This window comes from Bos indicus, chromosome 10, assembly GCF_029378745.1.
Source record: "Bos indicus isolate NIAB-ARS_2022 breed Sahiwal x Tharparkar chromosome 10, NIAB-ARS_B.indTharparkar_mat_pri_1.0, whole genome shotgun sequence".
Classification (NCBI taxonomy): domain Eukaryota; kingdom Metazoa; phylum Chordata; class Mammalia; order Artiodactyla; family Bovidae; genus Bos; species Bos indicus.
The window spans coordinates 12098164-12170252 of record NC_091769.1 but is presented as its reverse complement, the minus strand read 5'-3'; the positions used below and the strand labels follow the sequence as shown (position 1 = coordinate 12170252).

The 72089-nt window shown below is 40.8% G+C and overlaps 2 protein-coding genes across 5 annotated transcripts in view; both read left to right on the top strand.

The window, feature by feature from the left end:
- CILP (cartilage intermediate layer protein) overlaps positions 1 to 11243 on the top strand; it is a 15496-nt gene extending 4253 nt beyond the window's left edge. The window contains exons 3-9 of one of the 3 annotated variants that reach the window (XM_070796902.1): positions 263 to 355; positions 1317 to 1586; positions 3039 to 3221; positions 3596 to 3910; positions 4680 to 4788; positions 5816 to 5973; positions 8170 to 11243. In XM_070796902.1, coding sequence (XP_070653003.1) covers positions 263 to 355; positions 1317 to 1586; positions 3039 to 3221; positions 3596 to 3910; positions 4680 to 4788; positions 5816 to 5973; positions 8170 to 10529 — 3488 coding nt within the window. In that variant the 3' untranslated portion in view covers positions 10530 to 11243. The remainder of the gene's footprint in view (positions 1 to 262; positions 356 to 1316; positions 1587 to 3038; positions 3222 to 3595; positions 3911 to 4679; positions 4789 to 5815; positions 5974 to 8169) is intronic. The other 2 variants (XM_070796903.1, XM_070796904.1) reach the window with 2 other exon arrangements.
- A 22154-nt stretch (positions 11244 to 33397) lies between these two features.
- On the top strand, positions 33398 to 70332 carry CLPX (caseinolytic mitochondrial matrix peptidase chaperone subunit X). Of its 2 annotated transcripts, XM_070796900.1 has the most exons (14): positions 33399 to 33676; positions 40358 to 40518; positions 41874 to 41991; positions 46828 to 46982; positions 49711 to 49870; positions 51252 to 51293; positions 54379 to 54555; positions 54695 to 54859; positions 55681 to 55769; positions 56729 to 56893; positions 63261 to 63560; positions 65346 to 65438; positions 67276 to 67382; positions 68596 to 70332. In XM_070796900.1, exons 1-14 carry the CDS (start codon positions 33598 to 33600, stop codon positions 68684 to 68686), a joined length of 1902 nt encoding a protein of 633 aa, XP_070653001.1. In that variant the 5' UTR covers positions 33399 to 33597; the 3' UTR covers positions 68687 to 70332. The 2 variants fall into 2 exon arrangements, with proteins under 2 accessions (XP_070653002.1, XP_070653001.1); XM_070796901.1 differs by lacking the exon at positions 51252 to 51293 and having other exon boundaries at positions 33398 to 33676.
- The last annotated feature ends 1757 nt before the right edge of the window (positions 70333 to 72089 follow it).

The window sequence follows — 72089 nt, the reverse complement described above, 5'->3', positions numbered from 1 at the left end:
CGATGGACATGTAGGTTGCTTCCATTTCCTAGCTATTGTAAACAGGGTAAAGTTCTATTTTATGAGGAAACAAATTTAAAAGAATAAAGCTTTTGAGGTCATTCAGGCAGTCAATGGCAGAGTGAGACTCTGAACTCATGCCCAGCACTCATGTTGCATTCCCCACATCACCCTGCTTCCCTACGTCCCGAGAGGCTAGTAGCAGGACCCTGCTGGGCCCCTGTAACTGTCTTGGCTTCTCATTTCTCCTCCTGGCCCTCAGGGAGGCAGATGATGCTCACTCAGTCAGTAAGGAGAGTCCAGCCTGGGAAGAGGACCTCAGGCGTCTTTGCCAAGCCTGCTAACCTCCTGGACAGTGAGTTGTGGCTGGAGCAGGGACTGATGGGGGTGAGGGGCTTTGTCTTTATTGAGCTTGTTAAGAGAATCTCTGCAGTCAGAGGACAATGTCAGGGTTCCATAGACAAAATGCTTTGATCAGTTGTGTCCAATTCTTTGCGATCCTTTGGACTGTAGCCCACCAGGCTCCTCTATCCATGGGATTTTTCAGGCAAGAATAGTGGAGTGGGTTGCCATTCCCTTCTCCAGCGGATCTTCTTGACCCAGAGATTGAACCCCCATCTTCTGCATTGCAGGCAGATTCTTTTACCCACTGAGCCATTTGGGAACTTCCATAGAAATCCACTTTTAAAAGGCATTTGAGGACTTCCCTGGCAGTCCAGTGGTTAAGACTTGGTGCTTCCCTTGCAGGGAGTCTGGGTTCAATTCCTGGTCAGGGAACTTAAAAAAAAAAAAGAATATTTGGCCGACGTCTCTGTCCAAGCAGAGGGACCAAGTATATAGGACAGCTCAGAAGCATGAGGCTGCCTGATAGATCCCAGGAATGCTGTAGGGCTTGCTGGGGCCAGAGCACAGACTGGCAGGGAGAGAGAAGAGAGAGGAGAGTGGACATACTATCTCATCAGCACCTAAATAGCTGGCTAAGGGAGTTAAAGCTGGGAGTGGTGTGGCCCAGGCTGCATGGAGAAAGCTTACCCTGACTGTAGTATTGAAGAGGGGTGGGGATGGTTTGGGGAAGCTGGAGGTAGAGACACCAGGCAGGAAGTTATTGACATGGTATAGTCAGGCTGCTGAGAATCTTTGGCAGTAGGGTGTGCAGAAGGGTAAGAGATTCTAGAAATGCTGCAGAGGGATGCGATGGGGCCTGAGACCAGTGAGGGGTGGGTGAGGGGTAGCGGGGATGACTCCCAGGGGTTGAGCTCACCGGGGGCTCTGGGGCCCGGTTGGCTCCCACCTGGCTCTCTCTGGCTCTCTCTCAGGTCCTGGGGAGTGGACGATCTGGTTCAACATTGACCACCCGGGTGGGCAGGGTGACTACGAACGGCTGGATGCCATTCAGTTCTACTATGGGGACCGGGTGTGCGCCCGGCCCCTGCGGCTAGAGGCTCGAACCACCAACTGGAAACCCGCAGGCAGCACTGGCCAAGTGGTCCATGGCAGCCCCCTCGAGGGCTTCTGGTGCCTCAACAGGGAGCAGCGACCCGGGCAGAACTGCTCCAATTACACCGTGCGCTTCCTCTGCCCTCCAGGTGAGCCTGGCCAGCCCCCACACAGAGGGAGGCCAGGGCCTGCATCTGGCCATGGAAACTCTGGACATCGCACACATACACGTACTTCAACTCCATAATAACCCGTTAGTTTCATGAGAGCCATGTTTCCAACAGTATTCTGGGTTGATGGAGAGTTTCCCTTCAATCCATTTTACTGATGGGGAAGACCACATGCTCTGGAGCTGGACTGCTTTGAATCTGGGCCCACTGTCTCTACTGTGTTCCTTAGGCAGATTTTCTGAAACTCTCTGAACCTCAGGTTTCTCGCATGTGGAAGAAAGGTATGAATATACCTTCATGCGGGATTTTGGGCTTCCCTGGTGGCTCAGACAGTGAAGAATCTGCCTGTAATTCAGGAGACCTGTGCTCAATCCCTGGGTCAGGAAGATCCCCTGGAGAAGGGAATGGCCACCCACTCCAGTATTCTCGCCTGGAGAATTCCATGGATAGAGGAGCCTGGCTGGGCTACAGTTCATGGGGTTGCAAAGAGTTGGATGTGACTGAGCGACTAACCTTTTCACTTTATGGGGGTTTTTACGAGGATTAAATTAGATAATAAGTGCAGAGGGCTTAATGCAGGTGAAAAGTGCAGTGGGCACTAAGTTTTCATTTCTATTTTAGTTCCTCTGTGCCAGACGCTGCTAGTTCTCTCCATTACTCAACTTTCACAACTGACTGTGAGGAATCTCTATTTTGACAAGTTATTCCAGGTTCGGAGAGGTTAGGGAACTTCTTGGAACGACACAGCTGGTCAGTGGAATGCTGGGATTTAAACCCTGGCCTGTGTTTGCAGAGTCCAGGAGTTCATGCTCTTTCTGTCCTCTCTGCCCATACTGGGTAATTCAGAGGCAGCTGCAGGCCTGTCCATTATGACTGTGCATCCTCCCTTCCTGGGGTGCAGTGCACACGGCCTGGCCCTGCAGGCTCAGGTGGCAGTGGCAGTCACTAGACCAGGAACCCAGGCTGGGCAATGTCTCAAGGTGAGGTTCGAGGCCCCCGTTTCCTTGCACAGAGGTCTCAGATCAAGGATGAGGCAGAGGGGGCTTGATGTTGCTGAGGCCCCAGGTCTTGACTTCCCAGGGCCCCTTCCACAGGAGCAGGGGCTGTTTTCACACTGGGAGAGAGTAAAGATGGTGCTGTCCTCCACATCCAAGGACAGCATATCAAAGTCCCAGCGCTTGGCCAGTAAGTCCCTTTCAAGGGCACCTATAGCCCATTTGGTGGTGTCATTGTGAAAATTAAGAGATATCACTTCCTCAAGTCTCTTGGTGTCCATCTGTTGGAAAAATCCTTGCAGGAAATATAAATATCAAAGACATCTAGGATGTAAATGGAGGCCTGGATCTCTGAGAAAAAGCAGCCTCAGGGTCAGGCATCCTGATGGAGTCCCCTTGGGAGGGAAGTCAGACCGCCTGCTGGTCTTCTTTGTAGGATCCTTGCGCCGAGACACAGAGCACAGCCTCTGGAGTCCATGGTCTCCCTGGAGCAAGTGTTCTGCTGCTTGTGGTCACCCTGGGGTCCAGACCCGAACACGCACCTGCTTGGCGGAGTCGGTGTCACTGTGCAGTGAGGCCACTGAGGAGGGCCGGCACTGCATGGAACAGGCCTGTTCAGGTACCACCCCTGCTCCTGGTACCAGGTAGGGCATGGGGCTGGGGCTGAATAGAGGATCAGACTGAGACAGGTTCATTCATTCGTTCATCCACTCATCAAGTAATTATGTGCACTGATGGGGGACGTAGAGGATAATGTGGGAGCACAGAGCAGGGTCAATTATTGTCACTTAGGGGAATCAATTAAGTCTTCCTAGAGGAGGTGTCCTGAGCTAAGTCATGAAGGATGAGTAGGAATTCGTTACGCAGGCTGCTGAGGGAGGGTAACAAAGACCTAAGGATGAGAGGGAGCATATGGGACTCCACAGGTGGGACATGGCTGAAGGAGGGCCAGAATCCATACATGCCCTCCTGATGTGGCCTCTTTTTCCACAGCCTGTGACCTTACCTGCCCCATGGGCAAGGCGAATGCTGAGTGTGACGCATGCATGTGTCAGGACTTCGTGCTGTATGGGGCTGTCTCCCTCCCTGGGGGTGCCCCAGCCTCAGGGGCTGCTGTCTACCTCCTGAGCAAGACACCTAAGCTACTGACCCAGACGGACAGCAGTGGAAGGTTCCGAGTCCCTGGGTTGTGCCCCGATGGCAAAAGCATCCTGAAGATCACAAAGACCAAGTTTGCGCCTATCCACCTCATGGTGCCTAAGACTAGACTGAAGGCAGCCACCATCAGGGCGGAGTTCGTGAGAGCAGGTACTTAAGTTCTCTGGGGGTAGGGCTGCGGAGGAAGGCTGGACTTTTAAATAAAAGGATTCTAGTACTCAGAGCTGGCTTCCCAGCTTGACCAGAGTGAAACTAAAAAGTCCACAAGTTCCAACATCATCTGGTTCCCTACCCTCCACCCATTACTTACCTTCTCTCCTCTTCTCTCCACTCCTATTACAGTCCCCACCACCCCCACTGAGTCACTCTACTACAGTTACAAAGGCTTCCTATCTATTCCTCAACTACACAGGCACACTCCTGCCTCAGGGCCTTTGCACTTGCTATATACTCTGCTTGGACTATTCTTCCCCCAGATAGTGGCATGGCTTGCTCCCTCAGATGTATACGTTCTTTTCCTGCCTCCTAGTGTAAGGCTTGGAGGTCACAGAGAGAGAGGCTGGGGAAATTCAGAAACAGTGCAGAATGGCCAGAAAATTCTGCTGGAATCAGAAGAGAAGGTACTGCCCTATTCAAAACAGCCAGCTCTGTCTCAATGGCAATGCTTGGGAATCTTGCCTGGTACAGGGTCCCCTTGGCTCGCCACTACCTCACCCAGATACTGCCTAAGAGGCTATGGGAGCGGGTCCCGTCTGAGTGGATGGAGGGAGTGGACTCCATTAGGACCATTAGAAGGGGTCTAGGATGTGTGTGTGAAATTGTACGATTTTAACACATGTCAAAATACCTGAGGGAGCAAGGCTCTGGAGAACTTGTCACAGTGAAAAACCCCAAATACCATTTCTCATCCCTGCCTCAGAAACGCCGTACATTGTGATGAGCCCTGAGACAAAAGCACGAAGAGCTGGGCAGAGCGTGTCCCTGTGCTGTAAGGCCACAGGGAAGCCCAAACCAGACAAGTATTTCTGGTGAGTATTCTGCCACCTATCTGGCCTGATTCTCCTCTTGGAAACCCAGAGCTTTCTTGTACTGGGTCTGGAGCTGTTAATCATGACAATAACCAGCAGAAGAAAGTTACAAGTAAGGCTCTGGTGTGGCTTCCCAGGCGATGCAGTGGTGAAGAACCTGCTGTCAGTGCAGGAAATGCAAGAGATGTGGGTTCCATCCCTGGGTCAGGAAGATCCCCTGGAGTAGGAGATGGCAACATACTCCAGTATTCTTGCTTGGAAAATTCCATGGACAGAAGAGCCTGGAAGGCTACAGTCCATGAGGTCACAGAGTTGGACATGACTGAGTGCACACATGCAAACACACACACACACACACACACAGCCCTGGTGCATCATCAGGGAATGGGGACTTCTCTGGTGGTCCAGTGGTTAAGACTGCAAGGGGTGTAGTTTTGATCCCCTGTCAGGGAACTAAGATTCTAACATGCAAAAATGAGAAAAAATTAAACAAAAATTTTTTTAAAGTGGGGGCCAACAGGGTTGAGGCCACTCAGCAAGCCCTGTTGTCCTGTTGAAGCTGGGGTCCCTACAGAGCAGCTGTGGTCTTAGGGTCCTGACTCTATATCCTTGGGACACAGAACCAGGTTTCCCGTCCTAATTTCCCCAAGGCAAACAAGGTTAGAGTCCCCAGTGGCTGTCCTTTACCCTTCACAAACATTTTACAGCCATTATCTTATTTGACCCTCTCAACAATTCTACGGATCAGCTAGGAATCATGGCATCTACTTCAGATGAATGGAACAGGAAGTTGAAGCTCAGAGGTGAAAGGATTCGTCCAAGGGTCCATAGGCAGTCAGCGGTGGGGCTGAGACTGAGAAGCAAGTCCCCTGACTCCCAGGGCAGTCAGTGATCTTGAATGAGCCGAGTCAGTTGTAGAGTTGGCATCTGCAGGACATGTCCGTCACCTGCCTGGCTCCTGACACTGTCCTTAAGGATAGCAGCCCTTCCACTGTCCCCTCAGGCTGTCCCTCTCCATCCCTTGCAGGTACCATAACAACACACTGTTGGACCCCTCCCTCTACAAGCACGACAGCAAGCTGGTGCTGAGGAATCTGCGGCGGGACCAGGCCGGGGAGTACTTCTGCAAGGCCCAGAGCGATGCTGGGGCTGCAAAGTCCCGCATTGCCCAGCTGACTGTCATAGGTAAGCCTGGCAGGGCCCCTGGAAAAGCCCTGCCAGAGTGGGCATAACTGAACAAAACTTGGGCTGTCCTGGGCTGTGCCCAGTGCTGTGCTTTCTGGGACACAAAGATGGCACAGACCTTGATCCTACCCTCACAGATCTGCCACTCCAGGAGGTGTGGAGAAATAAGAGACAAGTCAGTAGAGATAGAAAAAAATGCAGCTGAAACAGGAGATAAGGAGTTGTGGATGTTACTTACAGATGAGAAACAGAGAACTGGAATTCCAGGTGGGAATGATTGTTGTGGGTTGCTGGAGGCGTAAACAGTGGTTTTTAGCTTTGGCCACCCACTGGGATCAACTGTTTCATTTTTTTTTTTTTAACTTTTAATTTTGTATTGGGGTACAGCTGATTAGGGCCTCCCTGGTGGCTCAGTGGTAAAGAATCTACCTGCAATGCAGGAGTTGCAGGAGATGCAGTTTCGATCCCTGGGTCGGGAAGAACCCCTGGAGGAGGGCATGGCAACCCACTCAGTATTCTTGCCTGGAGAATCTCATGGACAGAGGAGCCTGGTAGGCTACGGTCCACAGGGTCGCAAAGAGTCAGACACGACTGAAGTGACTTAGCACGTGTGCACAGATAGCTGATTAACAATGTTGTGGTAGTTTCAGGTGAACAGTGAAGGGACTCGGCCACATATCTACATTTATCCATTCTCCCTCAAACTCCCTTCCCATCCCGGCTGCCACATAACATGGAGCAGAGTTTCCTGTGTTACCGTAGGTCCAACTGATGAGTTTTTAAAAAATATTGATGCCTGTGTTTTACCTCCAGGAAGCTTGATTTTATTGGTTTGGAATGTGGCCTGGGAACACTTAGGTTAAAAGCTCTCCCCAGTAATTCTAATTCGTGGCCAGTATTGTGAACCCCTGACGTTAAACAATGGCCAGGGTCTGTGTGTATGGAGGTGGGGACATTCCAGATCAAGGGCCACAGTGAGCAAAGTTATAGAAGTGGGAAACTGAGGGGGCTTTACAAGAGTGACCTGATTAAAGCTGGCTTCTAGAAGTGAGCTGAAGGAGGGGAGACCGGAGGCTGAGACCAGTCAGGAACCTGTACTTGCAAAGTGAGGGGGAAGGAGGATATCTTAGTAATTGGCCTAAACAAAACCAAACAAAAGTCAGGAGGAAATTTGTTGGGAGGATCCTGGAATATTTCACAGACTCCAAGAAAGTTGAGCAACACAGCTCAGGACAGACAGGACACAGGGCACTTGGACCTTGGCAGATGAGATGTGGAACCCTGTCAACTGTGGTTCCCAGCTCATTATACCAGTGCTCCCTGCTTGTCACAGTTATTCTTAATACTTTATATGTTTAATATTTTAAATTAAAAAGTAATTTACTATTCAAGTTAAATTTATAGATAATAACTACATGTGATTTTAAGATATATATATATATATGGAACATGCTCCTAATGACATAAAACGGAAATATAAAAAAATAATCTTAATGCAAAATCATATGTATTTAAATATGTAAGTGTTAATGACACAAGAACACCCACCAAGAAGTCAGACACTTGCACTTGAATCCAGTCACCATGAATGTGACAACAACAAGTACTGACCTTGGGCAGTTGTAGGGAGGTGATTTTTCTGAGACAAGAAGCAGTTCTCGGTATTTGACCAAGCTAAACAAAGTACAATCTTAGCTCGATTTATATGGTAGTGCATTCTTCAAACATTCAATGCATGGTAAAACCATGTATAAAACACCAGGTTCTGATCATTTAAACATGCTTTCCATGTACGTGAATGTCTATAGAATATGTGAAAGCAGAATGCAGAAAAATTCTTTATGTCACACAGTGCCAGGCACTGCAGAAAACAGAGCTGCAAGCCCGCCCCACCCACAAAAAGCCAGTAGCAGTCCCAGTTTTGGTGGTAACTCAGAACATCCTCACAAATTTTCAAGATCCCTCCAATGAGAACCATTACTGTAGTGGTCTCCACAAGGAACTCTGTTTCTCCAAGGATAAAATGGAATTAGTAATGGCTATCCATTCTCCCTCAGAGGAGTTCTGTGAGAGTTGGGACCGTGCCAGTGCTTTGAAAACCCGAAAGCACACAGAGACGTCAGAGATGTGAGGTTGAGGTGCCCTTCGTGTAGGAAAAGGACTTGCATTTAATGTCTGAACTATTTCCCTCCATAGCCTCTGATGAGATTCCTTGCAACCCAAACCCTGAGAGCTACCTTATCCGGCTGCCCCATGACTGTTTCCAGAATGCCACCAACTCCTTCTACTATGATGTGGGTCGTTGCCCTGTCAAGACCTGTGCAGGGAAGCAGGATAATGGGATCAGGTGCCGAGATGCTGTGGAGCACTGCTGTGGGATCTCCAAAACAGAAGACAGGGAGATCCAGTGCAGCGGGTACACGCTGCCCACCAAGGTGGCCACGGAGTGCAGCTGCCAGCGGTGTACGGAGACTCGGAGAATCGTGCGGGGCCGAGTCAGCGCAGCTGACAATGGGGAACCCCTGCGCTTCGGCCACGTGTACATGGGGAACACCCGTGTGAGCATGACCGGCTACAAGGGCACATTCACTCTGCATGTCCCTCAGGACACAGAGAGGCTGGTGCTCACGTTTGTGGACAGGATGCAGAAGTTCGTCAACACCACCAAAGTGCTGCCCTTCAATAAGAAGGGGAGTGCTGTGTTCCATGAGATCAAGATGCTTCGGCGGAAAGAGCCCATCACCTTGGAGGCCACGGAGACCAACATTATCCCCTTGGGGGATATGGCTGGTGAAGACCCTGTGGCTGAGCTGGAGATCCCATCCAAGAGTTTCTACCGGCAGAACGGGGAGCCCTACATGGGAAAAGTAAAGGCCAGTGTGACCTTCCTGGATCCCCGGAATATTTCCACAGCTACTGCTGCCCAGAGTGACCTGAACTTCATCAATGATGAAGGAGACACTTTCCCTCTTCGGACATATGGCATGTTCTCTGTGGACTTCAGAGATGAAGCCACCTCAGAGTCCCTTAATGTTGGCAAGGTGAAGGTTCATCTTGACTCGACCCAGGTCAAGATGCCAGAGCATGTGCCCATGATGAAACTCTGGTCGCTCAATCCAGACACAGGGCTCTGGGAGGAGGAAGGTGACTTCAAACCTGAAAGCCAAAGGCGGAACAGAAGGGAAGACAGAACCTTCCTGGTGGGCAACATGGAGATCCGTGAGAGGAGGCTTTTTAACCTGGATGTCCCGGAAAGCAGGAGGTGCTTCATCAAGGTGAGGGCCTACAGGAGTGAGAGGTTCTTGCCCAGTGAGCAGATCCAGGGGGTTGTGGTCTCTGTGATCAACCTGGAGCCCAGGACTGGCTTCTCCTCCAACCCCAGGGCCTGGGGCCGCTTTGACAGTGTCCTCACGGGTCCCAATGGGGCCTGCCTGCCTGCTTTCTGTGATGACCAGTCCCCCGATGCTTACTCTGCCTATGTCTTGGCCAGCCTGGCTGGGGAAGAACTGGAAGCAGTGGAGTCTTCTCCTAAATTCAACCCAAATGCAATTGGTGTCCCTCAGCCTTACCTCAACAAGCTCAAGTACCGCCGGACAGACCATGAGGACCCACGGGTCAAGAAGACAGCTTTCCAGATCAGCATGGCCAAGCCACGGCCCAACTCACCTGAGGAGGGCAATGGACCCATCTATGCATTTGAGAACCTTCGGGAATGCGAGGACGCACCACCCAGTGCGGCCCATTTCCGGTTCTACCAGATTGAGGGGGATCGGTATGACTATAACACAGTCCCTTTCAACGATGATGACCCCATGGGCTGGACTGAAGACTACCTGGCATGGTGGCCTAAGCCAATGGAGTTCAGGGCTTGCTACATCAAGGTGAAGATTGTGGGGCCACTGGAGATAAATGTGCGATCCCGTAACATGGGGGGCACCCACCGGCGGACAGTGGGAAAGCTGTACGGAATCCGGGATGTGAAGAGCACACGGGATAGGGACCAGCCCAACATCTCCTCTGCCTGTTTGGAGTTCAAGTGCAGTGGGATGCTCTATGACCAGGACCGTGTGGACCGCACGCTGGTGAAGGTCATCCCCCAGGGCAGTTGCCAACGAGCCAGTGTAAACTCTATGCTGCATGAGTACCTGGTCAACCACCTACCACTGGCGGTCAACAACAACACCAGTGAGTACACCATGCTGGCGCCCTTGGACCCACTGGGCCACAACTATGGCATCTACACCGTCACTGACCAGGACCCTCGCACAGCCAAGGAGATTGCGCTCGGCCGGTGCTTTGATGGCACATCCGATGGCTCCTCCAGAGTCATGAAGGCCAATGTGGGAGTGGCCCTCACCTTTAACTGCGTAGAGAGGCAGGTGGGCCGTCAGAGTGCCTTCCAGTACCTCCAGAACACCCCGGCCCAGCCCTCCCCTGCAAGCACTGTCAGGGGAAGAGTGCCTTCAAGGAGGCAGCGGGCAAGTCAAGGTAGCCAGCGTGGAGGGGTGGCCTCTCTGAGGTTTCCTGGGGCTGCTCAGCAGCCTCTGAGCGACTGAGGCTTGTGGTACTTCTCTTCTCCTGCCATCTCACATGACAGCCTTGTGGGACTGACGCCCAAACTGTCACTCGGTTAATTTAAGCCCATCTGTTCTGGTGCAACTTGCGTGTTTGTTTCTTCATTCCTTTACTTACTTATTGTCTTTGTCCCGTGATACTGATTGGCATGAAGCCCCTAAAATGTCAAAATAAAGCCCCACTGTCCTATTCTCTCTCTACAAGAAACAAGAAATTGGCCATGGGCAAACTCTGTGGCTTCAAGCATTCTTCCTTTAGTGCCGTACCTGGAAATGTCTTTCATTTTCTTTTTTGCATGGTTTTGCCCACCTCTAATGATAATCTGATGTTGAAGATCTAATAACCAATATAAAGCGTAATTCTTGGCCTGGCTCCATAGAATGTAAGCAAGGCCTGCATCACAGTTCATACATATAAAAGGTGGTGAAATAAAGAAATAAACTATATTGTTACTTGAAATGTTACTAACATTTCTTTGCTGAATCTGGAACTCTAGTGCATGTTCAGTGTTCAACTGTTGAATATAAGGTAATCATATTTCCTCTGCCAAATCTGGAAAAGACATCACCTGGTATCCACAGCTGCACTCGGTTGCTAACTATTTTAATGTGTTTCCTTTTATATTTGCTATTGTTCTTGCTAGAAGCCCAGTGTGGCCCAGAACAGATGTCAATAAATGCACATTTTGTACTTGATTTTGAGGTCGCTGACCTGTCTTTAAACCATTAAAGTGAGCTAACTGCTCAGAGGGACAGAGGGGTCTCTGGAAAATGGTCACAAGTTGCCTCGAGGCATAGCGCCACCTAACCCCAAGTTACAGGGCTGGGTGACTAGGCACATATTCCAGTGGTCAAGTTTGTTCTCATGGATCATATTTTCCATTTGCAGAGGAGAGCAGAGATTCCTGGAGTTAAAAGCATGTTCTGGGCCCCTGAACAAAGCTGAAAACATGTCCTGATTTTTTTTTTCATCCCTTCCAATACTGGGGAGCTTATACAATGGTTTGGCCCAGGGTCTGGCAAGCTGGCCCAGTGGTCCTTTGGCAACCCCCCTCAGTGTGCTGCCTTCTCCAGCTGGGTTGGCTGGCCTCACTCAGAAGGATGGGCTTTTTATTTTTTTCATTCCAAGCTCTTCTAAAGATGCCCAGCTTTTCCAGACACCAGACCTCTGTTGTGTATAATAGCCTCTGTCCCTTGAGTAAAATGACTGGTCCAAATGGACAGGTTTTTTTTTTTTGGAAAAGGTGTTTGGTTTAAAATAGTATATCAGAGGCCCTAGATGGTGCCAGAGTGATCCTGGAGGCATCAACAGCCAGGGATGAGTAAGATGTACTGATTTCTTCTTTCCTAAACTCTCCAGAATCTATTACAAAAGAGGCCAAGGGGGGAGGAGAGGGCATCACTTACAATCAGGACAAAATGCTCTCCCTGATCCCCTGGCAGGCCTGGTACAGCTCATTTTGGCCACCTCCGGTCTGGCCTGGATTTGTAATCTTGGATCAGCCTCTGCCCAGTTCCCAGGGGTTTGGTTCATAATTGACTAGAAATTTCTCTGGCTAAGCACCCCACTTCCATGACCTCTGAGAGTGAGTGTACGCAGGGCTAGGTCCTCGCAGCTTTGTGACTGCTCCTTAACCTACTTCCAGGCTATACTTCCCAGGGAGTGGCTCCCACTGAGTACATTGGGTGGGATAACAGGGGGAGCGGTTTTGACTGCCCCTGCCAAGGAGTCAGTGCTCAGCTCTCTATAGCACAGCTGCCTCACTGCTTCAACCTGATCGTCCAGTTTCCTGCAAACTCATCAGAAGAGGTTGCTAAGGAAAGTGGGATGACTGGGCTCCCAACCCTTGACCTTCCCTTTCTGTTCTCCATTGAGGACCTGAATAAATGGACTCCAGCAAGTAGCAGCTGCTGGAGTCCATTTTTTTTTTCTTGCTCATCAAATATTTATCGAGTGCCTATTCTATGCAAAGCCATGTGTGCAAGTAGACAGGTCTTCATGAGCATATAAAGTATACTACGTGGACTTTCCAGGTGGTCCAGTGGTTAAGAATCTGCCTTGCAATGCAGGGGACGTGGGGTTTGATCCCTGGCCTAGGAACTGAGATCCCACATGCCACAGGGCAACTAAGTCTGCTCACCACAACTAGAGAATCCCGCTTGCCGCAACTAAGTCTCAATGCAGCCAAAAAGAAAAGAGAAAACAAGCAAACCTACACACAGCTGCACCAGCTTTGGAGGGGGTGGTGGCCAGAGGCTTCTTAGAGGAGGTGATGTCTACTCTGAGGTCTGAGTGATAGGACCTGGCATGCTGAAAGTGTGGTTTGTCGGGAGCAAGGGCCACAAGCAGAAACCGTTTGTGCAAAACCAGGAAGGTGGAGGTTGGGAGGGGAGGGCAGATACCTCTCCTTCAGACAAGGAACATTGTTGAGTTCAGCTCATGACACCTACTTGTTAAGCATTTTGCTTCTGAAGGCAGATAGGCTCCTTGCTAGCTGTCTGACTTTGGTTAAGTCATTTTCCTCACCTGTAAATGAAGGGGTTGGAGGACTTCCCTGGTGGTCTAGTGGTTAAAACTCTGCTTCCACCACAGGGAGTTTGGGTTCGATCCCTTGTCAAGGAACCCACACACTACTCTACACAGCCAAAATAAATAAATCAATAAATAAATGGGTTGGTTGTACACCTAAAACTAATATCTAAATTATAAGTAAATAGAAAAAAAATTAAATAGAGAATTTGTCTAGACTGACTCTAAACCATCTCCAAAGTCCTTTCCATGCTCTTCACTGAGGCTAAAGAGCACAGTTCCCGAGATGCCTTTGCCCTAACAAACAGCGGATGATTCACTGGGTGTTCCCTTCCCCTGCGGAGACTCTGCAGACTGGATGGACAAAACGTTCATTTCAGAAAAGCCCTGGGGTTTTGGGCTCAGCCTGCCGTACCCTGGCGGATAACCCAGTTACTGAGAGTGAACTGTAAGAAGACAGATGCCAGATGGCAGGGAGGAAGGGCACAGACAGGAAGATAGAGGGGCAGATCAGACAGTTTCTGCTCCCAACCAAGGAAGCTGCAGGCAGAAAACTTGCTACAGTTTGGAGAGTTCCAGCAGCTAGATTGGTAGAGAAAAATGTCACCAATATGTCAGGATAAGAACAGAGGCTTGAAAGACTGAGAGAACGTAGACAAGTTGGAGGCAGTGCAGGACAGGAGGAATTTCAGGCAAAGGGATATCAGCTAGAGCCAAGGAATAGTGCTGGGACTGCACACTGGAAGGCTTTTGGTTGGAAGTAACAGGGGTGCCAGCAGACAACTGGAAGGGCCAGAACCAGGGACTGCAAAGCCTTCAGAATCTAGGCCATCACTTTTTGGTTTTCCCCTCCAGTTAATTATGACTTACGGCAATTTGGTAAATTATACCTTTATAAATGGAAATGAAACATCTATCTGTTCTCTCTACCTGATCCCTCCAGAAACTGTAATTTCTTAGTTTGCCAGTAACTTTATCAGGCAAATAAAGAAAGTGAAAGTGGCTCAGTTGTGTGAGACCTCATGGACTATACAGTCCATGGACTTCTCCAGGCCAGAATACTGGAGTGGGTAGCCTTTCCCTTCTCCAGGGGATCTTCCCAACCCAGGGATCGAACCCAGGTATCCCGCATCATGGCTGGATTCTTTACCAGCTGAGCCACAACGGAAGTCCAAGAATACTGGAGTGGGTAGACTATCCCTTCTCCAGCAGATCTTCCCGACCCAGGAGTTGATCCGGGGTCTTCTACATTGCAGGCAGATTCTTTACCAACTGAGCTATGAGGGAAGCCCAAGTAAGGAAGGCTACCTCCTAATAGGTACAGAAGTCTTAAGGTACTTGGGGGAAAATGAGAGGAATTCATCCAAATCTATAGATACCACAGGCAGAACCTGTGACAAGGCCTTGGCATGGCTTTCCTGCCTTTGAGAGGCCTTTTAAAAGCTTAATCTGAGATTCCTTATGAAAAGTTCCAGCACATCCAACTTAAAAAGAGCCTATGAGATCAGTAGCATGGGTGTGTGCTGAGTCACTTCAGTCGTGTCTGATTCTTTGTGACCCTATGGGCTGCAGGAGCCCACCAGGCTCCTTTGTCCATGGGATTCTCTAGATAAGAATACTGGAGTGGGTAGCTGTGCTCTCCTCCAGGGGATCTTCCTAACCCAGGGATCAAATCCAAGTCTTCTGCATCTCTTGCATTAAGAGACAGGTTAGAACTGCCTTATGATCCAGCAACCCCACTGCTGGGCATACACACTGAGGAAACCAGAAGGGAAAGAGACACGTGTACCCCAATGTTCATCGCAGCACTGTTTATAATAGCCAAGACATGGAAGCAACCTAGATGTCCATCAGCAGATGAATGGATAAGAAAGCTGTGGTACATATACACAATGGAGTATTACTCAGCCATTAAAAAGAATACATTTGAATCAGTTCTAATGAGGTGGATGAAACTGGAGCCTATTATACAGAGTGAAGTAAGCCAGAAGGAAAAACATAAATACAGTATTCTAACGCATATATATGGAATTTAGAAAGATGGTAACAATAACCCTGTGTATGAGACAGCAAAAGAGACACTGATGTATAGAACAGTCTTATGGACTCTGTGGGAGAGGGAGAGGGTGGGAAGATTTGGGAGAATGACATTGTAACATGTAAAATATCATGTAAGAAACGAGTTGCCAGTCCAGGTTCAATGCACGATACTGGATGCTTGGGGCTGGTGCACTGGGACGACCCAGAGGGATGGTATGGGGAGGGAGGAGGGAGGAGGGTTCAGGATGGGGAACACATGTATACCTGTGGTGGATTCATTTTGATGTTTGGCAAAACTAATACAATTATGTAAAGTTTAAAAATAAAATAAAATTAAAACCAAAAAAAAATAAAATAATAAAAAAAAAATAAAAAAAAAAAAAAAAAAGAAAAAAAAAAAGAGACAGGTTCTTTACCACTAGTGCCCCCTGGGAAGCCCATGTGATCAGTTCCACTTATGTAGATAATCAGGCCAAATTTATGAAAAGCAGATTTATTTCACAAACAAATTAGTCTTAATTTGGCCATATTTGGTAGAAATGAGGGTATTTAGAGAGAAAAATACATGTTTCAGTGGATATTTAATTCTAGTTTTGTTAATTGAGGTCTGTGCTTACTGCTAAAGACTCACTTCTCAGATGGCTTGTTGTTGCTATATTATTGTAAAGTTTGGTTCTGAAGCTTATCACAGTTATCTATCTTTGAGTGAAGATATGTGCCATAACTTGCAACCAGCAGATTATGTATACTGGAAAAGACATCAAATAAAGGATTCTTTACAGCCACTTTCATTCTTCTGAATGAACTGCAACTCCTATTTCTGATACCCAACTTTGACTAGGATTAATATTACCAGACCAGGACAAGAAGAAGGTGACGTCTGAAGTAGATAGCTGACCCAAGACGCTGGACTAAGTCTGTATGCTAATTACTTAGACAATTACTCATACTTTTACTTGTGAACCAAATATATTTTTTTTTCCTTGGGCTCAATTATTTGCAAGTTTCAAAACTCAATCCAGTTTCTGGGTTTGTGGTTAGTTACCTCTGTCCAGTACTCCTAGGTTACCGTGGTGGATTTCTCTTCTCTAAGGCTCTAAATAAATGGCCCCTAGCAATTTTCTTTTAGAAGGAAAAAACTCTAGTACCATGCAAGCTAATTTTACTGCCAATATGATAAAGTGGGACCCTCTTAGCCAGTTAATGACAACTGTTCTGAACCTTGTCATAAGTAATAGTTTTAACTAGATATTAAATATTGGGTAGCTCCTAACAGGATCCCGGAGAAGGCAATGGCACCCCACTCCAGTACTCTTGCCTGGAAAATCCCATGGACGGAGGAGCCTGGTAGGCTGCAGTCCATGGGGTCGCTAGGAGTTGGACACGACTGAACGACTTCACTTTCACTTTTCACTTTCCTGCACTGGAGAAGGAAATGGCAACCCACTCCAGTGTTCTTGCCTGGAGAATCCCAGGGATAGGGGAGCCTGATGGGCTGCCGTCTATGGGGTCACACAGAGTTGGACACGACTGAAGTGACTTAACAGCAGCAGCAGCAACAGGATCCAGTGTATTTATGGAACAAGTTTAAGGCCTTGACTCTCCCCAGGTTAGTTAGAAAGATGCACAGTTGCTTTCCGTTGGCTCAAGGTCACCTATGGGTAGTCTTGGAAACAACCCCTGCACTCTGCCTTTAATGTGAGCATATTGAGTTCTATCAATTTTCCAATGGTATGACCACGTGACTGAGATATTTGTTAACTCATCTTATGACATGATGAAGAATCAAATTTCCGCTTTGAATGATTCTCTTCCTAGTTTAGGAAAAATACTGTGAAAATGTTTTGGTTTAGGAGAATCTTGGCTTAAATCTTTACTAATGACATTGTTACTCTGTCAATTTTGATCACATCTATAGTTCTGTATAAATTATTGAGCATGCACAATGCACATGCAAGATAAAATAGGCATAAATTGCATTGGAAAACCTGGAATTGACCATTAATGTTTGCCAGACATCTTACCAGTACAACCCCCTTTTTTGGAAAGATAAAACAGAGATATGAAGACCTGACATGGACAGACATGATAGACCCAGGGCAGGTTAAGAAATCCCCTTGACATTGAGGGACAAAATATTTGATCAACTAATGCTTTCTCACTAAAGATTAATGATCAAGGGACTTCCCTGGTGGTCCAGTGGTTAAGACTCCACACTCCCACTGCAGGGGGCACAGGTTCAATCCCTGGTTAGGGAACTAAGATCCTGCATGTTGCATGGCAAAAAATAAAAGAAAAAGGAATATTATCACATAAGGAGTTCTGGTTAATGCTGATGTACAATACACACTAAAAGGGAGGGAAGAGGCCCAAACAGGCAGAGAAAAAAATTTGCTTAATTTTTTTTGCCATAAAATATGAATTTTATTTCATCAACCTCAATTTAACTCAGTCTTGCTCTATATGCTCTATAAATACTGTCTGTTTCTTTTTAAGTTCCTCTCTCTAATCAGTCTGTTTTTCAGTCTCTCCCTCTTACTGTGTGGTCTCTCCTTTATGTAGGAACCCCTAATTTCTTTGCAGCTCAGCTTTCTCTGCTCCCCAGGGCTTATAGAAGAGGTGGGCATCTCTCTTCAAGCTAATGAAGACTGGTGACCTAAGCCCAGATTCCTTGGAGAATCTGATTGGTTCATTTTGAATTAGGGCTCTACCTCTAGTCCAATCAACTGTGGCCATAGTGGGGAGTGGAGTTTAAAGGGCAGTCCTATTATACAGTTATGGTTGCTGGGGAAGTGGCAAGGAATCTTGGAGAGCTGGGGAGGCAACCTGAAAGGTGAATACTTCAGTGGAACAATGAGCAGATCACTGTGGGTGTATGGTCAGGCCGCTCAAGATGGCTGTTCTCTTGTTCTCTGTACAGCCTCTGCTAACCAGGCCCTGCTTCACTCACATGAATATCCAATCATCTTAATTATAGGGCTTAATTAGTAACTATGTGCTTGCCCCCTGCCCTGGCTGCTGGTTTTCCTGGTAACTGAAGAGTCAACCTGATTTCAAATCCCTTCACCCCCAAGTAACAAAGATTGCTACCATGTACATGTCTGCTGTACACAGTGGGGCAGATCTCCAGGACCTTTTGGTGTAGATGTGTAAGAACCTCTGCCCGATAAACCATTAATATCTGTTACTGTCTCTTGGCTCTTTGGTCTTGAGGCTAGGCTACAAGGCTTACTAGGCCTGCAGGTTCAGCCCAACAGTGGGTTTACTGGGAGTTTAGAGTTTTCCATTTCCAAACATCAGGAGGTTTTAAATACAACAAATGAGATCTGTGTGATACCAATTCTTTGAAATCTGTTGTGTATTACTTTGTGACCTAGTACTTGGTCAGTTTTTGTAGTTTCTATGTGTGATTAAAAACTTTTTTTTTTTAACTTTAAAAAAGTATTTATTTTTGACTGTGTTGGGGCTTGGTTTCAGCATATGGGATCTTCTCTGTGGCATGTGGACTTCTCTCTAGTTGCAGAGCATGGGCTCTAGAGTATAGACTCTGTAGTTGTGGCACTGGTCTCTTTCACTTAGCATGTCTTCGAGGTTCATCTATATTGTAGCATGTATTGATATGTCATTACTTAAAAAAAATTTATTTTTAATTGAGGGATAATTTCTTTATAATGTTGTCTTGGTTTCTGCCATACATTGACATGAACCAGCCGTAGGATATGCCATTACTCTTTATGGCTGAATAAGTTGATGAACATTTGCGTTGTGTCCATTTTTTGCCTATTTTGAATAATGTTGCTATAAACACCCTGTAGAAGTCTTTGTATGATCATATCTTTTCAATTCTCTTAGGTATATACCCAGGAGTAGAATTGCTAAGTCATGTAATATTTCTGGGTTTAATCTTTGAGGAACTGCTAAATTGTTTTCCATGGCAGCCGCATCATTTTACATTCCCAGCAGCACTGTTGGAGGGTTGTAATTTCTCTACATCCTTACCACCACCTGGGTGATTTCTGCTTTTTTGAGTTATAGCCATCTAGTGGGTGTGAAGTGGTATCTCACTGTGGTTTTGATTTGCATTTTCCTAATGGCTAACTCTGGGAGTTGGTGATGGACAGGGAGGCCTGGCGTGCTGCGATTCATGGGGTCGCAAAAAGTCGGACACAACTGAGCGACTGAACTGAACTGAACTGAACTGAATGACTAGTGATGTTGAGCATCTTTTTCCATACTTATTGGCAGAGGACACCACCCTTATGGCAGAAAGCAAAGAGGAACTAAAGAGCCTCTTGATGAAAGTGAAAGAAGAGTGAAAAAGCTGGCTTAAAACTCAACATTCAAAAAACTAAGATCATGGCATCTGGTCCCATCACTCCATGGCAAATAGATGGGGAAACAATGGAAACAGTGACAGATTTTATTTTCTTAGGCTCGAAAATCACTGCAGATGGTGACTGCAGACGTGAAATTGAAAGATGCTTGCTCCTTGGAAGAAAAGCTATTACCAACCTAGACAGCATATTAAAAAGCAGAGACATTACTTTGCCAACAAAGTTGCGTACAGTCAAAGCTATGGTTTTTCCAGTAGTCATGTATGGATGTGAGAGTTGGACGATAAAGAAGGCTGAGTGCCAAAGGATTGATGCTTTTGAACTGTGGTGTTGGAGAAGACTCTTGAGAGTCCCTTGGACTGCAAGGAGATCCAACCAGTCAATCCTAAAGGAAACCAGTCCTGAATATTCATTGGAAGGACTGGTCCTGAAGCTGAAACTGCAATATTTTGGCCATCTGATGCGAAGAACTGACTCATTGTAAGAGACCCTGATGCTGGGAAAGATTGAAGGTAGGAGAAGGGGCTGACAGAGGATAAGATGGTTGGATGGCATCACTGACTCAATGGACATGAGTTTGAACAAACTCTGGGAGATGGTGATGGACAGGGAAGCTTGGCATGCTGCAGTGCACAAGGTCCCAAAGAGTCGGACACAACTGAGTTACTGAATGACAACAAATTGGTCATTTGTATATCTTCTCTGGAGAAATGTCTATTCAAATTCTTTGCTCATTGTCTTAGTCTATTTGAGCTGCTATAACAAAAATATCAAAGACCATGTGATTTATAAACAATAGAAACACATTTTTTATAGTTCTGGAGGTTGGGAAGTCCGAGATCAAGGTCTGATATATTTGGTATCTGGTGAGGGTCCACTTCCTGGCTCATAAAGTGGGAAGGGCAAGAGTGCTGAGGCCTATTTTATAAGGGCACTGATCTCCTTAATGAGGGCTCTCATTACTTCCCAAATGCCCCAGCCCTTAATATCATCACACTGGGGATTAGGTTTCAACATATGAATTTTGTGAGGACACAGACATTCGTCCCCTTTTAAAATTGAGTTATCTTTTTACTGTTGAGTTGTTAAGAGTTCTTTGAGGACACAGACATTCACCCCCTTTTAAAATTGAGTTATCGTTTTACTGTTGAGTTGTAAGAGTTCTTTATATATTCTGAATACTAGGCCCTGATCAATACTTGATTTGCAAATATTTTTCCCCATTGTATGGGTTGTATTTCACTTTAATGAGAGTGTCTTCTGAAGCACAAAAGTTTTTAATTTTGATAGAGTTCAATTTATTTGTTTTTGGTTGCTTATGTTTTTGGTGCCCTATCTAAGAAACTGTTGCCTAATTCAAAGTCATAAACTTATACCTTTATTCTCTTCTGACAGTTTTATAGTTTTAGCATTTGCACTTAGGTCTTTGACTCATTTTGAGTAAATGTATATATTGGATATGGGTAGAGATCCAACTTCATTTGTATGTGTACATCCAGTTGAACCAACATCTTTTTTTTTTTTTTTTTGGTGAAGATTCTTCTTTCTTATTGAATAGGCTTGGCACTCGTTGAAAATCAATTGACTGTAAAATTGAGGATTTGTTTCTGGACTCTCAGTTCTATTCTATTGCTCTGTTTGTCTATTCTTATGACAGTATTCTCTGTCTTTATTACTGTAGCTTTGTAGTAAGTTTTGACACCAAGAGAGAAGGCAATGGCACCCCACTCCAGTACTCTTGCCTGGAGAATCCCATGGACGGAGGAGCCTGGTGGGCTGCAGTCCATGGGGTCACTAAGAGTCGGACCCGACTGAGCGACTTCACTTTCACTTTTCACTTTCATGCATTGGAGAAGGAAATGGCAACCCACTCCAGTGTTCTTGCCTGGAGAATCCCAGGGAGGGCGGAGCCTGGTGGGCTGCTGTCTTTGGGGTCGCACAGAGTTGGACACGACTGAATCGACTTAGCAGCAGGAGCAGCAGAAGTGCAAGTCTTATAAGTTTGTTCTATCAATTTTTATTATCTGAAAATGTCTTAACTTTGTCTCAGTGCTTGAAGACTGTTTTGCCACTACACAAATACTAATTCAATTTTATTCATATAATTTTAACAATTATATATTCTTATTTATTTTTAAAAAGATTTATTGCTTACTTTCTGGCTGTGCTGGGTCTTTGTCGCTGCACGTGGGCTTTCTCTAGCTGTGGCGAGCCGGGGCTGCTCTCTAGTTGCGGTATGCAGGTTTCTCATTGCAGTGACTTCTCTTGTTGTGGAACACAGGCTCTTGGTGCACGGGCTTCAGTAGTTGTAGCACGTGGGCTCAGATTTGTGGCACATGGACTTAGCTGCCTCACAGCATGTGGGATCTTCCCAGACCAGGGATCGAACTGGCATCCCTTGCTTTGCAAGGTGGATTCTTAACTGCTAGACCACCAGGGAAGCCCTACTTATTTTTTAATTTTTTAAATAAAAAAAATTGTTTTTGGCTGTGTCACGCATCGTATGGGATCTTAGTTGCCCTGTGTATGTGTGTATGTTAGTCGCTCAGTCGTGTCTGACTCTTTGCAACCCCACGGACTACAACCTGCCAGGCTCCTCTGTCCATGGGGATTCTCCAGGCAAGAATACTGGAGTGGGTTGCCATCCCCTCAGGGATCAAACCCATGCCTCCTGCAGTAGAAGCATGGGGTCTTAACCACTGGACCACCAGGGACCACCCTGCTCTTCCCTTCCTTTTTTTCCCCTTATTTGGTTATACCAGCTCTTAGTTGTGGCATGTGGGATCTAGTTCTGTGACCAGGGATTGAACCCAGGTACCCTGGATTGGGAGCATGGAGTCTTAACCATTAGTAGGAAGTCCCTACTCTGGTCACTTTTGATAGCCTCTAATTGCTTGCTCATTTTAAAAACAATTCCTGAGTTTACTTTAATTCTTTAAAACATTGCCTGACAATTTTCACCTTACATAGTAACATCAGAATTTGCATGCATGTTCTTGGAAAATTTTATTTTTTAAAAGCCTAACAGTGCAATAAAAAGTGTATTTCATCCAAGGCAATCTAATAATGCATCCTGTGGAATATAGTACAGTGTTTACATGCATGACTACCGAAGTAGAGTACCTGGATTCAATATTGTTTATTTTAACTTACTGGCAGTGTAATTTCGGACAAGTTGTCTAACCTCTGCATGCTTCAGTTTTCTCAACTATAAATTTGAGAAAATAATATGTATCTCATGGAACTGTTATAAAGATCACCTGAACAAATGTATGAATACAGTGTATATTAGTAATTGAAGGCTTGTACCTCTTAATCCCCTTCACCTATCTTCCCTACCCCCAACCCCCCTCGCTTCTGGTAGCCAGCCATTTATTCTCTGCATCTATGAGACAGTCTTCTTATGGTGTTCTGCTGCTGCTAAGTTGGTTCAGTCGTGTCCGACTCTGTGAGACCCCATGGACTGCAGCCCACCAGGCTCTCCCATCCCTGGGATTCCCCAGGCAAGAACAGTGGAGTGGGGTGCCATCGCCTTCTCCAATGCATGAAAGTGAAAAGTGAAAGGGAAGTCGCTCAGTTGTGTCTGACTCTGTGAAAACCCATGGACTGCAGCCTACCAGGCTCCTCCGTCCATGGGATTTTCCAGGCAAGAGTACTGGAGTGGGGTCCCATCGCCTTCTCTGTTTTACAGAGTTCATGCATCCATTTTTCTGTTTCCTCCTTTTTTGTCAAGTTCTTGAGAACCCTTTGGCAGTGGTTAATATGACTGCTTTTAGCACTGCTCCCCTTTCTAATTTACTCACCCACTTATGGTCATAAGGCTCCATGTAATCAAATCAATATTTAAAATGAGTAAATAAGGACTTCCCTGGTGGTCCAGTGGCTAAGACTCTGCGCTTCCAATTCAGGGTGCCTAGGTTCAATCCCCGGTCAGGGAACTAGATGCCATAGGATGCAACTAAAAGATCTTGCGGTGCAACTAAGATCTGGTGCAGCCAAAGAAATAAATATTTTTTAAAAAAATGAGTAAATAGGCACAGAATGTGATTCTGAAGGCCTGAGTATGAGCAAAATACATGAACTTTGAATTGCCAACATTGCAACATATATTCTGTTGGCTAAGACGCTTTCTCGCATGTTCTCTTACTGACTTACCAACAGGTACATATTTTACACACACGACCCAATGGGTGCTTGCAAGTAATTTGTTGTTGTTGTTCAGTCACCCGGTTGTGTCTGACTCTTTGCGATCTCATGAACTGCAGCACACCAGGCCTTCCTGTCCCTCACAATCTCCCGGACTTTGCCCAAGTTCATGTTCACTGCATCAGTGATGCCGTTCAGCCATCTCATCCTCTGACACCCTCTTCTCCTTCTGCCCTCAATCTTTCCCTGCATCAGGGACTTTTCCAATGAGTCGTGTGTTTGCATCAGATGACCAAAATCTAAATGATAACAATTGTTACTGAAACATAAATATCTCTTATTATCTAATTATATGGCTAAGGCAAATTAACTGCAAATTGTAAAGGACTTGTAAACTAAGGATCTGTATCCTCTTCTCTTTCATCTTTTCTCTTCAATTTTGCATTTGAAATCAAGCGAGCTTCTTATACTGCTAAGGTATAGTGGAATAGGGTGGGATCATCAACAAGCTGAACCATAACTAAAAAGAAACTTTTTATAGGCATAAAAGGAAGACCTTGTACAGTAAAAAATTATTTATTAAGCACCTACTGTGTACTATGACTCAGAATCATTTATTCACATTAACCCTAGGGAGTCAGGAGCATCCCGATTTATAGTTGCAAAAAAAACAGGCTTATGAAGTAACTTGCTGGAAGTCACACAGCTGGTAAATGACCCAGCTAGGAGCCACACATCATTCCTCCTATTCCTGACATCTGTGTTCTTTATAAAATACTAAACAAGCCTTCTAGCACTGTCTTCAAGATTTGGTATACCAAAAGTTCCAATGGATTAGCTTTAAAAGTCTTCCCTCCACTCTCTACCCCATGAATTCAGAGGGAAGCCATGGTGAGTTAGTGCCATCTGCTGACCATCTCCCTCAACATCAGGATGAAGGACAGTCCTTGGGGTGGGGGGAACATTGTGCTATCTTAGGTTGCCACCAGACTCCAAGGACAGGCACAGGAGGATGGTGAACATCTTCCTGTAGAATCCTTGGTCTCCCTACAATGCCAAGGCTGAACAGTGATTCACTGAGAGAGAAAGTGGTAGTAATTAGAGGGAGAAAGTGGTGGTAATTAGTGGTGGTAAATTAGAGGCCTTGAGAAATAAAGGCACAGGCTCCCACCACCACAGTGAAAACACACCTTATTCATTTTTGCAAATAAACCTTAGCATTTCCTGATTCTAGTATTCTAGCAATAAAAATCGGAGAAGGCAATGGCACCCCACTCCAGTACTCTTGCCTGGAAAATCCCATGAATGGAGGAGCCTGGTAGGCTGCAGTCCATGGGGTCGCAAAGAGTCAGACACGACTGCGCAACTTCACGTTCACTTTTCACTTTCATGCATTAGAGAAGGAAATGGCAACCCACTTCAGTGTTCTTGCCTGGAGAATCCCAGGGACGGGGGAGCCTGGTGGGCTGCTGTCTATGGGTTCGCACAGAGTCGGACACGACTGAAGCGACTTAGCAGCAGCAGCAGCAATAAAAATAGATCCCTGAGCCCCACTCCAGAGTATTTTATCAAAACCATTATGAAAAGGGCCTAGGTGTATTTTAACAAACACTCCAGGTCATTCTTAAGAGAAGGAAGGATGAGGGTAGGGGTGGTCACTACCTCAATAAAATGATGGCATTTTAGTCCCTGATGTGAGATGTTTCTAGATAAAGAGTGACGATTCTGCGAATCTCTAAAATCTTACCAGCTTTTGGAAGAAGATATAGGGAAGTAATGGAAACAGTAGTGGAGATTAGGGTGCAAATCCTGGTTCTGCTTTGGCAAGTCACTTAAACTCTCCATGTCTTGACTTTCTCAGCTGCAAAACCAGAATGCAGATAACAATACCTTACTGGCTTGCTGTGAGAATCTGATGAGAAGGTGGATGTAAAAGCACTTTGTAAAGTTCTATATAGTGTTCTTAGTATTACTTTGATTGTAGAGGGCAATGGCACCCCACTCCAGTACTCTTGCCTGGAGAATCCCATGGATGGGGGAGCCTGGTGGGCTGCAGTCCGTGGGGGTCGATGAGAGTTGGACACGACTGAGCGACTTCACTTTCACTTTTCACTTTCATGCATTGGAGAAGGAAATGGCAACCCACTCCAGTGTTCTTGCCTGGAGAATCCCAGGGACGGGGAAGCCTGGTGGGTTGCTGTCTATGAGGTTGCACAGATTCGGACACGACTGAAGCGACTTAGCAGCAGCAGCAGCAGCAGCAGCAGTATTACTTTGAGTCTCATACAACTTATAGACATAAGCTTTTTTTTTTTTGGTCTTTGCCTTTTAAAATATACATTTTGAGCTCCTGTTATTGCCTGGCAGGATCAATGTCTGCTGGTCTGAAGGATCAGTGTTCAGCTATGAAAAAGAAATGTCATTATTCAGAATAGACAGTGATTCTCAACTGAATGATGACTCTCTCAGAGGCTGTATGAAAATCTCTTGTAGAGGAGAAGATTTTTTTTCTGTTTATAAAAAGGAGCCTTGGGTTAAAAAAAGAAAAGACTGAAAAACACAGTTTTAAAATCAGCAGACTTGGGCTCTATTTTTCTCTGTGCTTCTGACATAGTATGTGCCCTTTGTCAAATCCCTGCTTTTTCATAGGCCTGTTTCCTTATCTGAAAATCCAGTGCTAGATTGGATGACTCTGACTCTAACCTGTAAAATATTTTTTACTTAGCAAGTCACAGTGTTCACAATACTGTGAGGTAGAATCAAGTATAAAAGGAAAAAGTTAATGTAGAGACATAAAATATTTTGTGCCTTTTAGTCATGTAGTTCACAAAAGGTAAATAACTCAAGAAGTCAACTCAAGTGAAACTATTTGAGCTGGAAAATAGCATTTGACTTCTTTTTTTTTCAGCTTCGGCAAAATTTTAGTATTTCACTGCATACTTTAAGACTATTATTTGCAATCATTATAGTCCAAGATAAATAAATTTCCCTTTCCCAAATCTTCTACAGCTTTCCTATTCAAGTTTGTCCTTCACTATCCTCTTTCACATTTTGGAACAATCTAGAAATGAATCTTCCAGGCTAAAATCAAAGTGTAGGCAGGGCAGGTCCCCTTAGAGACCCTGGGAGAGAACCTGTGCCTCCTGTCCCAGGTTCTGTGAGCTGCTGGCCTTCCGCGGCTGGTGGCTGCGTCACTGCAATTGTTTCCATCAGTGCGTTGCCTTCCACTACTTCCATCTTCACATCCTCCTCTGCTTCAATCTTCTGAGGACACTTGGGGTTATTTTGGGCCCACCCAGATAATGAAGGATAATCTCCCCATCTCAGGGCCCATGACGTTAATCCCACCTGCAGTCCCTTCTACCACCTAAGCTAACAGTCACAGGTCCCCCGGATTGACATGGGCGTGTCTGGGGGCCGTCCCTCTGCCTAGCACAGGACTGATTCACCTCGTGGGGTTGAGGGGGTTGAATGAGACTCGTCCTGTCTTAGCTCAGATGCTCCCTCCTAGGTGGCGTCTTCTAAGCTGTTTTCCCTGACCACCCAGTCTGAAGGGCCATCATCTGCCAGAGGGCTGTCCGGTATTTTCTGCACAGCACTTTTCTCCACGTTAACTCTTGCCCACTTGTTTGTTGCCTCTTTATTGCCTGCCTCTCGACCCCTCCCAGAAGGAAATGGCAACCCACTCCAATACTCTTGCCTAGAAAATTCCATGGATGGAGGAGCCTGGTGGGCTACAGTCCATGGAGTCACAAAGAGTTGGACACGACTGACTGACTTCACGACTTCACGAGATACTTTAAGTACAAAATGAATCTTTTCCCAGCCATTCATTACTTTGTATTTGACCGTCTTTATAAAACAACATGGGGCTTCCCTGGTGGCTCAGATGGTAAAACGTCTGCCTGCAGTGCGGGACACCCGGGTTCAATCCCTGGGTTGGGAACATCCCCTGGAGAAGGAAATGGCAACCCACTTTAGTACTCTTGCCTGGAAAATTCTGTGGACTGGGGAGCCTGGTAGGCTACAGTCCATGAGGTCGCAAAGAGTCGGACACGACTGAGCAACTTCACTTTCACTTAAAGCTACATAAGCCTATCAGAAAAGTGCTGAAAGTTGATATGATATGAAAGTATTTTGTTCCAAAGAGCTGATAAGACCACAAGTACTTGCCATCACTTTCCTGACAGAATATCCGTATTACCACAGGGAAAATCTCAAATTACTCTGTGCCTCCAAATCCGGATTTGGGAGGGTGGCCTGATAGAAACTTAACCAGAGGATACCTGGAAAGTACCAAGTGAGACAGAGGGTCCTACTATGGATCTAGAGCCCCTGTGCTCTTTCTCATGGCTCTGCTCCATCTCATGGCTACCTAGTCACACCCTGGGGCAAAGATATTGTCCCAACCTGAAACTCACACAGGTTGGGACAATGTCTTTGCCCCAGGGTGTGACTAGGAACAGACTCTTGGAACACTTGGAACAGACTCCTTTAACTCTTGGAATACTGGGAACAGACTCCTTTATCATATAGTCAAGTGGTTCTTTTAGGTTTGAACCCTTTCTAGCACAGATGATACTTTGTTTAAACTCAACATTCCTCTGTGCTCAAGTACCAAATGGAAGTTTTGGTATATCCTCATGTATAAGTTTCCCAATTTGAATAATGGCTCAGATGGTAAAGTGCAGGAAACCTGGGTTCAAACCCCGGGCAGGGAAGATCCCCTGGAGAAGGGAACGGCTACCCACTCCAGTATTCTGGCCTGGAGAATTCCATGGATGGGGAAGCCTGGCAGCCAGGCCATAGTCCATGGGGGTCACAAAAAGTCAGATGGGACTGAATGACTTTCACTTCACTTCATAAGATTTATACCATCAAAGAACCTAACACAAAGTTCGTGTCCCAATCTAGGTAGTGGATTTGTTGAGGGCTGATCCTAAAAATCCTGGTACATTTTGACCCACAGAGCATAGTTTGGGGGTGATGTATCGAAACTACCAAATAAACGTGGCCTGTGTGATGAAACCATTACCAGTCTGATGCCAAAGCCACATGACCTTTGCTCACATTTGAGGAAAAGTTAAACTAAGTTGTATACAGCTCTGCTTGTTTTGTACTTTCTGGGACAAAGTCTACTCTATTAATTTCTAAGAATTCCTTCTGGGATATTCAATCAGTTGGATCAACCATTGTATAAATTGTAGAATTTGTATCAATTAACATCTTTATTGTCAATTATAATTTGCTCTGATTTAATGTCTTATTTTCTGAAGACACCATCCCAGCTTTCTGCCAAGCTAAAGAAGTTGGAAGATAACTACTTAATCAAGTATTTATTGAATTTATACTGTATATTCAGCCCATGTATACAATGAAATACCTGCCTTTGAAGATTCATAGTACAGTTGGGAATACAGGCTAAGTACACAAAACATCAGCCCATAAATAAAATTAAATACTCAGTTGTTCTGAGAATGATAGAAGAATACATTACAAAACAGGATTTTATTTCTATGATGAAGAATGTCACCACATTCAGCTGAAGAAGCTGAAGTTGAATGGTTCTATGAAGATTCACAAGATCTATGAAGATCTTCTAGAACTAATACCCCAGAAAGATGTCCTTTTCATTATAAGGGACTGGAATGCAAAAGTAGGAAGTCAAGAGATACTTGGAGGAACAGGCAAATTTGGCTTCGGGGTACAAAACAAAGCAGGGCAAAGGCTAACAGAGTTTTGCCAAGAGAACACAGTGGTCATAGCAAACATCGTCTTCCAACAACAGAAGAGAAGACTACACATGGACATCACCAGATGGTCAATACTGAAATCAGACTGATTATATTCTTTGCAGCCAAAGATGGAGAAGCTCTATACAGTCAGCAAAAATAAGACCGGGAGCTGACTGTGGCTCAGATCATGAACTCCTTATTGCAAAATTCAGACTTAAATTGAAAGTAGGGAAAACCACTAAACCATTCAGAAATGACCTAAATCAAATCCCTTACGATTATACAGTGGAAGTGACAAATAGATTCCAGGGATTAGATCTGATAGACAGAGTCTCTGCCTGGAGAACTATAGACAGAGGTTTGTGACATTGTACAGGAGGCAGTGATCAAGACCATCCCCAAGAAAAAGAAATCCAAAAAGGCAAAATGGCTGTCTGAGGAGGCCTTACAAATAGCTGAGAAAAGAAGAGAAGTCAAAGGCAAAAGAGAAAAGGAAAGATATACCTCTTTGAATGCAGAGTTCCAAAGAATAGCAAGGAGAGATAAGAAAGCCTTCCTCAGTGATCAATGCAAAGAAATAGAGGAAAACAATAGGATGGGAAAGACCAGAGATCTCTTCAAGAAAATTAGAGATACCAAGGGACCATTTCATGCAAAGATGGACACAATAAAGGACAGAAATGGTATGGACCTAACAGAAACAGAAGATATTAAGAAGAGGTGGCAAGAATATACACAAGAACTATACAAAAAAGATCTTCATGACCCAGATAACCATGATGGTGTGATTACTCACCTAGAGCCAGACAACCTGGAATGTGAAGTCTAGTGGGCCTCAGGAAGCATCACCATGAACAAAGCTAGTGGAGGCGATAGAGTTCCAGTTGAGCTATTTCAAATCCTAAAAGATGATGCTGTGAAAGTGCTGCACTCATTACGCCAGCAAATTTAGAAAACTTAGCAGTGGCCAGGGGACTGGAAAAGGCCAGTTTTCATTCCAATCCTAAAGAAAGGCAATGCCAAAGAATGTTCAAACTATTGCATGATTGCACTTATCTCACACGCTAGCAAAGTAATGCTCAAAATTCTCCAAGCCAGGTTTCAACACTATATGAACCAAGAACTTCCAGATGCTCAAGCTGGATTTAGAAAAGGCAGAGGAACTAGGGATCAAATTGTCAACATCTGCTGGATCATCAAAAAAGTGAGAGAGTTCCAGAAAAACATCTACTTCTGCTTTATTGACTATGCCAAAGCCTTTGACTGTGTGGATCACAACAAATTGTGGAAAATTCTTAAAGAGATGGGAATACCAGATCACCTGACCTGTCTCCTGAGAAATCTGTATGCAGGTCAACAAGCAACAGTTAGAACTGGACATGGAACAACAGACTGGTTCCAAATTGGGAAAGAAGTAGGTCAAGGCTGTATATTGTCACCCTGTTTATTTAACTTATATGCAGAGTACATCATGTGAAATGCCGGGCTGGCTGAAGCACAAGCTGGAATCAGAATTGCTGGGAGAAATATCAGTAACCTCAGATACGCAGATGATACCACCCTTATGGGAGAAAGCGAAGAAGAACTAAAGAGCCTCTTGATGAAAGTGAAAGAAGAGTGAAAAAGTTGGCTTAAAAGTCAATGTTCAGAAAACGAAGATCATGGCATCTGGTCCCATCACTTCATGGAAAATAGATGGGGAAACAATGGAAACAGTGAGACCTTATTTTTTGGGGCTCCAAAATCACTGCAGATGGTGACTACAGACATGAATTTCAAAGATGCTCCTTGGAAGAAAGGCTATGAGCAACCTAGACAGCATATTAAAGAGCAGAGAATTACTTTGCCGACAAAAGTTCATCTAGTCAAAGCTATGGTTTTTCCTGTAGTCATGTATGGATATGAGAGTTGGACTATAAAGAAAGCTGAGTACCAAACAATTGATGCTTTTGAACTGTGGTGTTGGAAAAGACTCTTGAGAGTCCCTTGGACTGCAAGGAGACTCAAGCAGTCAATCCTAAGGGAAATCAGTCCTGAATATTCATTGAAGGACTGATGCTGAAGCTGAAACTGCAACACTTTGGCCACCTGATGCGAAGAACTGGCTCATTGGAAAAGACCCTGATGCTGGGGGAAAGATTGAAGGCAGGAGGAGAAGGGGATGATAGAGGATGAGATGGTTGGATGCCATCACCAAATTGATGGACGTGAGTTTGAGTAAGCTCCGGGAGTTGGTGATGGACAGGGAAGCCTGGGGTGCTGCAGTCAATGGGGTTGCTAAGGGTTGGACACAACTGAGTGACTGAACTGAACTATGTCATCATAGCAATGTCAGATATTTTTGTTTACTTACCATCTTATTTTTCCCCACTAGAAGCTTCATGAAACTTTTTTGTTTTGTGTCTCAGTGTCTGGCATGTAACTGGTGCTCAATAAATATTTGCTGACTGAATAAGTCAAGTCCTTAGAACAGATAGAGAAAGGGAAGCTTTCATAGGCTGCCCCCAGATGAGACCTGGCCTAACTAATGCTTTTATTCATCTTGCTTTATAGCAATCTATAAATTTTAGCAAACAACTTCTTTATATAATAATAAGAAAATGTGTATATAATTGAAATAGAAGGTAGAGTGGAATGAAAGGATTAAATTGGGTGTTAAAGATTCCAGGAGACTTACTTAGCTTACTGCTAAAAGAAGTTTGTCCCAGAATCAGTGGTTTTCAAACATTGTTTTAAAGCAGAACAACTGTATTTTCAAGCAAAACCTCAATAAATTAAACAGTTTATTAAAGCAGAGCTGCTCTGATTGACTTCAGCAGTGGCTTGAAGGAAGGTTTGGGAGTTCCCCTCTTTTAGTCCCCTCACACCCACAAAGAGCTTTGGCTTCTGGGGGAATTCTAGAAACACAGTTTCAAAACACTGGGATGAAGGAACTTTAGAGTCTATACTCTCTGAAAATTCTATTCATGAAGGCAGCTGAGTTAAGACCTGGGCTCCCTTTTGGTCTCTGTCACTTTAAGCTGAAGGAGTACTAGGAGTTAGCACCCAGAAAGACAAAAACCACATGTGGCCTGGGCCAAGGCCAATGCCCCTTCTCATGGCCAGACTTGGGAAACTATGTCACATTTCTCTGACCCAAGACTGATGATGGTTAAATAACTCTGATTTTGGCTTGCTTGTCGTCCTCCCCCTACTCTCTCCTCCCCCAGCTCAGAACTGAAGATATCCAAGCTCACTTGGCAATTTCTCTGAGCTTCGGAGTTGATCAGAATCTTATATACAAAGTAATCTGGTGCCCACCCGGATGGGAAAAGATTCGTCACCATCCGGCACCTTGTCAGCTAGCTGGGTGATTTGCTTTAGACATCCAGAGAGAAAGCAGCCATACACACGCAGGAGTGGAAGGGTAACAGAAGAGAGCTGAATGAAGTAACTATTTACCAAAGTGTGCTCAGCTTTAAGGGGACAGAGGATTGTAAAGAACCCCGGGACTAGCAACGGCTGGAAGTCGTCACCACTAAGCTTGAAAAAACAAGGAAAGAGAGCTGTCATCAACAAACAGTGGCTTGAGAACTTGGTAAAAAAATGCCACCACTTCCGTGTTCCTAAGGATAAGGATGTGGAACCCTCAGAAGAAGGAACTTATCGACTCTTACTGAATCGGCGGCTTTCAAGACTTCTCGAGACCGGTCAAGCCACAGGTCTCACTTTGACCTTTCCAGCCAAAAGTCCAAAATGACCAGTTTACTGCGACGATTTGGGACTACAACTCCCAGCATGCATCTCTCCGCTTCTATCGCAAACTTTTCAACTCTGGAGACCTCCGGAAGAATCGTTTGTCGGGACTTGTAGTTCCCCGGTTCGGGTCGGCCGTCTGCCGTAGGAGCCTGCTCATTGGAGCCCAGGTCACCGCCCCCTTCCCCTCGCCGTACATCGATGTCCCACGCACGCACGCGCGGCGCGTGCCCACGCCCCTCCCGAGACCTAGGACGCAGGCGCGCGCACGCTCCCGGGGCCCTGTGGGCGGGGAGGGGGGAGCGGGGGAAGGAGGAGGGGGAGGGTGGGGGGGTGTTAGGTGTCTATTGAGTAGACGGCAGTGGGGCACGAAGAGAGCGGAGGTTCTGGTGCCAAGCTGGTCAACGCTGCATTGGGCCTAGAGCGGGCAAGAGATTCCGAAGCTAAGGGAGCGAACTTTGCGAGTAAGAGTCGGCCGCTGAGACCCAGAGGGCCGCTGGGGGCGAAGCCCCGGCCTAGGCCCCGCGGAGATGTCGGGCTGCGGAGCTTGTACTTGCGGAGCGGCGGCCGCGCGAATCTTTAGCTCATCGCTCGTCTCCGCTCAAAGAGGTAACGAAGTAGTCCCTCACCTGAGCCCTTGATCGAGGAGTGTCCTGGCGGGCGGTGGAGACTCCGGGGAGGGCAAGAGACCGCCCCCACCACTCGGTGCTTCTCTTGGCACCCTCCCCCCCCCCCCCCAACCCCTTCCGTGGCATGGGACTCTGCCAACCTCTGGAGCAGCTGTTTCTCACATTTGAGGTGAACCCCTTGTGTTCCCCAACCCGCTGGCTTTCAGGCCTTTGGGGCTAGAATGTGGCCGCTTCGCAGAAACCCTGAAAGCGGGGGACAAATTGCTTCGTTTGTTAAAAAGTGTCCCCAGACCCCACTCAGAGCTCCTCCGGGGACTGCCGGCTGCTCTGACTGCGGCTCCTTTTCCGGAGCCCGGCCGGGTTTCCCTCGGGCCTGTCGCGGGCCGCGCGAAGGGCGCGGCTGGAGGGCTGCCACTGTTGGGGTCCCCTGGGGCCTCGGGGCGCCGACCCGGGCGCAGGCCGCGCGAGGCCCGGGGTGTCAGAGTCATTGTGCGGTCGCTTGCACCGGGACGTAAACCGGACTCCTGCTGTTTCTAGGCGGCCGCGGGAAAGCGTCTGAGGAGGTGCCGGTTATCTCAGCAGTTGTTTTTAAGTACTTGGGTGTCTCAGCAGTCGTTTGCCGGGTTTCCTAACTTGACAGTCGCAAATAGTTTTGAAGCGTGGCGCTTGTTTATTTTTCCTTTCTGTTTATCAGGAGCTGCGAAGGGATGGTACCCCAGCAAAGAGATTCCGGAAGGGAAACCATTTTTCTCTTCCCTAAATCTATGAATAGCTGACAACAGGCTAGATCCTGTTTTAATCACTAAGTTCTAGGCAAATTCGTTTTGTTTTGGATTATCAGCTTGTGATCTCGGGGCGGAGGGGGAAAGCCCCCTATTCCTAATATTTAGCATCATTGTAAAATCCTTACTGTTTACTAAATGTTTATTTTCTGACAGTTTATTTCACACAGGGATTAAATGAGGTTGTGTGGGCAGAAGCATTTCCTAAAATGGTATGTAAATATAAAGGAGTGAATTTAGTCCCCATACACTGTTAAACCTGAACAAGTAGACATCCATATTCTAGGAATTTTGAGTTGCAAACACTTGAAAGTGACAGGTAGTTGAATTCATTTATCAGACACACTTGTTGACAGCCTCCTGTGTGCCAGGCCCTGTTTTGGTGCTTGAATAAGTCCTCGCCTTCAAGTTTAGAGAACTAGACAATAATAATGTTTCTGGGCCTGTATGAAATATGTGGGTGTTCTCCTTGGGTAGGGAAGGCTCCTTTTGACAAAAGTCTTCATTTCTATCAATTGTCCCTGAAAACTGAATTGTAGGAAGTGTGCAGTTGTTTATTTTTCTTTTCAAAACAACAGCTCCTTTTAAAAATTAAATTTAGTAAAGAAACTATACTCCCCCAATAAAAATTAATTAAAAAAATTAAATCTATTCTTAGGTAAGTAAAAAATTAATGGCTTATTTAGGAATTATCTGTTTGTCAGTTAATACAAGTTTACTAGAGCTTTTTAGAAATACCAAACCATAGCTTTTACTGTAAAGGAGTAAATTAAAATGTGAGATATTACCCAATATCATTATAGAATTTAATATTTTTATGTGACAATGAAACATCAAATGGCTTTCACATGGATTTGAGACTTTCCCAAGGCTTAATTACATACAATGTTTCTTTTCCATGGTAGAAACTGTATATATACGTCTACAAAAATATAATTTTTTTTAAAGCCTGAAAAACCTCCAAGGTTATTTTTATTTAGAATTCCTGGAAAGAGGAAGAGAGTGAAAGAAAAATTAGAATTGAACTTTAGTGTGTTATTCTTACAATTAGAGTTAAGAATTTCAGCAACATAATTAAATAATCTCATCAATATAGTCTTCTACAGGAAATTGTACAGTGATTTAAGAATAAAAGGAGATGTCATAACTCCTCTGAAGTACAGTGCTGTTCTCTGTTTCTGTTCCTTTATCTGTCATGTTATACTTTAAAAACTTTACATGGTAGTTTGAAAAATTACTTAATTGTCGTACTAGACACTGGATCTGTTTTCTTTTCCTGTTGGGCTATATGTATCCAATTTAATATTTTCTTCACTGTTCTCTTTGAATATGAAATGTATATTAAAGTAAAAATTTTAAATATTTTTTTTGCTTAGATTGCTGGTGTTTTCATTATTGGTGTATGTGTTTTTAAAATGTACCTTGCATATATAACAGTCAGTTTGCGTTCTAAGTATGTGCATTCAAAAATGTTTGATTCCATTTAAAAAATCCTCAGTGACAATACTTGGTCTGAATTTGGCTGTGAGAGTTGTGTGATTCTGTATAACTCTCTTGATTTCTGGATGCTTTCTGTTCTTGTCCATTGAAAGGGTGTCACCTCATAAGGTAAATGAAGATTTGAAGATGCTCAAACTTGTTGGTTGGCATCCATAATTCTCATGATAGTTACAAAATGTGCCTAACTTAATAGTTTTTAGCTAGATTTTAGTTCCCTCCCTATCTTGTGATTAAATCCGATACAAATTAAATAAGACAAAATGAATAAGTGATAGAACATCTTTATTTCCGGAATTACACACTATTTCCTAATCACTTCTCTTTTCTTGGGCGTGTTCACCTTCAGACCAGTAGATTAGTAACATTAGTGAAAACCTGTCAAATATTTTTAAATTTGAGGAAAGCTATTATAGGAGTCATGTTATTTTTCTTTATTAATAAGTATTCTATTAAAAAGTATTCAGAATTCCTGAAGTAATAACTTGGACATAAAGTAAAAAGTTGAGATTATTAAAAGCAGTAAGTATCTACCAAATTGTGAGCATCGTGAGTGTTTGTTGAATTTTGTTTCCAATTTGTGTTAGGGGTCAGGTGTTTAAGAGAGCATCTGACTTGATTTGCCATTTCATAAGTTGTTAAACACTTAAATATGTCACTACAAATAGCTAGTTTTAAATTTTCATTAGTTCTTTCGCTCTGTTTCTAAATTGCAAATTAAAGATCAGTTTATCTTTTAAGCTGAATCATTGGTGTTATTTTGGAGAATGCTTAGTTTAAGATTGAATATAGGAAGTATTTAGAAATTGAATAAAATATTCTCCTGTTCTTAAAAGCCCTAAAATTTTTATCCCTTATTCTAATATATAGTTTCTAAAAAACAGCTGCTCTGAAACTCAAAACTTTATCTTTATGACAGAAGTTTGTAAGTGGTTTAACTTTTAACTGTCTTCTGTCATTACTGCCAAGTAGTCTTTTGAAATATACTTCACATAAATACTTCCCCTTGTTTGGCTTTTAGATGTTCTTCACCTGGGTTCACAGGCTTCCAAAAGGCCCAGGGATAAAATTCAGAGGTTCTTTGAACTTCATTTTCAGTAGTCTCTGAGAGAAATGTAGCATTTCCTTCAGTTATAAATATAGGCAAGAAACTAGTAGTAGTATTAGCAATACCTGTGGAATTGTCACCATTCTAAATCACAGATGTTTTCGTTTCACATTACATTCCTGATAGCCCAAAATATTGTTTACACTTTCCACCACTTTGAAATCATGGTTATTTTAAAAGCTGTTAGATCTTGTTTAATTTTGTTAAGAAGCATATTTTAACTACTTCATATTTTAACTACTACATATATTAACTACTTCAGGATGATTGGGTTCTTATATATTTTATTCTGTACATTTAAAAATGTTCTGAATAGGCTTCACCAGTGAGCCAGAGGACAAAAAAAAGGGTTAACAATTCCTGATTGGCTTGCTGCGGTGCTTTCTGTGAAGATGTTACATGATTGGTGAATGACTGGTCATTTACATTGTTTTGTACAGTGGTTTTAAAAAGTGTGGTCCTCAAACCAGCAGCATAGGCATCATCTGGGAACTTGTTAGAAATGCATTCTTGGGTCCCGCCTCACACTCTGTCAATCAGAACTAGGGAAGATCCCCTGCACTCTATGGTTTAACAAGCCCTCCAGGTGATTCTAATGCATGCCCAAGTTTGGGAACCAGTGGTTTAGTATTTATAGCATCATGTTGGTGTAGCCCTTAGATTATAGAATGTTAAAACACCACTTCAGTACCATACTATCAGGGCCAGCAAAGAAGTTCTTAAATTTAGAGGTCTAAATGACATGAACATGTTTTTTAAATTGTATTTTCTGTGGTGACTGTGTAGTTTGGTTTCATATGTTACCTTATAAGTTATTTAAAGTGAAGGACTTATTTTTCTTTCTATTCAAGTAGATTTTAAAAGAATCATGTTCATTTTTTATTTCTCTTAAATTCCCACAGATAATTTCCTTTCAGCTTATTTTCTAATAGTAGTAGATACTGTACATTGTTAAATGCTATTTTAAAAGATGTAAGTGGAAAATATACACTGTAAGTGAAACTTCAGGTATAAATTTTGTTCTAAACATCTGAGTACAAATATAACATCCAAATACAAATATAAAGGTTGTTATAATTGTAGTTTTCTTTGTGAATACATCATAAAAGTTCAGTTAAAAATTATACTTGTTGCATAGATTATAGTAAATTATTGTGTTATGCTGTCTTTCATTTAATGAATGTTCTCAAGCACACACAAAATAGAACACTGAACCCCCAGATACCCATCACCCAGCCCCAAGGTACATTCAGCTTTCTGCATTCTTGATTTCATCTATCCCTCTTCCCCACAACTTTGTCTAAACTTGCTTTTTAGAGGGACATAGTCTTCTTGCCTGGAGAAGGCAATGGCACCCCACTCAAGCACTCTTGCCTGGAAACTCCCATGGATGGAGGAGCCTGGTAGGCTGCAGTCCATGGGGTCTTTAAGAGTCAGACACGACTGAGCGACTTCACTTTGACTTTTCACTTTCATGCATTGGAGAAGGAAATGGCAACCCACTCCAGTGTTCCTGCCTGGAGAATCCCAGGGACGGGGGAGCCTGGTGGGCTGCCGTCTATGGGTTTGCACAGAGTCGGACACGACTGAAGCGACTTAGCAGCAGCAGCAGCAGTCTTCTTGCCTATAGAAACCTGTGAACGGAGGAGCCTGGTGGGCTGCTGTCTGTAGGATGATGCAGAGTCAGACACGACTGACGCAACTTAGCATGCATGCATGCACTAGAGAAGGAAATGGCAACCCACTCCAGTATTCTCGCCTGGAGAATCCCAGGGACAGAGGAGCCTGGTGGGCTGCCGTCTATGGGGTCGCACAGAGTCAGATACGACTGAAGCAACTTAGCAGCAGCAGCAGCAGTCTTTAAATCATACTATGTCCTTGAAAAAACATTAATGTTTAGCTTAAATTTCATAAACTGTATTTAACAAGAGTCAGTTCAGTTCAGTCACTCAGTCGTGTCTGATTCGTTGCAACCCCATGGGACTGCAGCACACCAGGCCTCCCTGTCCATCACCAACTCCTGGAGTTTACTCAAACTCATGTCTTTTGAGTCATCACTGACTCAATGGCATCACCAACGAGAGAGTAATGGCTAACATAATTTATTGCAAAACATGGAAATGTTACACTTGAGAAAATTTGAAATGTCTTAAAAATGTTAATTATAAGGAGTGCATCAAATTTTTTTTTCCCTCAATATCCAAGCTTAATAGTGTTAAGCAAAAGTTTATACTTTTGGGGTTAGGGACTGGGGTGTCATAATCCTTTTTTAGTGTTCTTTGTGAATTTATATAGAAATAAAATTTTTTTCCTCTTTGTATCTTTGCTGAGTAATTTGGTGGGTTCATTTTTGTGCTTTGTGAAACTGGAGATGGCATGGTGATAAGTTATTCAGTATAAAAGGAGTTGGAAAATGGGAGAGAGTTGTTAATAAAACAGTTACATAACTAAGCAATTGTTTTGGAATTGTTTTAACTACATAATTTTAAACCAGTTTTTGCATTTGAATACAACATATACATGTGTATATCTTTAAAAAAGCCCTAACAGGTGTAGAAACTAAATCCTGAGTTGTGAATTGTGCAGGGAATAAAATGAGGGAGGCAAAATCAGTTTCTTAAGTTTAAGTGTTCACCACCACCACCGCCACCGGCCTCACCCCCAAAGTTTAATCACCTCCTAATAGCAGTCTGGGAAACTTGCTTCATGGCCAATGTACATTATTAGCTTTTGCAAGCTTCTAAGTAGCTCTAGGGTATTGAGGTCTGTGGAATTTTGTTTAACTTATGACCATTAATTTTCTTGTGTAGGGAGCAGTCTTTTAAGGACCAACTTGGGAAATACTGCCTCACAATATGGAGTATGGCTCTTTTGCCAATGACTATAATTTATTTGGGAGTTTATTTTGTGTTTATATGCAGAGAAGCAGGAGTCAGCAAACAGTGATCCCATAGAACAGATCCAGACACCTATTTATTTACATTTTGTTTGTTTTTGTTGGTAGATATAAGACATATAACAATATAGAACATAAATGCCCTTGTTCCCCTTTCACACTTTGAAAGGGCCATTAATTGTTGTCTCTGGTCTTTCCTCACTTCCAAAGCACAGGTCTGGCCAGTTTTTGAGGATGGTGTCACCAGTTTGTACTATTGCTGTGAAAACTAACTTTTTCAACTTTCTTAATGCTTTAGGGATTTTTGTTTCCAGAGGATTTATTGAAGGTGTGTTAATATTTGATGTGTAGACCAAACAAATTTCATTGTATTTTCAGGTATTTCTTGTAGTCGTATTCATATACCAGTTTTAGGAAGGCTTGGGACCTTTGAAACTCAGCTTCTACGAAGAGCTCCTTTTAGAGCTTTTACAGAAACACCAGCATACTTTGCCTCAAGAGATGGGATAAGTAAAGATGGCTCTGGAGATGGAAATAAGGTATTTTATCTTTATTGGCATTTATATACATATTTGAGTTCCCTCATTTAAACAAATATAATAGTACTCTGTATTTCATTGGTTATATGTTTTCATTGTTTGGTTGCTAAGTTGTATCCTACTCTTTGTGACCCAATGGACTGCAGCCCACCAGGTGACTCTGTCCTGTATTTCCCAGGCAAGAATACTGGAGTGAGTTGCCATTCTCTTCTCTAGGGGATCTGCCCTACCCAGGGATCAAACCTGTGTCTCCTGCATTGCAGGCAGATTCCTTACTGCTGAGTCAGCAGGGAAGCCCATGTTTTCTGTAGGAAATATAAAATGATGTGAAGAATTTTATGTATTTTTATTTTGTGTATCAGCCTGAACCTTAACATTATTTGATAAGCATTTCATTGGTAAGCAGTAATTAAAATTTCTAACACCCCAACACAGTAAAGAAGCTTCATTAAATAATTTATGTAGTCAGTCTGATGGTTGGTTGGATTAAGAATAGCCATCCTTTTCTGTTTCTACACAGCTCTTAAACTCATGATAATATAAACCTTACCTCATCCTCTACCTAAAAATCTTGGATATCTGTATGACTTAATGGTGGGCTACTCTGTAGCTCATTTGAAAAGACCCTGATGCTGGGCAAGATTGAAGGCAGGGGGAGAAGGGGACGACAGAGGATGAGATGGTTGGATGGCATTACCGATTCAATGGACATGACTTTGAGTAAGCTCCGGGAGTTGGTGATGGACAGGGAGGCCTGGCGTGCTGCAGTCCATGGGGTCGCAAAGAGTCAGACACGACTGAGTGACTGAACTGAACTGAACTCTGTAGCTAGGAAGTAGATGATTGGTAACTTTATTAAGTCAGTGAATAATCATGTTTTTTATTATGCAAATTTGGCTAACACTTGAGTTATTAATATGTATGAGACAAAATGCTAGGTGTTTTCATATACACACTTAATCCTAACAATGCCCCTCTAAAGTAGGTGAAATTATCCCTCCCCCTTTTTTTTAGAGATGACAGAAGTTAGATTTAAGAAAGTTGAGTCACTACTTGTCATGGTAATAACTCTCAATTCAATTTCATAGTAAGTTTTTTAGTAAGTAAGTAGTTACTAATGCTTATTGATATTTTTTTCCTCTAGTATTTACTGTCATTGAAAAAAAGCTAATTATTATACATGCTGGATCATACCATGTAAAGAAGGGAAACAGTAATTGTTTTTACTAGAACTGGTTTTTTTAATAAGATTAATTACAAACAATATAAACATAAATTTAAATACAAACTTAAGTTACATGGTGGTTGCCTGAAAGTAATAATTGACACTTTTTCTTTTCTTGCACAAACATTAGAAATCAGCAAGTGAGGGAAGCAGTAAGAAATCAGGCTCTGGGAATTCTGGGAAAGGTGGAAACCAGCTTCGTTGTCCTAAATGTGGCGACTTATGCACACACGTAGAGACCTTCGTGTGTAAGTATACTTCTTCTGTTCTTCTTTTTCCCTGCCTTTTCTGTAAATCATTAATTGCCCGAAATATATACATTATACCTTACATACATCAGAATTATTGTTTTCCTGAACTTACAATAGTCTCTCTTATAGTCACCAGATACTAAAAATCTCCTGGACTAGTAATGCTTTGAACTATTATGGTATAAGATAATTTAAGAAAACTCTTTGCTTATTTGTTTTGCTTGTGTGTGTTAGTCACTTAGTCATGTCCAGCTCTTTGCGACCCTGTGGACTGTAGCCCACTAGGCTTCTCTGTCCATGAAATTCTCCAGGTAAGAATACTGGAGTGAGTTGGCATTCCCTTCTCCAGGGGATTGTCCTGACCCAGGGATCAAACCTGGGTCTCCTGCATTGCAGGTAATTCTTTACCATCTGAGCCACCCGGCAATTTTAATTGATAAACAATTCTTAATGGTTAAGCTGTGTTGAGACGAGCCCCGAGAGGCAGGCTATATGCTTAGGAGTGGAATGGCTTGGTGAGGTGGTAACTGTTTAGCTTTTTAAGGGACTGCTGTAGATGTTGCTAACAGGGTATAAGGGCTTCCCTGGTAGCTCAGCTGGTAAAGAATCTGCCTGCAATGTGGGAGACCCCAGTTCTATTCCTGGGTCAGGAAGATCCCCTGAGGAGGGGCTAGGGTACCCACTCCTGTATTCTTGGGCTTCCCTGGTCGTTCAGATGGAGAAGAATCGGCTTGGAACATGGGAGACGCAGGTTTTATCCCTGTGTTGAGACGATCCCCTGGAGAAGGGAATGGCAACCCGCTCCAGTATTCTTACCTGGAGAACCTCCATGGACAGAGGAGCCTGATGGGCTACAGTCTGTGTGGTCACAAAGAGTTGGACACGACTGAGCAACTAAGCACAGTGCAGCACATAGATGTTGTACCATTTATAGCCCCACTAACAAGGTAGGTATAAGGGTTCTAATTTCTTTACATCCTCAACATTTGTGTCTTTTTTAAAATTATAGCCATCATAGGAATAGAAAGTGGGATTAATATCTCATCATGGTTGTGATCTGCATTTCCTTAATGACTAGATGTTAAATATCTTTTCATGTGCTTATTGACCATTTGTATGTCTTCTTTGGAGAAGACTAAAGTTTCTGTCCATTTTTAGCTTGAGTTATCTTTTTCTTTCTTTTTCTTTTTTTTGTGTGTGGGGGTTGTCTGTTTATTGTTGAGGTGGAAGATTTATTTATTCTGAATACTGGACCCTTATCTAGATTCGTGATTTGTAAATATTTTTCTTATCCTATGGGTAGTTCTTTATTTTTAAATGCTATATAGGAGTCAGTTAACTTTTACTATAAAGACCGAATAGTAAATATTTTAGACTTTATGGGCCATATGGTCTCTGTTGTGACTTTTCTCCTTTGTTGTTACTGTGAGAAAGCAGCCATAGACAGTGTAAAGGAGTGAAATCGGCTGTGTTCCAATGAAGTTTTGTGTATGACACTGAAATTTGAATTTCATTAACTTTCATTGTCATTTTTTTTAATGTAAAAGCTGTTCTTAGCTCTTTGATCTTCCTGTACATATTTCATCTCACAAACATGTTTATAGTGATTTTTATGTTTTCTTATAGTGGTATTACTGTTGCTTGACTGACTTTGTTGAAATAAAATACCATTTCTGTCAGTCCCATTATGAGTATTTAGAAAATCATCAGAAATTAAAATAATATCTAAGATTGTTGATTATAAGTATATGTATTTTTTCTTTGCCCTTTTTTTCCCCTTTTAAAACATAACTTTATGAATAGTGTCCCTAGTTTTATTTAAGGTAGAGCCTTTAGTTATGGGGTTTTTTATTTTGGGCTTTTCTTGGGATTTTTAAAAAATTTCTTTCTTATTTAACTTAAGGGGGAAATTGAGGGATAATTTATATACAGAAAAGGAAAGAAAATGCATGGATTCTGAATGTACAGTGTGATGGATATACATACCAGTATTTGCAGCACCCCAGAAGGCTCCCTCTGGAGAAGGCAATGGCACCCCACTCCAGTACTCTTGCCTGGAGAATCCCACGAATGGAGGGGCCTGTTAGGCTGTAGTCCATGGTGTCGCCAAGAGTTGGATACGACTGAGTGACTTCACTTTGACTTTTCACTTTCATGCATTGGAGAAGGAAATGGCAACCCACTCCAGTGTTCTTGCCTGGAGAATCCCGGGGACGGGGGAGCCTGGTGGGCTGCCGTCTATGGGTTCGCACAGAGTCGGACACGACTGAAGCGACTTAGCAGCAGCAGCAGCAGCAGAAGGCTCCCTCATGTTCTTTCGCAGTCGCTAACAAGAGATTGGTTTTGCCTGTTTTTGTATTTCATTTAAACAGAATCATACTGCATGTTCCCTTGCTCTTGGATGGAGCTTTTAGTTTTTATTTTTATGTATATAATACTTTTTGAAGGCTTACTGTAATTATGTGTCTCATAGAGTGAGGATAAACTTTTATGCAGTGGTTTGGAGATTTTATGTTTGACCCTGAAACTTTTTCAGAATTATGAAGAACTTTCATTTAAACACATATCCTGAAAAAGTTTTTACTAAGGTAATCTTTCTTCTGTTGTTGATATACTATACAAACATGTTTATTGGCATCAGTATTCTGTTTGTAAAGGAATATAGAATATCTGTAGTAATCATTTAAAGTAAGGAGGTTTATTTATCCCTTGAAAATTTAACAAAATCAGATTTTGCCCCTTGTTTTTAGGAATAAAAAATACGCATTGCAATGTTTGTTTACTTGTTTTTCTGAAATAGCATTTTGATAAGTTGAACCTGGATATATGTTGAACGTGTTTCAGTGTGAAACAGTACTGCAAATATTCAGGTAGAATTTGAGCAACCCTTCAAAGAGGAATGAGGAGTAAGCAAAGAGGAATGTTTTTGTCACTTTTCTCTTTCCCTTTGACCTAATTTCTTCAGAGAAATATTTTGTTCTTGTGTTCTCAGGCCAGATTTTCCGGTGACACAGCCTGAACTAGATTAGAGGCTTCCCTGCCCTTTAATCCTTGCCCTGTTTACTACCATCAGTAACAATTATAAACTGGTGCCTGGTCATAACATAAAGCCACTGTCTTTTCCATTGATGGGAATTGGTGATAATGAATTTTGACTTGTGTTAATCAAAAGTACTTGAAATAGCTTGGTCTTTTACTTTAGGGAAGCCTTATTAGGTGATTGATAAATGGAATACACAAGTGATCCCTTATCTACTTTAAAATTTGTGGCTAGAATTTGTCCAGAATGTATATTTTTTATTGTCTTTTTGTTTAAGAGCAGATATGTAAAAATTAAATTGGTTGAATTAATAATTAAATTTATTTTTAAAATGTGGAATTGTCTATTTTTTTTAAACTTCGATTATTTTGTGAAGATTGAGGTGTGCTTGCCAGTCAGTGCAGTTTTTTTTTAATATGTGGATAAGCAGTTATAATATTCCCAAAGGCAGAGATTCCCGTAGTTTTAAAAATCATTTTTCTTTCCTTTTTTACCTGTTTAGTTAGGTTACACAAACATAACACAAAAATATATTACTAGACCTACCAACATGTAACTAATTCCTGTGTATATTTTGCTCTGAATCTGTTAATAGTCTGTATAGGATTCTCTACCATGCTGCTTTCTGAGGTTCTTGGTTACCATTAGTGGAATTAGGCTTGGAGAAGATTAAGAATATGTGCCTGTATCCTAAAAGAGAGAAAAGAGGAAATCACTTTTGTTTTAAACACAAGATACCTATAGCTGATGCCTTGGAATTGAGAAACCCGTTTCATCTTCACTTTAACTGCCCTGCGCTGTTTCCAAAAGCTGTATGATTATATTTTGTTAGTTTCTTAGGTTTTTTTTTTTTTAATATTTATTTATTTGACTGTGTTGGGTCTTAGTTGCAGCATATGGGATCTGTGTTGCATCATATGGGATCTTGCATTGTTCATGGACTCTCCGGTTGTGGTGCATGGGCTTAGTTTCTCCATGACTGTGGGATTTTACTTCCCTGACCAGGGATTGAGCCTGTGTCCCCTGCATTGCAAGGCAGATTCTTAGCCCCTGGACCACGAGGGAAGTCCCAGTTTCTTAGTGGTTTTTAGGTCAAAGAAATAGGAATTAGTGGAATAAAGATAATAAGAAAGGTATAAAATAATTTTATATATTTACCAAGTCAAGGTCTTAGAAATGCTCACAGGTTTGAAAAGAACCTTAAGTATATATATATTTTACATTTTTTAGGGATTAAAATGGATTTTTGTCTTTCAACTTTTGTGTATTTGTAATTTTTTGTAGTAAAATGTTAATTTTATTACAGATTAATTTATTTGTACTTTACTTTTTTCCCACAGTTTATTCATTCTCATATTTGAATAAAATAATTACTTAATATAGTGGTAGTTTTTAAAATTAACTTGAGGGCAAATTCCCTGGTAATGGTTAGATGACACCTCGCTTTCACTGCCAAGGGTCCGGGTTCAGTCCTTTGGGGAACTAAGATCTCGGGAACTGTGCAGTGTACCCCAGCCCACCCCCAAAAGAAAAATCCAAAACTTTAGTGAATGGAGAAATTGAAAGAATCTCAATCAATCTTTTCTCTAGATAAAATCTGTCACACCTAGCTGAAATGAATAGAATGTAGTTTACTGAACTCATATTTATCATCTATTTTAAGTACAAATTAGGCTGGCTGTTGAGGCTAGTGGAGTGAACTACAAGATTTTCGTCAAGTACATAGGTTTCAATTTTCAACGAGTCTTTAAAGTTAAATAGTACTTGAATTATTTTTCTGTGTCCTTTTACAGCATCCACCCGCTTTGTGAAGTGTGAAAAATGTCATCATTTTTTTGTTGTGTTATCAGAAGCAGACTCAAAGAAAAGCATAATTAAAGAACCTGAATCAGCAGCAGAAGCTGTAAAATTGGCATTCCAACAGAAACCACCTCCTCCCCCCAAGAAGGTATAAGTCCTCGCTCAGTGTTATAAACATTTTATCTTGAAAACATTTCACTGCTTCCCCTCTCTCCAGTTTATATTGAATCTTAATACTAGTATCTAAACAAGTTTTGTAAGTTCTTTATAATATAGGCTGTGTCTGGCTGAATTGTTACTGATAGTTGATACTTGAAATTTAGGTATGGGGTCCACAGCTGTTTTCCCATATCATGATTACTGTGTTCATAGCAATGAAATACAGCTGATGATTATTAGTGTTAATACTAAGTTAATCTAAAATGATATCCTTAAAATAGAACAGCTGGGGATTTGTTTTTGTTTGGATCCCTAAATAACAGCAGCCTGCAGTTTTTCCCTCTTAAATTAATCTACTTTATTAGAGGTGAAACAGCCTCAGGCTAACAATAGAAGCAAGTATTTTTTCATGACCAATGTGCCAGGGCACTTCTGTGCAACACTGTGACTTTTGTGGTGTCAGCTCTTTCTTGAAGCCTCAGGTGGATTGTGATTTAGCCATGTGAGACACAGCAGAGTATACCACCAGCTTCACTGGGTGCTTGGCGTGTGCTTTCTGAGAAGGAGGAGCCCTGCTTCTGGGCTGTGTTATTATCTCTGGCCATCTCAGGTGGTGTTTGCACACTTGTTATTTCTCACCCTCTGCTTTTTTTGACTGTTTAGATACCAGTGCATTTGTTTCTGCAAATGTGCTAAATCGTGGGTGTAATTCATGAAGAATGATGATTTTTAAAAACCATAACAACATATATATGGTCAACCATTACAGAATTTGTTATGTAAAAATAAATAAAGTAATGGAAACTACAGGTGTTAAGCTTTACGTTCCTCACTAATTTGTATAGACTTCAGAATCTGAGTTGGAGTTCTAGAGAATAAAGTTCTAGAAAATAACTCTTTTCAGGAGTTGGTGAATATTAGCAATTAACTTCTGTTAACTAAAAGCTGAAAGAATTTACCCTAGGTGCTAAGCCATTGGAAATAACCAAATTTCATATAGAGCTTTAGTTTCTACCAAGAATAAGAGTTTTAGATTGCCATTTAGATAAATGCATAGCTTTAAAGTTAATATCTGAGAAAAAGCTAAATGTTTGTGAGTATTAAAGCACATTGATACAGGTGGTATAATGATTTTTGAGTATATAATGCCTATTTTATTCTTAAAAAATTTTAAAGAGATAGGAATACCACACCACCTTACCTGCCTCCTGAGAAATCTGTATGCAGATCAAGAAGCAACAGTTAGAACTGGACATGGAACAACAGACTGGTTCCAAATTGGGAAAGGAGCACATCACGGCTGAATATTGTCACCCTGCTTATTTAACTTATATGCAGAGTATATCATGTGAAATGCCAAGCTGGATGAAACAAAAGCTGGAATCAAGATTGTGGGAGAAATATCAATAACCTCAGATATGCAGATGATACTACCCTTACGGCAGAAAGCGAAGAAGAACTAAAGAGCCTCTTGATGAAAGTGAAAGAGGAGAGTGAAAAAGCTGGCTTAAAATACAACATTCAGAAAACTAAGATCATGGCATCTGGTCCCATCACTTCATAGCAAATAGATGGAGAAACAATGGAAACAGTGACAGACTTTATTTTCCTGGGCTCCAAAATCACTGCGAATGGTGACTGCAGCCATGAAATTGAAAGATGCTTGCTCCTTGCAAGAAAAGCTATGAGCAACCTAGACAGCATATTAAAAAGCAGAGAATTACTTTGCTGACAAAAGTCTGTCTAGTCAGAGCTGTGGTTTTTCCATTAGTCATGTATGGATGTGAGAGTTGGACTATAAAGAAAGCTGAGGACGGAAGAATTGATGCTTTTGAACTGTGGTGTTGGAGAAGACTCTTGAGAGTCCCTTGGACTGTAAGGAGATCCAACCAGTCCATCCTAAAGGAAATCAGTCCTGAATATTCATTGGAAGGACTGATGCTGAAGCTGAAGAACTGACTCATTGGAAAAGTCCCTGATGCTGGGAAAGATTTAGGGTAGGAGGAGAAGGGGACGACAGAGAATGAGATGATTAGATGGCATCACCCACTCAATGGACATGAGTTTGAGCAAGCTCCGGGAGCTGGTGACGGACAGGGAAACCTGGTGTGCTGTAGTCCATGGGGTTGCAAAGAGTTGGACATGACTGAGCGGCTGAACTGAACTGAATGCCTATTTTGAAAAAATTAGTTTTATAATGTAATCTTTGTGAAGAATATTATTCATATGATTGAAAGAGGTGTAAATTTTTTTAATTGATTTCATTAATGATAACAGCTTTAGACCCATGGTAGCAAGTATAGGTATTGTAATTGACTTTAATATTAAACTTTCAAAAATTAGGATCATTGGCATTGTTTATAGAACAGAAACTGGCATAGCACTGGAAAAGTATAGGAATACTTTGTTAAGCTAGAGAACAAATGAATGGTGTGTTGTATCTTTAAGATTTGGGGCCTCTGAAATTATTGCTGCATAATGTGTCATGCCCTTGGCATTTTGTTTTGAATGAGAGTCTTTGTTCAAATTTAAAACTGTAAGCAAGTGAGTTCAGCATGGTTAACTCCACACTTCCACTGCAGGGCACACAGGTTCCATCCGTGGTAGGCAAAGTTCTTTGTGCATGTGGTGCAGCCAAAAAGTGCTTGGTATTTAACTCTAACGTGTGTATATTGTGATGACTCACAGTAAATTGTTCATTTCTAACCATTTTTCAGATTTATAACTACCTCGACAAGTACGTTGTTGGCCAATCGTTTGCCAAGAAGGTGCTTTCAGTTGCTGTATACAATCATTACAAGAGAATATATAATAATATCCCAGCTAATCTGAGACAGCAGGCAGAAGTTGAGAAGCAGACATCATTAACACCTAGAGGTTAGTGTTTTGATAATTGACCAAAATAGAGATTACTGTGCTTAGAGGTAATCCTTATTTGCAACTCTTTGCTTTTGTCTTAAAATACTTTTAGTACAGTACGGCATTTTTCAAAATACAGTTTGCTTCCCGTTAGTGGTTCATGAAGTCATTCCAGTTCATTTCCAGCATTTAAAAAAGAGAGTTAATAAGTGTGAGTAGAAAATACCAGTCTGTTAACTTGTTAAGTATTATTTCTTAAAACTTTATTTTCAGGTATATGTGCTTAGGTTCTCGTGTACAAATTGAGACATCATTTTTGAGTTGTAGACTTCACCACAGGTAGTTCCTGTTCACTAGATCATTGCAGTGTTCTGTATACAACTCTTGAGTTCTTCTCTTTTGGGTTCAGGACACAGAATTTAATTTTCCTAAGTTAGAGATATATGGAAATGGTACCTCTTACAGAACATATTCAGCACTCTTTCCGTTTTGGCCTCCAATACACAGTGCAAGGTTCAGGGCAAATTTGTAAGTGATTCAAAGTATAATTCCTATTAATGATCGATTCTAATGACCAATATACTGTGTAATGTCAACTTATTATGGACAATGTATATGTTATATTAACAGAATGATTTTATTTAAAAAACTATGAATACAGTAAAATGTAAATAAGGGTTTCTTTTTTTTTGGCTAGGGAGCTGTAATTTTGGAGTTGTTCTACAGATATCTATTGTTTACATTCTTTTAGCTATGTTATAATTTTATGGAGTTTTGCTAAGTACTTTCAGCATTAAATTACTTTTAGTAGGCACTAATATATAATTTATTGCCTTAATGAAGACACTTGTTCACTGTTTGAACTTACTGCAAAATATTTACATAGTAGGATCAATTACTTTTTTAGAAAGTATAAATCATACTAACTGATGAAGGACCTGGAACCTTTATGACTTATAAGGTCCAAATATTGTTGTTTGGTCATGGAGCAAAATAATTTTTTCTGATTCCTTCAGTCAACAAATTAATAGTTAAACTCTTCTAGGTGCTGGAAAAGCAAATGGTTATATGGTCTTTATAATGAGGGATTTAAATTCTTATTGAAGACCTAAATTACTACATTTCTTTTCTTAAAATAGATAGCAACTTTGTATTTGATAAATGTGAATATTAGCAACTATACAGCCATCATTAAGCATGTTTGGGTTTGTTTTTTTTTTTAATACAGAAAAGAGGTAGCATATAAATTCTTTCATAATTTATAGAAAGCCGAAAAAACATTAATGAACATATTCTTTATATTTGGAAGAGGGCAAGAAGTGGAATACTCCTTGTTTGTTCCCCTAAATTAAGCAAATATATAATATTTTCATGTTGCCATTTTCATCCTCTTTCTTAGAGTTAGAAATAAGAAGACGGGAGGATGAGTACAGATTTACAAGTAAGTGACCTCTCTTCAGGTCCTCCTCTGTAATCATTCTTCCTTTGTAGATTTACCTCAGTGAAGTTTGTCAGCACTAGTTGTGATAGATATGTACTTGTTTGTGTATTACTAAGAAAGGCATCGTATAGTATCTAAACCTGTTTGTTATACATGGCATATATAACTTTGAAACAGTTTTATAGCTAATTTGTGTAGTTAATAGATGTTGGGTTGTTTTAGATACTTGATTTTATCTTTTGTGATATTTCTTATAAAGAAATAAGTATTATATGTAGTTTTCCTCTATAAATCTAGATCTGCATATTAACAGAAGTTGTATTTTTTAAAATTTGTACCTTGAATGTTGTATCCTTTTTTTTTTTTCCTTAAAAAAAAGAATAAAAGTTGATCTGCCTGTAAGTGACAGATTTTAAGGGAGGTGTATTATCTTTCAGCTGCTCTTTGCCAGAAGCTACATTATTTTTTGGTGTTTATGAAACTTAGTGTAGGCTTACAAATTATGCATAACCTCCAGCTCACTATTGAGAGCTCTAGACTGCCCCTAAAAGCATCAGGGGGTCTGATGGAGGGTATGGAATGACCTCATAAACCAATGATAGTGGCCATTCTGATGTCTTGCACTCATTTCTTTGGAGGTGAAGATAGCTGCTACACAAAGAAAGGGTGAAGGTTCCAAAGTTACCATAAGAAGATTCATGTTGTCACAAAAGACAAAAAATAATAGATAAACCAGTGTGAACATTTTTCACTTAAAAGTTTGATAAGTTTACATTTGCCTTTGAACCAAACAATATTATACATCTAATATTTGAACATCAGAATATTGTACTGTATATTCAGGATGAACCATGAGAACATAATGAGTTCAGCAACTCTGGCATAAAATGTATTACATGTAATAAAATATGCTGTCACTATATATTCATAATTTTGGGCAGATGGCTGGTGAAACTAGTATGAATTAGTAAAGTATCAGTGATTTAATACAAATGTTAACAAGTAATAGTATTTAAGGACGTAAGCAAAGTAATTTGTAATTACATATATTGATTGGCTTAGAAATTAATATTTTTAGAGCTTATGTAGAATTTACTTTCATGTATAATTTAGTCTTCTCCTAGGTGGGGTATTAGGTTCTAATGTTAGGACATTGGGCCAGAGTCATATATAATTAAAATATTCTTGGAAATTTCTTTGGAAATCAGATGTTAGAGATCAACATGTGTCTCTAACATTTTAAGACTGATGGTTTCTTCCCCTCATCATTGGAACATAAATTTTTCTGATGTTAAATACCAGGTGAACTAGTTGGCTTGCGTACGAGGGCTATGTTATACCCTATTGCTCCATACAACTAATTATTCTAGCCTGCTTACTCAATAGTCCTCATTGTAAAGGGCTGCTTAGGCAATAAGAGATGTGCACAGAGACTTAACTGAAAGAACAGAAGTGTTTTCTCCAGTTTACGCTGGGGCATATTTTCATAAATGTAATGACAAACATCATTTGTTCTGTACTATTTAAATGATTCCTCTTTTTTAAAAAACTTAAATCATAAAGTTGAATATATGTCATGTGATTCCACTGTAGGTAAAATGCTTCTTAAAATTTTGTTCAAGTTACCTAAATCATCTTTTCCCCACTGGGCAGACCTGTTCTTCAGCCAAGCACCTCCTTATACTGTCACAATTCCTAACTAGATTTTGCTGAAATAAAAAAGTTTTTCTTTTTGTTTTTGTTTGGTAGGGGACAGCTAGCTAACTGAAGACTGCCTTTTTTTTTAACCTAATGTGAATTGCAATGAGGCATATCATTGTGAATTATTCACTGACCATTAACTCTCAAATGGTACAGTTTAATTAAATTCAAATATTTACTTAATGCCTATTATTTTTGGTGAAGAGAATAACCCTTTACCAAAGGATGTGATGTAAAGATAGTTTGAAAATGACAGCCAGATGGAACAGGATTTAAGTAGTATGTTTGCTGAACATCTGTCTGTTGGTTTGCTTAAAATAATAAAGCATTGGAAAATACTGATATTCTTAGAAACAAGCTACAACTAAATCTAGAAAATATAGACATATGATATGAGCCCAGGTACCTTAAATGCTGAGAGCCAGGAGCAATGTGGATATTTACAAATCTAGCTAGTTCAAAAGAGTATTGGGATTCTTTCCTTCAGCTGAGAGGGTGAGAATAAGATTTTTTAAAAAAGGGATCCAGCTGATAAAGTCTTAGTTCACCAGCACTATAATTCCCATATAATTTTTGTATGTCTGCTAAAGGAAATGCAGTGATCCAATTGAGATCCTGTAAAATCAGAAATTCAGGTAGGGCCAGGGATAATGAGTCTTACCATGCTTCGTTTCTCTGGTAGACTCACAGCATCATTTTTAAGTGTGGGAGAGATTGTAGTGTAATTCCCTAAGGAAGCAGGCTCAGTAAAGCCAAGTGACTTGCTGTATTCCTGTGATAGAGCTGAGACTGGAACCCAAGCTTTCTATTCCTCAGTACAGTGTTTTACCCTTTCTCTACAGGACTGTTTCTTTGCATTTGTACAAATATATGTACATACACCTTTGTCTTTCAGAGTGCCTCCAAATCAATTGCATTTTGTTCTTAAACCTCCAGTTATGTGTTTAACATTGATAGAAAAGGTGTTAGCCATTTTATAGATTAGGGCACAGAAACACAAAGTGTGTATGATGATATACCTCAGGATCATATAGTTCCTCAGAGGCAAAGAAAGGACCAAATTTCTGAAGCTTTCTGACTCCTGACACTGTTCTTCTTCTGTTAAACTGCCTTCTTTTCAGTAAAAGGATATTCTTCATATAAGTTTATATAAATAAGGAAGGTAAAAAGAATACTTTCCTTTGCTTGAGGTTCTATGAATAATCATCATGTATTACATATTTGTCATTAGATAATTTGAGGCTTCCTTCCCTTTTAGGTAAGACAAAAAAATGTCAATATTATTTTTTTCTAAATAAGTAATTGGTTTTAGGTGTAAGGTTTTATTGGGCATTTTTTTCAAGTGAAAGCAAATGAAGCTCTAATACCTTTGGCATTTTTTCAGAGTTGCTTCAGATTGCTGGAATTAGTCCACATGGGAATGCTTTAGGAGCATCAGTGCAGCAACAGGTAAATCAACAAATACCTCAGGAAAAACGAGGAGGTGAAGTATTGGATTCTTCCCACGATGACATCAAACTTGAAAAGAGTAATATTTTGCTGCTTGGACCAACTGGGTCAGGTAAAAAACTTACTTAAAAATTTGCCACTCATTTAAGAAAATAGAATATAAATGACTCTGTAACCTGTGTCTTGTGACTGGGGGATTCTCACTCTTAAGAAGAAAACCTAACGCCCGTTGTTACTGTTTCTGTTTATAGGTAAAACTCTTTTGGCACAAACTCTAGCTAAATGCCTTGATGTCCCTTTTGCTATCTGTGACTGTACCACTTTGACTCAGGCTGGATATGTAGGTGAAGATATTGAATCTGTGATTGCCAAGCTGCTCCAAGATGCCAATTATAATGTAGAAAAAGCACAACAAGGTATGTTTCAGCAAGTTTGTCTGTCCTCAGATACAGTCTGTTGAGGAAGCAGTCTAATAGCAAGAGATAATATATTTTTTGTTTTGAGTCAAAGAGTCAAATTCAATAACTATATAAAAGTAGCTATGTTTAAGTTTTCTAGCATACTGACTAAGGGCCACAAAGTTTGCTTTGTCTTATTGTCATAAGTTGGCAATATTACTAGAGTGAAAACAGGCCAAATTATTTATTCTATTCTGTTCTAACTTTCCTCCAGATTCCTGATGCTGAAATGAGTTGGGGGAGGGGAAAAAGACAAGTGCAAGAGAGTGCAAGATGTATATAGCAACATATTAACTTATCTACCTAGGGAGTGTCCTAGATGCTACATTTCTCCTTTCCTTCTGTATCCTCTCTCCTTGTTTACACGAAGAGCTTGACAGCTTCTTGTCTAAATTCTTTTAGGATAAGAATATAGATGGAAAAAATAAGCTGAAGTTTAGCTAGTACCAGCCTTTTGCTTTCACCCTGTACCTCTATCTCTGCTTCTTAGAATAAAGAACCTGAAAACATTAGTGGGATAGCTAACTATAATAGTCATAGAGAATTGGTAATCTTACCCAAGTGTTATTTTTACCCAAATGATGTAAGAATAAATTATAAAATGTTTACACAAAATGATGTGTGGAAAAGTTGGCAGTATATTTTTATTATATTAAACTATTGCATATGTTGTGTTAAAGATTAAATACCTTGCTCTCTAGCTACCTAGCCTTTTAAAGCTTAGGTTGTCTTGTATATATCGTTTTCATATTATAAATAGAATCCTCCTTAAATTATAGGAATTGTCTTTCTGGATGAAGTAGATAAGATTGGCAGTGTGCCAGGCATTCATCAGTTACGGGATGTAGGTGGAGAAGGCGTTCAGCAAGTAAGCAGTTGAATATTTTGTTCAAGCCCACTAAAAGGAAGGGAATACATCAGCCTCCCAAATATTGTACGTTTGGTTTCACATTCAATTAGATTCTGTTTTATTTCTCCCACTCTGAACTCCCCAGACTATTTAGTTCAGATCCTAAGAGAAACCTGTTGGCGATTTTAAATACCTAAATTACCTTTGTTAGGAAATTAAAGATATTTTAAAGAAGTAAATGAAATTTAATTTTTGTTGGCGTATTCCACAAAGACCCAGTTAAACATTTGTAAAGGATGCTTGAAGAAAGTTCTAACTAGGCATAAATGAACTATGTACATGTATTTTATTCTTTTCACTTAGTTAGAAGATAAAATAATGCTCTATTCCTTGTAGAGTCATAATTAAAGTCATAATGATCTATTGATTAACCTGACTTTTTTGGTAACTAATTATGACATAAACTACAGGGTAAGGAAAATTGCTTTTGTTTTTTGACTAGGACATAGAGAGCTCCAATCACACATATAAAATGTGCTAGATAATGTTTTTTTTGTAAAGACATTTCGAAATACAACTGTTCTCAAAGTTTAACACTAAAAGTAGAGTAGAATTTTAGTATAAAGACAAGGCTTCAAGTATTTTCAAATTTTGAATGTTCCCATGTGGTTAAATAGCATTTTATAGAGTCCTAATTCTGTCTTTATGTTAGAATTATGTCTTTACCATCAGAAACAACCTCTGAAGTTGATTGTTTTCTAAATGCATCAGGAGTCCTATACTATTCCAAATAAATTTATGAATAATTAAATATGATAGTATGTTAGATTTTCATGTTAGTTTTAGGAATGTGGAGGTGTTCTTCAGTTATGTTCATTGACCATACCCACATATTATTTTCCCCATTGAATCCCATTATCTAAAGTATAATAATACACTTATAAGATGATGCCATAAATCATTTTTTCTTTATTTAGGGCTTATTAAAACTATTGGAAGGCACGATAGTCAATGTTCCAGAAAAGAATTCCCGTAAGCTACGTGGAGAAACAGTACAAGTGGATACAACAAACATTCTCTTTGTTGCATCTGGTGCTTTCAATGGTTTGGACAGAATCATCAGCAGGAGGAAAAATGAAAAGGTAAGTTTTTCTGAATGGTTACTAGGAGAGCATTTGAAGTTAGAGGATAGACCCTCAGTTTCTAATCTTGTATCTGCTTTCTGCCAGTTAGGTGTTCTTAGAGTATACCAGAAATATATTCCTAGTTATTTTTTAAATTTCAGAGTAGTGATTTGGAAGATTTCTAAATATCATCTTTATATCGGCATTTTTAAAGTGTGACTTGATGATTTTGATTTTATATTCATCTGAGTTTTTTTTATTATTTGAGGTAACTGCGAAATCAGTAAAATTTCTACTCATTTCTCTTTCCCAGTAAAGAGCTTGTTTCCATTGCCTCTGCCCATAGAGTCTTCATAGATCACTGCTGACAATCACAAGTGGAGGAAAGGAGTTTGGAGGTTGAGGGAGGGTTGTGATCTCACCTAGTTTATAGATATTTCTTAAACATTCTTATAAGCCTTGATTTTAGCGGGAATTTATTTTTTCATAGCCTCAAGGTTCATGCCCAGTACCTACTTATGATAAAACATAATATCAGCATAGTGGCAAGAACCCCCAAAACATGCCTATTTTCCATGCTTTTGTGTTTTACATAATCACAAATGATACCTTTTATATCGTATGTTTAGGTTTCTATAATACCTAAATGAATGTATCATATTTCACCTCTTTTGTATATTGCCTGCTCTGTCTTCTTGGCCTTACATGTTTAGTAGCAGTTTACTTGAGTTTTTTAGTTTGGTATTAGTAGCTACTAAAGTAGCAGTTTAGTAGTAGTAAAAAAAAAAAATAGCTCTGCTAATGGAACAGTTGCCTGTGGTCATTCCTTTGCATAGCCTAGATGAGAAACCTCTTGTAAGGCTACCAGCTGAGCCATGTAGTGCTGTTACTTCTCAGCATCAGACCTTATTCAGCATGGATAAGGTTAGATTTTTATTTTAAATATTAATCAATTTGTATTTTTCTTGCTTTTGAAATTCTGCACAAATTAGCCTAAAAAAATTAGAAGAAATTATTTCTTCATGTGTGCATGCACGTGTGTGGGTATGAAAGAGATGGGGGAGGGTGGGAGATAGAACTTTATATTCGAAATTCTGTAACCAAAAGCAAGGACCGTGTTCTTATATTTATTTATAATTTATACTTTCAAATAAAATTAAAACTAGAAACATGTAGAAAAGAACAGTTAAAAGTAACATTAGTAAAGAGATCAGAAATGGATAGAAGGTTTATATCAAGTCAGTGGAAATTAAGTCACTGTTTGTTTATCTTTGAACTTCTTAATGAAATTAGGGAGAAATCATGAGCTAGTTTTTATTCTCTGAAAGAGGAAGGGTATAATCTCTTCATGAAAGGCAAAGATTCTAAAAGATAGATTTTTATGAAAAGCAGACAGGGACATGAAAGTCTACAACAGTGATTTTATGAAGGATTAAACACTTCCATTTGGCTATTGTTTTTATCAAACCTCATTGAAAGCCAGGCTTATAGTATTAAATAATATACCTATATCCTGACCATATGAAACTGCTTGCAGTCCTAAGTTTTACTCCTATTGCCTTTGCTCATGTTTTCCCCTACCTCAGTTCAGTTGGCAGATATGTGTTCATTCTTTAAGATTCTGTTAAATGATGAGTCAATTCCTCTGTGAGGACTTTCTTGGTCACCTCCTACCCTCCCTCCCCAGATTGTGCCTCTTTTCTTCCTTTCCACTGCTGAGGTTTCCTGCACATGATGCTTTAATATCTTCATGTGTTCTCAGACTCAGAACGAACCGGAGGGGAAGATGGGGGTAAGGAATAGTTAGGGAGTTTGGGATGGACGTGTTCAGTTCAGTTGCTCAGTTGTGTCTGACTCTTTGTGACCCCATGGACTGAAGCATGCCAGACTTCCCTGTCCGTCATCAACTCCCGGAGCTTGCTCAAACTCATGTCCATCGAGTCAGTGATACCATCCAACCATGCCATCATCTGTCATCCCTGTCTCCTTTTGCCTTCAATCTTTCCCAGCATCAGGGTCTTTTCCAGTGAGTGAGTTCTTTGGATCAGGTGGCCAAAGTGTTAGAGTTTCAGCTTCAGCATCAGTCCTTCCAATGAATATTCAGGACTGATTTCCTTTAGGATTGACTGGTTTGATCTCCTTATATTCCAAGGGACTCTCAAGAGTCTTCTCCAACACCACAGTTCAAAAGCATCAATTCTTTAGCGCTCAGCTTTCTGTATAGTCCAACTCTCACATCCATACATGACTACTGGAAAAACCATAGCTTTGACTAGATGGACCTTTGTCGGCAAAGTAGTCTTTGCTTTTTAATGTGCTGTCTAGGTGGCTCATAGCTTTTCTTCCAAGGAGCAAGTGTCTTTTAATGTCATGGCTGCAGTCACCATCTGCAGTGATTTAGAGACCAAGAAAAATAAAGTCTCTCACTGTTTGCATTGTTTCTCCATCTATTTGCCATGAAGTGATGGCACTGGTTGCCATGATCTTTGTTTTTGGATTGTTGAGTTTTAAGCTAGCTTTTTCACTCTCCTCTTTCACTTTCATCAAGAGGCTCTTTAGTTCTTCACTTTCTGCCATAAGGGTGGTGTCAATCTGCGGGTCATCTGGATGGACATGTACACACTGCTATGTTTAAAATGGATAACCAACAAGACCCTACTATACAGCACACACAACTCTGCTCAGTGTTATGTGCCAGCCTGGATGTGAGGGGAGCTTGGGGGAGAATGGATAGATGTATATGTATGGCCGACTCCCTTTGCTGTTGCCCTTAAACTATCACAACATTGAAAATTGGCTATACCCCAATACAAAATAAATTTTTTTTAATATATATTTTTATGTGTTCTCATTATAAATAAACACCTTTAAGTTAGGATAAGGACTGTCTTCAGGTTTATTTCCCCAGTGTTTTATAATAATGCTTTATAATATATATAAACCTTACATATGGACATCACCAAATGGTCAATACCAAAATCAGATTGATTACATTCTTTGTTACTGAAGATGGAGAAACTGTATACAGTTAGCAAAAACAAGACTTGGAGCTGACTGTGGCTCAGATTATTAGCTTCTCTGCAAAATTCAAGCTTAACCTAAAGAAAGAGGGGAAAACCAATAGGCCAGTCAGGTACAACTTAAATCTCCTATGAATAACAGTGGAGGTGACGCATAGATTCAAGGGATTAGATCTAGTAAACTAGAGTGGCTGCGGAACTAGGGACAGAGCTTGGTGATACTGTTCAGGAGACAGTAAACAAAACCATCCCAAAGAAAAAGAAAGCTAAGTGGTTGTCTAAGGAGGCTTTACAAATAGATGAAGAAAGAAGAGATGCAAAAAGCAAGGGAGAAAGGGAAAGGTACATCAAACTAAATGCAGAGTTCCAGAAAATACCAAGGAGAGACAAGAGGCCTTCTTCAAGGAACAATGCAAAGAAATAGAGGAAAAATAGCTGAAGGGGAAAGACTAGAGATAAGAAAATTTAAGAAATTTAAGAAAATTGGAAATATCAAAGGAACATTTCATCCAAAGATAGGCACAATAAAGGATAGAAACAGGTAAAGATGTAATAGAAGCAGAAGAGTTCAAGAAGAGATGGAAAGAATACACAGAAGAACTGTACAAAAAAGATCTTAATGACCCGGATAACCATGATGGTGTTGCTGTGGTCACTCACTCAGAGCCAGATATCCTGGAGTGTATAGTCAAGTGGGCCTTACAAAGCACTGCTGCCAACAAAGCTAGTGGAGGTGATGAAATTCCAGCAGAGCTATTTAAAATCCTAAAAGATGGTACTCTCAAAGTTCTGCACTCAATATGTCAGCACATTTGGAAAACTCATCAGTGGCCACAGGACTGGAAAAGGTCCATCCTCATCCCAGTTCCCAAGAAAGGTAGTACTAAAGAGTGTTAAACCACCAGACAGTTGCACGCATCTCCCATGCTAGTAAGGTCATGCTCAAAATCCTGCATGCTGGGCTTCAGCATTATGTGAACTGAGAGCATATTTAGATCTTCAAGCTGGATTTAGAAAAGGCAGAGAAACCAGAGGTCAAATTGCCAACATTCACTGGATCATAAAAGCAAGGGAATTCCAGAAAAGCATTTACCTCTGTTTCATTGACTGCGCTAAAGCCTTTGACTGTGTGGATCATAAAAACTGGAAAACTCTTGAAGAGATGGGTATACCGAACCATCTTACCTGCCTTCTCAGAAACCTGTATGCAACAGTTAGAACCTTGTATGGAACAACTGACTGGCTCAGGATTGAGAAAGGAGTATGACAATGCTGTTTATTGTCACCCTGTTTATTTAACTTACACGAAGAGCATATCATGCGAAATGCCGGGCTGGATGAGTTAATAAGCTGGAATCAAGATATTAATAACCTCAGATATGTTGGATGATACTACTCTAATGGCAGAAAGTGAAGAGGAACTAAAGAGGAACTAAAGAACCTCTTGATGTGAGTGAAGGAGGAAAGTGAAAAAGCTGGCTTAAAACTCAGTATTAAAAAAACTAAGATCATGGTATCCGGTCTCATCACTTCATGGCAAATAGATGTGGAAACAGGGGAGACAAAGTTTATTTTCTCGGGCTCCAAAATCACTGCGAATGGTGACTGTAGCCATGAAATTAAAGGATGCTTGCTCCTTGGAAGAAAAGCTTGACCAACCTAGACAGCATATTAAAAAGCAGAAACATCACTTTGCCAACAAGTTCTGTGTAGTCAAAGCTATGATTTTTTCAGTAGTCATGTACCGATGTTGGAGTTGGGCCATAAAGAAGGCTGAGTGCCAATGAATTGATGCCTTCAAATTATGGTGCTGGAGAAGACTCTTGAGAGTCCTTTGGACTGTAAGGAGATCAAGCCAGTCAATCCTAAAGGAAATCAACCCTGAATATTTGTTGGAAGGACTGATGCTGAAGCTGAAGCTCCAGTATTTGGGCCACCTGATGCGAACAGCAGACTCATTGGAAAAGACCCTGACATTGGGAAAGGTGGAAGGTAGAAGGAGAAAAGAGCGACAGAGGATAAGATGAATCACTGACTCAGTGGACATGAACTTGGGCAAATTCCAGGAGATGGTGAAGGACAGGGAAGCCTGGCATGCTGTAGTCCACGGGGTTGTAAAGAGTTGGCCATGACGTGGCGCCTGAACAATGGCACGCCTGCAGGGCAGAAGTGGAGACACAAACGCTGAGGACAGGCGTATGGACACTGCTGCAGCGGGAGGAAGGAGGGGGTGGGCTGTATGCAGAGGGTGACACGCACACATACATTACCACTGGAAAATAGACGGCCAGTAGGAATTTGCTGTGCGATTCAGGGGCTCGTACTAGGGCTCGGTAAAAATCTGGTGGTGTGGGGAGGGAGGTGGGAGGGATGTTCAAGTGGGAGGGGACATGGGTAAACCTATGACTGAGTCATGTTGATGTTTGGTAGAAACCAACAGAATCCTGTATAGCAATTATCCTTCAATTAAAAATAATTTTTTTAAAAAAGGAAAGGTACATCCTAAAGAAAATTTTTTAATGTTTATATTATTGAATGCAAAGCATTTTGCTTTCTGAGAGAGTCACTATCCACATACACAGAATATTTAGAATTAATTAACTTAGACTTTTCTCATATATCATGTACTTCTCTTGTACTTTTGACGAAAGTTGTATGACATATCAAAACCAAACTGTGAAAGTTACCTGGAGTATAGTTCTTTATACTGAGTAAAGCAAGGTCCATACATTGTAGATACACAAGCTTTTGCAACAAGGTTACCATTTTTGTTTGATGTCATCCTTACATGCTCTTTTATAAAATCTAACTCATACAGTGTTCTAACTCATCGTATAATCTGATAGTATGCAACCTCAAATTATGATTTTAATAGAATGCTTAGCAATGACTTAAGACACTTGTGGATAATTTGCTTGTAAGGCTGCTTGTTCCATAGGCCCTACTCCTGTTAGTATTACAGAACTGACTTTGGTTACAAAATAATTACTATCTCTACTTTCTTGCACATTTTGGAAGTTATACTAGTCTAGAGGTCTGGGAAGTGTCCTGCAATATCGTAATCTGAGTTCTAAGGGACTTCCCTTCACAGTTCTTACCTATTTTTACTAGAATTCATTCTTCTGAGTTGGTTGGGTTCTCAGTTCTGAAGGCAGATAGACCTGTTTGAATCCTGGTTGTTAACCACTAGAAGAAATGAGCGCTTGGTCAAGATACTTAACCTCTTTAAGCCTTTTTTATTCATTGTAAAATATAAATGATAATACTTTCTTCTGTTGCAGAGATCATGTGAGAAATGCATGCAGAATGCTGAACACAATGCAGCTTCATTCTGTTATTTGTAATACCTGTGTTTTCTTTGGCAGTATCTTGGATTTGGAACACCATCTAATCTGGGAAAAGGTAGAAGGGCTGCAGCTGCTGCTGACCTTGCCAATCGAAGTGGAGAATCAAATACTCACCAAGACATTGAAGAAAAAGATCGTTTATTACGTCATGTGGAAGCCAGAGATCTCATTGAGTTTGGCATGATTCCTGAGTTTGTGGGACGGTTGCCTGTGGTAGTTCCTTTGCATAGCCTAGATGAGAAAACACTTGTACAAATACTAACCGAGCCACGTAATGCTGTTATTCCTCAGTACCAAGCCTTATTCAGCATGGATAAGGTTAGATCTTTATTTTTTATACTTACTTACGTGTATTTTTTGCTATGGAAAATCTGCTTATGTTAGCCTAACAAATTAAAAAGCAGTACTTCTCATCTGGAATACCAGTCTGTGTGTGTGCACGTCTGTACTCAGTTGGTCAGTCGTATCTGACTCTTTGCCACACCGTGGACTGTAGCCTGCCAGGCTCCTCTGTCCATGGAATTTTCCAGGCAAGAATAATGGAGTGGGTTGCCATTTCCTCTTCCAGGGGATCTTCGAGGCCTAAGGATTGAGCCTGTGTCTCCTGCATTGGCAGGCAGACTCTGTTGGCAGGAACAGTCCAGCCTATTACTCACTAAATATGGATCTAGGAATCAGGGAAGGCACGCTGTATTGTGTTAGACACTTAGGAGTTGGCTTAATTTTTTTTCTTAATTAAAGTCAGCATTGTAGCTTGAAGCCTAAGGATAGATATTGAGAGAAATTATGCTAGCAGCCTACGGCTAACCCCTCAAGCTAGGCACACAGAATTGTCTTTTCAGTCTTGATATTCTAAATCCTTTCATTATGACATACTAGGTATATTTTTTCCTAAAGTTAGCTCTCACATCTACTTCTCTGCAGTCAGACACTTGGAGCCATATATCCAATCAGATAGCAAATGTTTGGGTTTTATGAACTTAGTGTCACAAAACATTAGTCTCCATCTCTCCATTGCCACTCTTTCTACCTCAAGTCAGTCTCCTTTATCATTCTTCACCTTGACCCATGCATTTGCTTCCTAATTGGGTTTCCCTACCTAAAGTTTGTCTCTGACCACCACTGCCAAAATATCATCTCCCACTTTACATCCAGAATGGATCTTTTTAAAATTATTGAACATAGGTTTCAACCAATAGATATTAAGTGCTTAATAAATATTTATTGAATGAATAAACCCAAAGCTAATTATTTTACTCCCCTCCTTAAAATGCTTCAGTGGTCCCCTAGCCTTATTTAGATGTCCCCACTTTTATTGTTCTCTTAGCACCATGTGCAAACACTGCTGTAAATGCTATTTTGCTAATTTGTCACCATCCAATATGCTTCAGTTTCTTGAGGGTAAAGGTGGTGTCTGGGTCATCATTCAGTTTCTAATATTTAAACACATCTGGCTTCAATAAATGTTGAATAAAGTCCTAGAAAATCCATGTTAATTTAGAAAACCTCTTCAGGAACTAAGGACAAACTTTGATTCATGCTGTTAACTGTCTCATAAGCTAATTCATAGAAACAAGTGCTTTTTGAAAGCAAGATTCTAAAGCCTCATGAGAGATAATTACCTTGTATAAGTTTTACATTTTCTGGAGGTAGAAATTAATAACCAAAAGTGTTTTAGTACCAAGATCTTATTTTTTAGGGGGAGGTATATTAAATTCTCAGTAATTTTTTGTATTTGTGGTAATTTAGAGAGACTTGTCCTAAAATTGTACCTTTGTTCTATGGGATGAGAGGGTTAGTAACACTTTTTAAAATGAGTATTTTTTCAGAAGCTTAAGTTACAATCTGAAAATACTTGAGTCTGAAAGGAGATAGGATCAGTCAAGACACAAGATTCTGTGTTTTTAAGTATTAGTGAATCAGTGTACTTAACTCTATGGAACATTTCTTTACCTGTAAAGTCAGGGCATTCACCTCTTGTTATAAAAAGACCAATAATGGTGATAGGCAGTAATAGGTAATAGATCAAATACTGCATGATTTTATTGGGAAAATGTCATCATCAAATATTATCTGAATTATTTCTTTTGAATGTATTTGTAGTGTGAACTGAATGTTACTGAAGATGCTTTAAAAGCTATAGCCAGATTAGCACTAGAACGAAAAACAGGTGCACGAGGCCTCCGGTCCATTATGGTGAGTTGGCATAAATTTACAAAAACTAGATTATTTCTTGGTCTGAATTTTAATAATATTAAACCTCCCTGTTTTTCCTTTGGAAATACATCCAGAAATTTGGTCTAATATTTTTTGTGATTTTTTTTCTTGTATATTTTGGCCACACTGTGCAGCATGCAGAATCTTTGTTTCCCAACCAGTGTTTGAACCCTTCCAGTGGAAGCACTGGACTGCCAGGGAAGTCCCTTTTCTTCTTTCTAAAATGGAACTTCAAGGTGTTTGCAACAAAGGACATACACTTAATGTGATTAATGAAATAGAGGAAATCAGGATCATGGGAAGGAGGTTTTTAGAAAACCCTACACAGACCTTTTGACTAAGCTCCAGAGTGGCTCCTCAGAACCATTGAAATTCTCATTGTTGTTTTATGTTTGAAATTAAATTGTAGATATTATAGCATTTTATTTCTAAATTATTCAGTATAGTATGAACTCACTATTTTAATTTTGTTACAAGTCCTGGAGACCCAGCCTACTTTTCAGCCACCCTCTTTCTTAAAGGTCTTTCCCTTCCCTGGTGTGGCTGTACAGTGGGTTACTGTTTCCCTACATGCTGCAAAAGCAAGCACGTGGTCTGTTCTCTGAGGATTTCACTGCTAAGTATTACTTCTCTCATCTAAGTAGGACTTTTTGAACAGAACTACACATCTGTCACAATTTGCGATAATACTTTAATAAAGATGTCAACTTCAGGTGCTGTGACAGATTTATAAACATGTAAACTAGAAGAAGGCTGCAGTCCATGGGGTCTCTAAGAGTTGGACACGACTGAGCGACTTCACTTTCACTTTTCACTTTCATGCATTGGAGAAGGAAATGGCAACCCACTCCAGTGTTCTTGCCTGGAGAATCCCAGGGACGGGGAAGCCTGGTGGGATGCCATCTGTGGGGTCGCACAGAGTCAGACACGACTGAAGTGACTTAGCAGCAGCAGCAGCAAACTAGAAGAAAAAGTAATATAGTTGACATTTTTAGAAAATTTGATGTATTCAACCAGTATTTTCCTTAAGATGGAACATAATTCAGCTGCTGCTGCTGCTAAGTCGCTTCAGTCATGTCTGACTCTGTGTGACTCCATAGATGGCAGCCCACCAGGCTCCCCCATCCCTGGGATTCTCCAGGCAAGAACACTGGAGTGGGTTGCTATTTCCTTCTCTAATGCATGAAAGTGAAAAGTGAAAGTGAAGTCACTCAGTCGTGTCTGACTCTTAGCGACCCCATAGACTGCAGCCCACCAGGCTCCTTTGTCCATGGGATTTTCCAGGCAAGAGTACTGGAGTGGGGTGCCATTGTCTTCTCCAATCCAGCTGCTACGCATAGGTAAAACTAGTTTTCTTTAGTAAATTACTTTAGATCCACTGCAGCAGTTGAGACAAAAGCATAATTGAAGTCATAGCTTGGTATAGATGATTTAAGATTAAGTCATTTTAAAATTAAGGACTACCAGTTGACCTCCTTTGGTGATAAAGTATGTCAGAAATCTTCTTGAGTAACATCTGATCACATGCAAAGTGAAAGTACAATCTTTGTAGGTGCAAAAGGTGACCTAAGTAGGCAGAACTGCAGAAGAAGCTTTCCCTTATAGAATGACTTCTGTCCAAATTTAGTTAGAAGTTGTTTTAATATGAAGAATATGAAAGCTTTTACATTGACTTTTCAAAATTCAGTTCTTGATGCATCATAGGGACTCCATAATATTTCTTGAGTTGATGAATTTGATTGATAACCTATAGAATACAAGTATTTTGTATGTAACCTCAGTTTTCCATGTAATTCATTACTTTTTTACTCTTTAGGAAAAGCTGTTACTAGAACCAATGTTCGAAGTCCCTAATTCTGATATTGTATGCGTGGAGGTTGACAAAGAAGTAGTAGAAGGAAAGAAGGAACCAGGATACATCCGGTAAAGTGTATTGTCAAACTAAAACAGGTCTAAAACTTAAGATCATTCTTTATTGCTATGGTTTATTGGTCTGTCATACAGTTGTGTGAAAATCTTTATATTCATAAAGGAATCAGTTATCAAATATTCTGTAGAAAAATTTTCTAATTTTGGTTTATAAAATGATATTTTGAGTCTTCTTGGAAATTGATCTTCAAAACTAGCCTCCACTTTTTTCTCCTAAGAGAAGTATCAAAAAAGACATAAAGTAATCTAAATGAAAAGATTTAAATAAACTTTGCTTCTAATTCTATAATTTATTTATTACTTGTTTCATGTCTTTCATAAGACCAAAACTTGGCTGACATAATTTTCCTCTTAGTTGTATCTTATCACTTGACAAATTTGACATATCTTTGATTGCTTGTATTTAACTATTCTAGGGGTCAGTGAACTGTCCAGTACAGGGCTATTTTTAACACTTGGGGCCGTACAGTTTGTATTGTAGCTACTCTACCCTTACAGCATGATAGTTCAGTCCATAAATGAATGATCCATGTCTGTGTTCAAATAAATATTTACAGAAACAAATGACAGACTTTATTTGGCCGGCAGGCTGTCATTTACTGACCCCAGTCTATTCAATAAATATTTATTAAGCAGTGCTTGACATGAATGTTACCTACACAAAAAATAGGCTTTTGTCACAGGTATGTTACATTTTATGCTTCTAAGGTAACTTATGAGGCAGTTGATTGGTTTTGAACAACCTTTACTTATTCAAAGAGGTATAATCTCTCATTTTGTTTACTATTAGTATACAAAAGAATTGTGGTCTAATCATAATTTTGGCTAATTTGATTCATATTGGTTTGATCAGAAGCTTTCAACTTCTTTCCATTGACATACTAAATGTCAAGTATTTTAGTTAAAATAATAGATTCTACTTCTTTTGCTGGAGAAAAGGCCTTCACTGTTGAAGCCTGGTTGTTGATTTGTTTCAGTTAAAAAAAATTGGGAAATTTCTTATAGTTTTTGGTTGTGTGCTCGAAATGTTTCTCATATTTTACCATTAAGCAATCTTTAGAGCAATATTAGAAGTGCTCTTAATATTTTCTTTCTTTGTGCAGCTTTTCTAGCTAGGTGGATTAATTTATTATTTATTTTTTGAGAAGTTGTATTTACCCCTAATTCTTACTAAAAACATAAAAACACTGATGACTTTTCATTATAGGGCTCCAACCAAAGAATCCTCGGAAGAGGAGTATGACTCTGGAGTTGAAGAAGAAGGATGGCCTCGTCAAGCAGATGCTGCAAACAGCTAAACTGTCAGACTTCCGTTGTGTATATAAAGGTGTCCTTCTTTTGTTTAGGATCATAACTGTCTCTGCAGTCTGACATTAAAAGCATTGGATCTATCTTGGATATCATATACATGGTCAGAAGCTTTTAGGATAAAAATCAGATCATGTATATTATGTAACATCACATTGATTTATACAGACTGACATTACATGGACTTTAATGACACAATGTTCCGAGAGAATATGTACATTATTTTGTTTCGGTTTTTAAAAAATATACTTAAAAAAAAAATCTTAGGAGTTCTTTTAAGCAATGCAGGTGTTGCAATAACTGTGGATTTTACAATAATGTTACTCTACAAATGGGAAAATAAATTCTTTAAAATTGAAGTTGGGATTCCATTCTTTAGCTTGACTTTGTCTACTCATGTTTGTTTCCTGAAAAATGTTAGAATTTTATCCATCTTAAAAATTGGAACGGAAGTTTCCAAGTAGTTAAAGATTTCATGGAAAAAGTACCCTGAAGAGCCATACTTTGATGATTTGTTTAGCTGTGTTCTTAGTCTTATCCACTGATGCACGACACTGACTTCCCGTTGGTACTATTAAGAAAAGACCATTCTCCTGCTAACTTGTCTGATTTATTTGCCGTCTTTGATCCATTTTAGTACCATGAGTGAGCAGATGAAATTAAAAGTCTGCCTTAAATCTTTAGAGAAAGACTACATCTAATTCTAAAAGTCGCATGCAGCATCAGTCATAACAGCCATATGCTGAACTAAATAAAATATCCTAATATTGTACACTTACCTAAAATACTAGTTTTTTGTTTTCTGGTGCTGAATATTTGTCTAATTCTTTGGCTTCATGGAACATTAAAGAAAATCTATGCTTTACTATCAGCAAAAGTGAATGTGTTCATACTAAAATATAAGTTATTAATTTTCATTATGTAGAAACAGTGGGGGAGGTTTGGGGGGCTTAATGAAAATTATTTCATTTGATGCCATAATATTAAAATACTTGGATACCTTTAAAATTTTTTTCTTTCCCTTTATATTGATACAAGTTTCTATATTCTTCCTTCACTTCAGCCTTATTGGAAATTGTTTAAATCAGAGTACCTTTAAACCTTTGTTTTCAATTTTTGGTTTATAAATGCTTGAGTTTTCCTTTTAACTACATCCTACCCCTTTTCTTAGGGAAAGAACCTTAAACTATTAGCAAATTCTAAATCTTGTTGATGGAGTTGGGTTTTCTGTGATGTAATAAGAGATACCTATTTATGGCTGGGGTAGGACCAGAAATGCACTTCTGCAAAGTGTTTAAGCCTGGTTGCAATAGTATGGAACAGAAACTGGTATCCTTGGTCTCCCTAGTAATGGTTAACGTTCTTCTCAGGAAGGGTTTCATATCATAACTGTTTATTATCTTTTTCTTACAGGCTCATCATTTTCCTTTTTGTAGAGTGAAAATTGGAGTAGCTATTAAATGTATTGAAGTTAGTCCTCCAGAAATGGACTGGGAGACGTTTTAGTCATAACAACTTACATTTGGTTTTGAAAGTTGTTAACAAAGCATATTGATGTTTTTAAATTAAACACAACTACGATTTGTATCTTGAAACTTGTTTTGGCATTTGAATAAAACAAAAGGATTAAATGAAAGCCCTTGTTGTGGTGTGTCCATAATGCAGTGCCATTTTAAGAAGGACACAGGTATCACGAGCTGGTTTATTCTAGAGACTGGTTAACCCTTCGTACTTTGGTATTCCTTTAATACTCCTAGTTGTGGATTCTACCAACAAAAAGTCTGTTTATGTTAAACATTGATTAATGTTTACCATTAAACGTGATCCTGCATGGGCCCCACACTAGTAGTACATGCCAAGTTTTCAAAGAAGCTTAGTCTATTAGGGAAAGCAAATGCAAATGTCAGTGTATTATAATAATGGAAGTGAGGTAGGTACCAGCTGGGAATATACTATACAGTAATCTCAGACATACTTATTGCCTATTTCTCAACTCCTAAAGCTCCCTGGTTTCACATTTCAGAGATTTTAATTTTGATATTCCTTTCTGGAAAATCTGGAAAAACAAGTAGGAATTTGCCAGAAAGGAATCATGAAAATTAAAGTCTCAGAAATGTGAAACAACCAGGGAGCTTTAGGAGTTGAGAAATAGCCAACATGTATGACTACATGTTACTCCTCTGAGATGACTGTTTGATTTATTCTCTCCCCTCTCCATCTTTCTTGGCCTTTCATTGAAGAACCATCACAAGATGGAACTCATCTTCCCACCATCAAATCTATAAATCTATCTGCTTTAACACCCAACCTTTCTCTCCAGTTACAGCTGAAGAATCCCTTTTATCAAAACTCAGTTTCTCCACGTTATTATGAAGGGAGCCCATTACCTGCTCCAAACGTTTTTTAAAAATACAGAATATGCCAGGTCAAGTTGTAATTTTATGCAGAAAGTAATGGAGAGTTATTAAAAGGATTTTAAGCATGAGAATTGAACATCACTAGATACATGTTTCAGATTGTTGGGAAGGTTCTGTGGTAAATTGGAGGAGACATAACTAGAGATCTACTTGCAAACATTTCTCCAGTGCTTGCCCTATATCTCCTACCTCATTGCTTTCCTTCCGTCTGATAAATTCTTTTTTTTTTTAATTGGAGTATAGTTGATTTACAGTGTAGTTTCAGGTGTACAGCAAGGTGAATCAGTTATACAGTAAGTCCTCAACATATGAACCTTCAAGTTGCAAACTTTCAAAAATGTAAACATGCGTTCACATGTCCAGTTACAAAAGTTAGTTCATGTGTCTGGCGTACCTTGTCATGTGTGTGCATCTTGTACAAGTGGTGCTTTTGTGTACTGTACAGCACTGTGTATAGTACAGTAGTATAGTATCTTTATTTCAAGCCCAGGATGTGCAGAAGCAGCCATAAAAGCGGTAAAAAGTAGCTGGTACTTCTGTGAAGTGCCAAACGATAATGATGGAAAGAAAGAAAAGTGAAAATCATCGGGAGAGCAGAGGGAGGCGAAAAGATGGTAGATGTCGCTCATTCTTATGATATAAACTGTTCAACCACTGGCACAATTCTAAAGAACAAGGATGAGATCATGAAACATGAAGTCTGTGCTGATAATATCAAAGAAATGTGGGAAAGTGATGGAGGAGATGGAGAAACAGGATCAGCATCAGCGTCAAGTCCTGCTCAGCTTAATGCTGATTCAAGAGAAAGCTAAAAGCCCTTATGAGGACTTGAAGAAGAAACAGAGAATTGGATTGTGTTTCCAGAATCAAGACTGGAGCCGACCTTCACAATGTAAAAGCAAGTGGTGAGGCAGCAACTACAGGTATGGTAGCTGCCTGGAAATTTCCTGAAACATTTTGGGAAGTTATGGCTGAA

Coding starts and splice junctions, on each gene's coding strand:
- CLPX (XM_070796900.1), top strand. CDS start 33,598: ATGTCGGGCTGCGGAGCTTGTACTTGCGGAGCGGCGGCCGCGCGAATC. Junction 54,556..54,694: donor GCTTGGACCAACTGGGTCAG/GTAAAAAACTTA, acceptor TTCTGTTTATAG/GTAAAACTCTTTTGGCACAA. Junction 56,894..63,260: donor GCAGGAGGAAAAATGAAAAG/GTAAGTTTTTCT, acceptor TTTCTTTGGCAG/TATCTTGGATTTGGAACACC.